This window comes from Oncorhynchus clarkii, chromosome 22 (assembly GCF_045791955.1).
Source record: "Oncorhynchus clarkii lewisi isolate Uvic-CL-2024 chromosome 22, UVic_Ocla_1.0, whole genome shotgun sequence".
Classification (NCBI taxonomy): domain Eukaryota; kingdom Metazoa; phylum Chordata; class Actinopteri; order Salmoniformes; family Salmonidae; genus Oncorhynchus; species Oncorhynchus clarkii.
In genome coordinates, this window is record NC_092168.1 from 30,156,247 (window position 1) to 30,228,335 (window position 72,089).

The 72,089-nt window shown below is 45.3% G+C and overlaps 1 protein-coding gene across 2 annotated transcripts; it reads right to left on the reverse strand.

The window, feature by feature from the left end:
• Nucleotides 1-9,261: 9,261 nt before the first annotated feature.
• Nucleotides 9,262-38,961, reverse strand: LOC139380752 (A kinase (PRKA) anchor protein 11). Of its 2 annotated transcripts, XM_071123749.1 has the most exons (13): nt 38,882-38,961; nt 38,632-38,742; nt 38,496-38,549; nt 37,903-38,034; nt 36,905-37,166; nt 33,081-36,766; nt 32,763-32,933; nt 32,340-32,659; nt 31,780-31,926; nt 27,692-27,775; nt 15,974-16,020; nt 15,082-15,284; nt 9,262-14,967 (listed from the first exon to the last, which is right to left on the reverse strand). In XM_071123749.1, the coding sequence occupies exons 1-13, from the start codon at nt 38,942-38,944 to the stop codon at nt 14,782-14,784; spliced, it is 5,466 nt and encodes a 1,821-aa protein (XP_070979850.1). In that variant the 5' UTR covers nt 38,945-38,961; the 3' UTR covers nt 9,262-14,781. The 2 variants fall into 2 exon arrangements, with proteins under 2 accessions (XP_070979850.1, XP_070979851.1); XM_071123750.1 differs by lacking the exon at nt 27,692-27,775 and having other exon boundaries at nt 14,211-14,967.
• Nucleotides 38,962-72,089: the final 33,128 nt, after the last annotated feature.

Below are 72,089 nucleotides of genomic sequence, written 5' to 3' on the forward strand. Positions count from 1 at the left end.
ATAGTCAGGGTAACTATTTAGCAGTCCTGTGGCTTGATCAGGCCAACCACTGTCATGTCGTCAGCAAACTTAATGATGGTGTTGGACGCAGTAGTGGGTGAACACTACACCCACTACTGCCTCTCCCATCTCCTTATTGGTTTATAGAAGCAGGTACCCACGTGCCATCTCCTCATTGGTTATACCCACGTGGGTGACTGAAAGACGAATGAGGTCGGTGGCGGTAATGCACCTAATTTATGAAAGTTGCCAATCGCAATATAAAGTCGAGAGAAGAAAAAGCCTGGGAGGAGGAGAAATGACTAGAAATGATTTGGTTGACCGTTTTATGTGTGGATTAATTGTCGGAGTAGAGACCTTGTGCATTTCAGGTAAAATAACAACTCAATGTTTATATCCCAGGACAAATTAGCTATCAACGGCAAGCTAGCTAAATTGGACACATTAGCTAGCAACTGCAAGCTAGCTAAATTGCCATAAATGTTTAATGCTTTTCGACCTGTCCCCAAATTAATGTAATTGGTTCACAGTTTGGGTTCCGTGTAATAGAGATTGCATCATCTGTGGATCTGCTGGGGCAGTATGCAAATTGTAGTGGGTCTAGTGTATCTCGGATAATGGTGTTGATGTGAGCCATAACCAGCCTTTCAAAGCATTTAATGGCTACAGATGTGAGTGCTACGGGGTGTTAGTCATTTAGGGAGGTTACCTTAGCGTTCTTGGGCACAGGCTCTATGTTGGTCTGCTTGAAACGTGTAGGTATTACAGATTGGGTCAGGAAGAGGTTGAAAATGTCAGTGAAAACATTTGTCAGCTGGTCAGCGCATGCTCTGAGTACCCGTCATGGTGAATGTTAACCTGTCTTAATCACATCTGGGGCGGCAGGTAGTCTAGTGATTAAAACGGGCCAGTAACCGAAACGTTGTAAGATTGAATCCCGAGCTGACAAGAAAAAAAATCAGTCGTTCTGCTCTTGAACAAGGCAGTTAACCCACAGTTCCTAGGCCTTGTTAAATAAAAATAAATAAACATTGGCTACGGAGAGCAAGATCACACAGTCGTCCGGAACAGCTGGTGTTCTAATGCATGGTTCAGTGTTGCTTGCCTCGAAGCGAGCATAGAAGGCATTTAGCTTTTCTAGTAGACTTGCGTCACTGGGCAGCTCACGGCTGGGTTTCCCTTTGTATCCGTCAGAGCCGGCGTAGTATAATTTGATCTTAGTCCCGTATTGGCATTTTGACTGTTTGGTGGCTCGTCGCAGGTCGGATTAGTGCCCCGCTCCTTTAAAGCGGCAGCTCCATGGTTTCTCTTGACGATGCAGCTATAATTGAAGCCGGTGACTGATGTGGTAAACTCCTCAAAGTTATCGGATGAATCCAGTAACATATTCCAGTCTGTGCTAGCGAAACAGTCCTGTAGCTTAGCATCCGCTTCATCTGACCACTTCCTGTTTAAATTTTTGCTCGTAAGCAGGAATCAGGAGGATAAAGTTATGGTCAGATTTGCCAAATTCTCCTAAACTAATCTAACCCTGAGCATAATCACATTTTTTTTGAGACTGGATTCAATGACGAGTATGAACTTGCAGCATGCATGCTATTGGGCTGTTGAAGTCACTACCAAACCCAATAAACTTTACAATCCAGTCCAATTCAATAAAATCAAATCTTAATCTGTCCCCTTAGGGCAATTGGTTCCTCTCTGCTGCCTCAGCTTTTTCAGTGTGAGTAATACAGGATCTCTAAACTGTATATAATATCAACATCCCAGTGATCCAACTCAGGCCAGGAGAATTACACTGGAATTACCTTCCTACTTTACTCTGTTTTCTGATGACAGCAAAAGAAACAACAGCGTAGTATTTGAAAACCCAGCAGAAAAAAACGTTCTTTGAAACAAATGTTATTTTAGGCAGACACTGTGACAATAGAAAGGGGGGACAGAGAGGGGGTAGGTCGGTGAGTTTGCGAAATCCATGCGAATCTCTGGGTGCCAGTGGAGTTCATGGGAGAAACGTGGCTTAGGTCTTCAGCCCTAAACCAGCAAACCTCCTGGCGCTAGAAACATTTAATACTCCGTCATTATGGGCTTTTTGACTGCACAAAACCACACACATGATTTCAGTTATGTGCATTAGCACTATATTTCATTTGTATGCAATGGATGTCTCGCTGGTCATGCTTAACAAACCTACCTCCATCTCCTGACAGACACCAAGGTCACTACCATTGGAGGTGAGCGAAACACGTCCTACTTCAAGGACCTCCCTGACCTCTTTTAACATGGTTTGCAAACTTGCCTCTCATTGGAAGACATTTACTTACACTCATTTGATAGGAGAGGAAAACATGGGGTCAGGATCAGAGTTCAGCCAACAACCTCCTCCCTTCCCTTTCTCATGATCTCTTGAACTTGGCTGCCTGTGCCCTGGCCATGTGCTTCTGGCTCTGCCTCTCTCTGTGACTCTACCTCTGGCTCTGCCTCTCTCTGTGACTCTACCCCTGAATCTGCCTCACTCTGTGACTACCCCTGGCTCTGCCTCGCTCTGTTACTCTACCCCTGGCTCTGCCTCTCTCTGTGACTCTACCTCTGGCTCTGCCTCTCTCTGTGACTCTACCCCTGGTTCTGCCTCTCTCTGGGACTCTACCTCTGGCTCTCTCTGTGGCTCTACCCCTGGCTCTGTGACTCTACCCCTGGCTCTGCCTCTCTCTGTGACTCTACCCCTGGCTCTGTGACTCTACCCCTGTGACTCTACCCCTGGCTCTGCCTCTCTCTGTGACTCTACCCCTGGCTCTGCCTCTCTCTGTGACTCTACCCCTGGCTCTGCCTCTCTCTGTGGCTCTACCCCTGGCTCTGCCTCTCTCTGTGACTCTACCCCTGGCTCTGCCTCTCTCTGTGACTCTACCCCTGGCTCTGCCTCTCTCTGTGACTCTACCCCTGGCTCTGCCTCTCTCTGTGGCTCTACCCCTGGCTCTGCCTCTCTCTGTGACTCTACCCCTGGCTCTGCCTCTCTCTGTGGCTCTACCCCTGGCTCTGCCTCTCTCTGTGACTCCTCCCCTGGCTCTGCCTCTCTGTGGCTCTACCCCTGGCTCTGCCTCTCTCTGTGACTCTACCCCTGGCTCTGCCTCTCTCTGTGGCTCTACCCCTGGCTCTGCCTCTCTCTGTGGCTCTACCCCTGGCTCTGCCTCTCTCTGTGACTCTACCCCTGGCTCTGCCTCTCTCTGTGGCTCTACCCCTGGCTCTGCCTCTCTCTGTGACTCTACCCCTGGCTCTGCGACTCTACCCCTGGCTCTGTGACTCTACCCCTGGCTCTGCGACTCTACCCCTGGCTCTGTGACTCTACCCCTGGCTCTGCCTCTAGCTGTGGTCCTGTTCACCATGGTCCTGTTAGCTCCTCTCCCGGTCAGGGGTGCTTAATAATACACTGTGAGAACCTGTGTTTAGCTGTGGCTTTCCTGCTGTACCCTCAGCTATTTCCTCCAGCCCAGCAACCTGGACCAGTGGCCGATGGCAAAGCAAAGGTTTGGGTGCTATTCAGGTATGGTGTGTGTGTATGTGTGGTACTCCTCTGTGTTTTGCCATGAGCTGTTCTGGTCTCTACCAGAGGGGAGTGGGGCGGACCGAACCCAACGCTCTTTCACATGGAGACAAGCGCCTGAAGCTGGAAAGAGAAAGAGGGAGAGAGAACGAGAGAAAAAAAATCTGTGTTAAATAGACCCACTAGTGTTCTTGTATGGTCTATTAGGGAGATTGTTTTGAGTGGACATATGAACACCTACCTCTATAACCACTAATACAATTTAAACAACTCACCAGCAGCCATTAACCCTTGTCCTAACCTTAGCTCATCAGTTCTGACAATATCACCCCTGTCCTTTCTACCATGGCCATATAGTGGCTATCTGATTATTAGCCCTCCCCAGGGCACCGTCTGAAGTAAGAGGTAAGAGGTTAGAGTTCAGAACTGGTGCCTAGTGTGTGTCAGACTGTGAAGTCACAGTGAGAAGAGAAGGTTCCAGCAAGTCTGGACTTCTCATAGCTATTTCAGTTTCAAAACAACCAACATGATTTCACTGGATTCAGGTTATTTTAAAACTCAAAGAATTGTTTGTTATTTTAAAACGCAAAGATTTGAAATTAGAATGGTCAAATCCTGTGTAATAAGGAAGTGGCTGTGTATTTTCAGTTTGGGAGTTTTGGTCTGTGATATTTGTAACCTCTTCCCCAGTTTGCAACATTTCCCTCAATTGCTAATGCAGTAGTTTGCCTGTGATTTGATTGAGAAGTATAAAGTTGATGTGTCATTTAAGGGTTTCATGCTAACCAGGTTCTTAGCTTGCAAACAGTTATGTGTACCCAAGGTATAATAGATGTGTGTCCTCAGTTTATTTATTCTGAGTCTAAATTATAGACAGAATTACAATTGCCTTGTAGAATGAAGTGTCACGACATGCAGAGTTGTGTATTGTCTGTCTCTCCCCTGTCTCCCACATCCTCTGTGGTAACAAGTTCATCCCTAGTCTGCCATTACACACACACGCACACACACACACACACACACTTTCTAGAGGGCACACACACGTAGATGGACCACACACACACACACTTTGCAGAGGGCACACACACGTAGACGGACCCCACCAAAGGTCTCATTCTCCTGTCTCCTGGCTTATTACATAGCAACCTCCTTAGCAACTAGAACTATACAGTGAACCCCCACTCCTTCAACACACACACACTCTCCGTCCACATCTCAGTTCACATTGGTCAGTGGTTTAATCAAAACTAAACATTTGAAAAGGAGATTGGAGAAATATAAGTCTAAGTAGGGATATTCCTGTTTTTTAGGCCAATATAGACTCCGTTTTTGGGCGGGTTTATGATTGGGTGAGTTGGGGTGAGCACAGCACATTATTAGAGCAGACAGTAATGGGTTGTGGGGGTAAACACAGTCAACTGGTGGGAGATACAAACATGGCAGCAGAATCACATTCACTGATTATTTACTAATGATGGTTCCCAGTATTAATGTTGCTGCTAAAGTTCCTACCGTGGGACACATTGTGTCAACACGCACAGGGCAGTGCCACGACATGCCATGCCATGATTATGACTCCCATTAGGGTGTGGGTGTGTGGAGCAAGTGTGTGTGCCCTCTGAACGACCTCTGGTTGGGAAAAATGAGTTTTTAGTACCACACACATGCACGCGCCTGCACAAACACACCAAGAGAAATGCATCTCAGCTGAAGCATGCTGTGGGTCTGAGGGCTGCCCAGCCTCTAATTATCCCACTGACATAGTGCTGTCCATGTGTGTGGTAAACATAATCTCCTCTGTGATCCCAGCAGGACCTAAACACACAGTCTGCCTCTGCTTCACCAGGACCCCTGCATTACATCACTTCTTTCATCTGCCTCTTCATCTCTCCAATTTACTATTCCCTCACCCCATCTCCCTGTTTCATCCCTCTCTCTATCTCCCTGTTCACCCCTCTCTATCTCCCTGCTTCACCACTCTCTCCATCTCCCTGTTTCACCCCTCTCTATCTCCATTTCATCCCTCTCCATCTCCCTGTTTCATCCCTCTCTATCTCCCTGTTTCATCCCTCTCTATCTCCCTGTTTCACCCCTCTCTCCCCTCTCAATCTCCCTGTTTCATCCCTCTCTCTATCTCCCTGTTTCATCACTTTCTATCTCCCTGTTTCATCCCTCTCTCTATCTCCGTTTCATCCCTCTATCTCCCCATTTCACCCCTCTCCATCTCCCTGTTTCATCTCTCTCTATCTCCCTTTTTCAGCCCTCTCCATCTCTCTGTTTCATCCCTCTCTCCATTTTCCTGTTTCATCCCTCTCTATCTCCCTGTTTCATCCCTCTCTATCTCCCTGTTTCATCCCTCTCTATCTCCCTGTTTCATCCCTCTCTACCCTCTGGTTTCCTGCCTGGGTGGATTGATGGTCACACTGTACTTCAACTGTAACGCTAACAATAGTGAACCCATTAGCTACAGCAGCTACAGCAAACATCAATCTAAACTACTGCCTGTCATCATGTGTTTCGTCAATTGTCATTACCTGACATATTACAAAAGCCTATGACAGAACTCCTGTTGCTCTGTGTGAACTGCGAGAGAGAAACAGTGAGAGAGAAAACAGAGAGAGACAGACCGGGAAAGACATGTGAGAGGTTGTAACTGACTGGAGGGATGTGAGGAGGCATGTTCTGCATGTTTGTAGATTTTTGGATGACCTCCTGTTTGCCGTTCATCTCCAAACCACATCTCTGTGGTGAAACATGAATTCCTACAATAGGATGTCTGGTGCCAGGCCAGTTCAAGTTCTAGCTCCACTGGAGCAGGCTGCCTGACAGAGCTGGGAGGAACAGCACTAAAGGCAGGATCAACAATGACATCAATGTTGGACGTCTCCAGTCATCTGAGGATCTCCCTCCCAAACCTAACCTCTCTTTCCTCTCTGTGGTCGATTCAAACACCACAGCCCCGGAGATATGAGACGACCGTGACGTGTGTGTAATGCACCAGGTTTGTGTGTGGGATGTACAGGGAATGTGAGGGTGCCTTGAAGTCATGGAAAAAGGTGAGGTGTTGAGGTGTTTCCCTTTTTGAAACAAAAACACATTTAGCACGCACAAACACACACACAAACACACACGCACAAACACACAGTCAGACATTGTGTCATATGGGCATACTGTGTAGGTAGATCAGAGGGACGCAACATACCGGTTGTTATTAGGTTATTAAGCAACACTCTCTATTCATCAGTAGTGAGTGTTCAGTGTTGACCCAAATCTCAACTGTCTCTATGTTTAGTTTCATACTGTGGAAAACAACCTGAGTGGACGTCAGCTGGGAGATGTTGTGCAGCGGCTGTGAGTCAATCTGAATTATTATCCCTCTTCTAAGATGGATCCATATCCTACTAGTTACCACGACCACCATGACCAATCTGCTGTTTTCAATCACTCTAGTCAAAACATGGGCTTCATGGTCAGGGGAAAACACAAGCAGGCCCACTTGACTTAGACATTTCCCCTCCGCCAAATGTCTTCTCTTCCTCTTCTCATCCCTTCATATTGGGATAAACACTTCTTCTCTTGTCGTTCCCTCCTTCTCACATAAAATGAGTCAGCTGCTCCTCTGACCAGACCTCTTATCTCCCTCTCTGTTTCCTTTCTCTCGTCTCTCCCTCTTTCCCCCTCGGTGTTGGCTGTTTGGTTTCCATTGTAACCAGGGTCAGGTCATGTCCGTCGAGATTTCCGCTGCCCATTTCTATGCACAACTGCCCGGTCCACAAACTCAACACACACGCACTCACTGCCGTCACGAGCGTGGATGCACTCTGAACTCTGACGACTCCTAGCCACTCTGTAGGCTACTAAACAGTGTCCTGCGATCACTCCTCCTGGATAAACATATGCTCTCACTGATAGACATACGAACAGTGAGAAATGGTGAGCAGTATTCTCTTCATGTGTGGACAGATGAGTGATGACTCAGAGATCTCTCAGTGGGAGGTTTCATCTCTGCTCCATCAGGATTAAAGACTTTCAGCACCAGGATACTCATGTCACTATGTATGACACCATCAATACACTTTTTTTTAATAGAAACTAGATGACACTGTAAAAACAATAGAGAAGTTCCTCAAACGTGGCCCCAGCTGATTAAGGCTATGAAGCTGTTACACAAGAGAAGTGGTCTGTTTACCATAAAACCTTTAGATAGGGTACCTTTCATAGGGTAGATTTATTAAACACAGCAAGGATATGAATCTATTTGACTGGCAGAAAATGCATCCAATGTGGTCTGCCACATTATTCCTTTAGGTCATCCACAAACTCCCCAGATGTGCCTCTGAGTCCCCCAATTAACAAAACACCCACACATAATAATCAAGACAAAGTCTACCCACACAAGAAAAGGACAGTAGAAAAACAGTATTTTGTTGAACAGGGCGAGGGTAAACAGAGGCTTGGTGTAGAATAGATGATGTAGCTGGAGTTCCCCTCAGACACAAAGCCCTGAGCCTATGTCATGGATTCCACAAGCCTGACTCAAACACCCCTCCTTCTCCTCTCCAGTGGTCTCTCCCAACAACCCAGCCGTTTGTTGGTGTTGGGAGGGAAGTGATGTCAATGGGCTGTTGAATCATGTCCGACCCAGGGGGGGATTCCAGGCTGGGGCCAAGCCGATCTGTCAGACCACACCAGTCACACCCTGATAACAAGTCGGATGTCAATTATATAAATAATGGAATACTAAGCACACACCTTAGAACAGGGATCATTATATTTTTCTTGAGCGGATGGTCGGGGGGGGGGGGGGGGGGTCTGACCTTTGCGGTTCCACTTCTTTTTTTTTTTTACCTTTATTTAAGGTGAAAGTCAGTTAAGAACAAAATTGTATTTACAATGACATCCTGGGAACAGTGGGTTTACTGCCTTGTTCAGGGGCAGAGCGACAGACTTTTACCTTGTCAGCTCTGGGATTTGATCTAGCAACCTTTGGGTTACTGGCCCAACACTCTAACCACTAGACTACCTGTCGCCCCACCTGCACCCAGGCCCTGGGTCAGATGCCCAAACAAGAGTTCACACCCTAAAACATGAGGTGCTGACAGAAATTGATAAAGATAGAGAAGTCAGCAAGTCACACCCTATCCTCTTCACTGCAGTGTGATCTGTCACAGTCCATGCTCCTCGGACTGGCAGAGATCAGATATGTGCCTCACATTCCACAGCTCCTGTATCACAGCGATAAGCCTGCAATTAGAAAGACAGACACTAGCTACCATTCATCCCAGGCCTCTGGGGCAGTACAGTAAGCTGACAGGCCCTCAGCATTGTGCTGTAACACTAACGCCTAATTACAGATGTATCGATGGGAGGAAAACCATCTGTAATTACATACAGTACCAACAATGGCTGTCTGTGTGGCAGCACGGAGGAATAACCACACGCTGTAGCACAGTTGTTAGAAACAGAAGGGCTTGGTTAAGTGATCACACGGTTTCCTTTCAGAATTAGAGATGAGCCGTTTAATGCGGTACTACTGTTGACTGTAGACACGATGAAACAAGTGACTGCTCGTTTGAATGGCGGTTCAGAAAAGAACCCCAAAACACCTCGGCCAGGTGTCCGCAAGGCCAAAGGCAAGTCTTACAGAGAGTAAACTTGATTTGTGATACAACATTCGCTACATCAAACACATAAGGCTAGTACTAGGTAGGTAGTTAGGCAGAATCACATGAAAAAGCTTTATTGATACACAGCTTAAACAATGACAAATACAGTGCTTTGCCGTCAAGCTTAGAATGTGTGAAATATTTAGCGATGTCACTAGAAGGGGACAAATAGTAGTGTACTCACTGTTACAACTTCAATCATCATGAAATATCTTATTTGGCAAAATTATACAAAGAAGTAGGAAAAATACAGGATCCAGTAAACACAGTTTGCCTTCCACGGTGCAGGACAAGACGCTAGTAGAACTGCAACAACGACAGTAACAAAATAGACTTATCTGATAGTACATCTCATACTATGGAGTTCTCTCTGCGGACGCACATTCAGCTTTAAATAACACATTATAGCGGCAGGCAGCCAGGCGGCCTGTGAAGGAGCGCATTGGAATGTACAGTTACACTAAATATATTGATAGATACAGGAGGGCCCGACAGCGACCAGCTGTCTATATGTTTACAATCACAACTCAACAAATAAACATATTACAATCTTCCTCTGAAAAAAAATATGGATACTGTGTGTTATTGTACTGTGACATAGTTGGCAAACTCTTATAGGCTCTATATACACTCTCTCCCCATCTCCCATATATCGCCATACATTCCTCTTTAATTACATACATTTTCCCCCATTTAATACATTTTCTCCTAGACATTTCAGGAATGTGTTTTCTAATACAGGTTTTAAAGTTCTTAACAGTGTCCCAATACATTAAGGTTATAAACACAATGTGTGTGAAACATTTTTCAGATTTCACATGGATCAGAAACATTTGGCAGCACAGAATCAGCATTAATACACAAGGCATCAGCAGTGGCCTACTGTACTGTATGCTGTCAAGCAGTTTGACAAAGTGGAGTCTATAGCTATGCTGTCAAGCAGTTTGACAACGTGGAGTCTACAGCTATGCTGTCAAGCAGTTTGACAACGTGGAGTCTACAGCTATGCTGTCAAGCAGTTTGACACTGTGGAGTCTATAGCTATGCTGTCAAGCAGTTTGACAACGTGGAGTCTACAGCTATGCTGTCAAGCAGTTTGACAATGTGGAGTCTATAGCTATGCTGTCAAGCAGTTTGACAACGTGGAGTCTACAGCTATGCTGTCAAGCAGTTTGACAATGTGGAGTCTATAGCTATGCTGTCAAGCAGTTTGACAACGTGGAGTCTACAGCTATGCTGTCAAGCAGTTTGACAACGTGGAGTCTACAGCTATGCTGTCAAGCAGTTTGACAACGTGGAGTCTACAGCTATGCTGTCAAGCAGTTTGACAAAGTGGAGTCTACAGCTATGCTGTCAAGGAGTTTGACAATGTGGAGTCTACAGCTATGCTGTCAAGCAGTTTGAAACGTGGAGTCTATAGCTATGCTGTCAAGCAGTTTGACAACGTGGAGTCTATAGCTATGCTGTCAAGCAGTTTGACAACGTGGAGTCTATAGCAATGCTGTCAAGCAGTTTGACAAAGTGGAGTCTACAGCTATGCTGTCAAGCAGTTTGACAACGTGGAGTCGACAGCTATGCTGTCAAGCAGTTTGACAACGTGGAGTCTACAGCCAAGCAGTTTGACAACATGGAGTCTACAGCTATGCTGTCAAGCAGTTTGACAACGTGGAGTCTACAGCCAAGCAGTTTGACAATGTGGAGTCTACAGCCAAGCAGTTTGACAACGTGGAGTCTATAGCTATGCTGTCAAGCAGTTTGACAACGTGGAGTCTATAGCTATGCTGTCAAGCAGTTTGACAACGTAGAGTCTATAGCTATGCTGTCAAGCAGTTTGACAACGTAGAGTCTATAGCTATGCTGTCAAGCAGTTTGACAACGTGGAGTCTACAGCTATGCTGTCAAGCAGTTTGACAACGTGGAGTCTACAGCTATGCTGTCAAGCAGTTTGACAACGTGGAGTCTACAGCCAAGCAGTTTGACAACGTGGAGTCTACAGCCAAGCAGTTTGACAACGTGGAGTCTATAGCTATGCTGTCAAGCAGTTTGACAACGTGGAGTCTATAGCTATGCTGTCAAGCAGTTTGACAACGTGGAGTCTACAGCTAAGCAGTTTGACAACGTGGAGTCTACAGCCAAGCAGTTTGACAATGTGGAGTCTATAGCTATGCTGTCAAGCAGTTTGACAACGTGGAGTCTACAGCTAAGCAGTTTGACAACGTGGAGTCTACAGCCAAGCAGTTTGACAATGTGGAGTCTACAGCTATGCTGTCAAGCAGTTTGACAACGTGAAGTCTACAGCTAAGCAGTTTGACAACGTAGAGTCTACAGCCAAGCAGTTTGACAATGTGGAGTCTATAGCTATGCTGTCAAGCAGTTTGACAACGTGGAGTCTATAGCTATGCTGTCAAGCAGTTTGACAACGTGGAGTCTATAGCTACGCTGTCAAGCAGTTTGACAACGTGGAGTCTACAGCCAAGCAGTTTGACAACGTGGAGTCTACAGCCAAGCAGTTTGACAACGTGGAGTCTATAGCTATGCTGTCAAGCAGTTTGACAACGTGGAGTCTATAGCTATGCTGTCAAGCAGTTTGACAATGTGGAGTCTATAGCTATGCTGTAAAGCAGTTTGACAACGTGGAGTCTATAGCTATGCTGTCGAGCAGTTTGACAACGTGGAGTCTATAGCTATGCTGTCAAGCAGTTTGACAACGTGGAGTCTATAGCTATGCTGTCAAGCAGTTTGACAATGTGGAGTCTACAGCTATGCTGTCAAGCAGTTTGACAATGTGGAGTCTATAGCTATGCTGTCAAGCAGTTTGACAAAGTGGAGTCTATAGCTATGCTGTCAAGCAGTTTGACAACGTGGAGTCTACAGCTATGCTGTCAAGCAGTTTGACAACATGGAGTCTACAGCTATGCTGTTAAGCAGTTTGACAACGTGGAGTCGACAGCTATGCTGTCAAGCAGTTTGACAACGTGGAGTCTACAGCCAAGCAGTTTGACAACATGGAGTCTACAGCTATGCTGTCAAGCAGTTTGACAACGTGGAGTCTACAGCCAAGCAGTTTGACAATGTGGAGTCTACAGCCAAGCAGTTTGACAACGTGGAGTCTATAGCTATGCTGTCAAGCAGTTTGACAACGTGGAGTCTATAGCTATGCTGTCAAGCAGTTTGACAACGTAGAGCCTATAGCTATGCTGTCAAGCAGTTTGACAACGTAGAGTCTATAGCTATGCTGTCAAGCAGTTTGACAACGTGGAGTCTACAGCTATGCTGTCAAGCAGTTTGACAACGTGGAGTCTACAGCCATGCTGTCAAGCAGTTTGACAACGTGGAGTCTACAGCCAAGCAGTTTGACAACGTGGAGTCTACAGCCAAGCAGTTTGACAACGTGGAGTCTATAGCTATGCTGTCAAGCAGTTTGACAATGTGGAGTCTATAGCTATGCTGTCAAGCAGTTTGACAACGTGGAGTCTACAGCTAAGCAGTTTGACAACGTGGAGTCTACAGCCAAGCAGTTTGACAATGTGGAGTCTATAGCTATGCTGTCAAGCAGTTTGACAACGTGGAGTCTACAGCTAAGCAGTTTGACAACGTGGAGTCTACAGCCAAGCAGTTTGACAATGTGGAGTCTACAGCTATGCTGTCAAGCAGTTTGACAACGTGAAGTCTACAGCTAAGCAGTTTGACAACGTAGAGTCTACAGCCAAGCAGTTTGACAATGTGGAGTCTATAGCTATGCTGTCAAGCAGTTTGACAACGTGGAGTCTATAGCTATGCTGTCAAGCAGTTTGACAACGTGGAGTCTATAGCTATGCTGTCAAGCAGTTTGACAACGTGGAGTCTATAGCTACCCTGTCAAGCAGTTTGACAACGTGGAGTCTACAGCCAAGCAGTTTGACAACGTGGAGTCTACAGCCAAGCAGTTTGACAACGTGGAGTCTATAGCTATGCTGTCAAGCAGTTTGACAATGTGGAGTCTATAGCTATGCTGTCAAGCAGTTTGACAAAGTGGAGTCTATAGCTATGCTGTCGAGCAGTTTGACAACGTGGAGTCTATAGCTATGCTGTCAAGCAGTTTGACAACGTGGAGTCTATAGCTATGCTGTCAAGCAGTTTGACAACGTGGAGTCTATAGCTATGCTGTCGAGCAGTTTGACAACGTGGAGTCTATAGCTATGCTGTCGAGCAGTTTGACAACGTGGAGTCTACAGCTATGCTGTCAGCCAGTTCTAACTGGGGCTATTGCACAGCTGAAGTGCCATTAGGGCTCATTCACTGACAGGCATCTCAATATAACAATATTCAAGTGATGAAGAGCATGAGGATCAGGCCATGGTAAACACTGAAATAGGCTCTCCTGATGGTACAGCTACAGTACAGTGCAGAACTATAGCATGGAACCATTTGAGGAGCACGTACAGGCATATGTTGTTTATAACATTGTAACTGATTGTAATCGACCACAGCACAAAGGCCTGCTAATGCAGTCCTGGGAAGTTCCATAACATAATAGTGAGTGTTAAGTTCTCACTCCGTTTGTCCAGGGATGTCAGAAGCAGAACAGCCATGCAAACTCAACAGTTCAACACGCGCAGGCAGGCCATGTATATTACAGTGTAGAGAAGCCACAGTATGGTCAATATCCACATCATTTCACATCGTCTGAAATTCCCTTAATAATACAAGCAATCACAGTGTCACAATAACACCAGAGATTTATTTTGGGCCTGTGTGAATGTTCGCTGCTGTGGTTGACTGACTGACTCTAACTCTACTGTTAAACCTAACAGGATATGGGGCCACTCACTCAAACATTTCATCATGTTGTAGTATCATCTATAAGGAGGCAGAGGCCTGGGGCAGCTGGTGGAAATGCCCAGCCTCACCTCACCACCCTTAAAGTGAATTCACAGCAGGAGTGTTTCTGTGTTGGGGTAGGAGAGGGAAGTTGCGGGGGTCAGATTCCCTCGGCCCACACTAGATGATGTGAGAAAGAGTGGCTGTGTCAGAGGGCTTTAGCAGAAAGGCACATTAATCAACGCATGTGATATGCAGCCTAATATTAAACACAAAAGAACCACAACAAAACCAAAGAGAAGAAAAGACACAATTACTTTCAGTCACGGCATGCAATATATGCCCACTCACCCACCTACCCACTCACTCACCCACCCACCCACCAAACACAATAGATAATATTAAGAAAAGCTGTTTTTATAGCGCCCTCTGGGTAATGAGTGTGTACAGCCCTATAAGAGACAGGTTCCACAGTACGAGGAGGTGGCTAGATTTGGGGTTTGGCAGGTACGCTGCACATCACTGAAGAGTGATGGGAATCTTCATATGGTTTAGTTTAACATGGCCAGGTAGTGCTCATTATGTGGCAGGCTTCACAAATACTGTACAGTAAGTCACGTGGGGGTGAGGAGAGAAGACAAAATGAGGGAGAGGTGAGGAGGGAGGGGAGGGGAGAGGAGAGGTGAGGATGGAGGGGAGGGGAGAGGAGAGGTGAGGAGGGAGGGGAGAGGAGAGGAGAGAAAAGAGGAGCGAGAGGTGAGGGTAAGTGCAGTCAGCCTAGGCGTGCTCCAGGAGCCACTGGAAGAGGGGAGTGTGGTGGAGTGCTCTCCCCGCCTGGGGTGTCTCCTCTCTGGGTTCAGACTGGGGTGGGGTGAAGGTTTCCTCACAGTAGCGCAGCAGGGCTTGGAGCAGCTCTCCCACCCTCCACTCCCTCTCCTTCAGCCTCTGGACCACCGCAGGCAGCTAGAAGGACAGACAGAACACACCTCAGTAATGACAGAGGCAGCCGCCCGTCCGTCCGTGCGTGCTTGTGTGTGCATAATCCTTTGGTTGTGGGTTAAGGTTAAAGCCACTCACCTGCTGCAGGTCCCAGCTGTCACTATGACCCAGCTGAACCATTGGCAGGTCTGCAATGGAGGCCGCCGCCCACTGCAGCATGCTCCTGAGCTGGGGGTCAAAGGTCATGTGCTGTGGGTCAGAGGTAATTTCCCTGAGCTCCGAGTTGACCACCAGGAGGAGCCTTTGAGCCTGAGCCTGGCCCCGGTCCACACGAACAGAACCTGGAGGGGGGAGAGAAAATATATCATCATCATCTTCCTCTTTATATCTTTCAAACACCTCCTGTGTCTCTTTCTTTGACTCCCCCAATTTATCCCCCTGTTGTCTCTCTGTGTGACAGTCCTCTCTTCAGTACAGTAATATCCCATCTCAACCCGGCTTCCCTTGTTTCCTCTGCTCTAAACTGGTGGTGGGCCAGGTCTGTTTCCCATGCTCCCACCCACACTGTGCCTGCGTCTGGGCCTGACACAGCCTGGAGCCTCAGCCCTTTAGAGAACAGCCCACAGGGGGCTCTGGTCTGACAGATAAGCAGGGAGACTCAGGGGGAATAGATGAATGAATGAGCGGCAGTGTGGCTGAATGTGTGGGCGGTGGGTGAATTCCCCTCCTAGCAGCACAGACACACACAGCGCCAAGTCTCCTAGTCTAACCACTCTTAATCTATAGCAGGGAAGTCAGGATTAGAAGGATAACATTTTCATGTTGCTCAGATGCATGCTGAGGTGGTTCTGTTTGTAGTGTGGTTGTGTAACATGACAACATGGTACGGTATGTACTGTTGCTGCTGATAGAGACCAAGTTTAACCATCAAAACTATCAAATGCTTCATGTAAAAAAATAAGAGAATATAAAGCAGCCCATTTTCCATGGATATCCGGTGCAGTTATTGATATAAGTAACTATATCATACCGCAGGATTCATCCTTGGTCTCAAGCTCCTTGTCCTCAGTGCAGTCGCTGTGGGGTAAGAAACATTACACTGGTTAGAGAACTGACCTGCACAAGGCCATAGTAGAGACACAGAGAACAGACAGAAGAGAGGGAGAACAAAGAGAGCAGCTTGTGTAAAGAGGAAGAAAGTGACAGAGAGCAAATAGAGCAGAGAAGAGAGGATGAACAGACTAAGAGTGTGTGAGAGAGTTAGTGTATGTGAGAGAGAAGAGCAGAGGGAGGGAGAGAGAGACAGCAGATGGAGAGAGAAAGAGAGCAGATGGAGTAAGAAAGAGAGCAGAGGGAGAGAGAGAGGGCAGAGGAAGAGAGAGAGGGCAGAGGAAGAGAGAGAGGGCAGAGGGAGAGAGAGAGTGCAGAGGAGAGAGAGAGAGAGAGCAGAGGGGAGAGAGAGAGAGAGAGAGCAGAGGGGAGAGAGAGAGAGAGAGCAGATGGAGAGAGAAAGAGAGCAGATGGAGTGAGAGCAGAGGAAGAGAGAGAGAGGGCAGAGGAAGAGAGAGAGAGGGCAGAGGAAGAGAGAGGGCAGAGGAAGAGAGAGAGGGCAGAGGAAGAGATAGAGAGGGCAGAGGAAGAGAGAGAGCGCAGAGGAGAGAGAGAGAGAGAGAGAGAGAGAGAGAGTGCAGAGGAGAGAGAGAGAGAGAGAGAGAGAGCGCAGATGAGAGAGAGAGAGAGAGCAGAGGGGAGAGAGAGCAGAGGGGAGAGAGAGAGCAGAGGGGAGAGAGAGAAAGAGAGAGCAGAGGGAAGAGAGAGAGAGAGAGAGCAGAGAGAGGGAGGGAGGGAGAGAGAAGAGGGAGCAGAGAGAGAGCAGATGGAGAGAGAGAGCAGATGGAGAGAGAGAGAGCAGAGGGAGAGAGAGAGAGAGAGCAGAGGGAGAGAGAGAGAGAGAGCAGAGGGAGAGAGAGAGAGAGATAGAGCAGAGGGAGAGAGAACAGAGGGAGAGAGAGAGAGCAGAGGGAGAGAGAGAGAGCAGAGGGAGCGCACAGAGGGAGAGAGAGAGAGCGCACAGAGGGAGAGAGAGAGAGCGCAGAGGAGAGAGAGAGAGCGCAGAGAGAGAGAGAGAGAGAGAGAGAGAGAGAGAGAGAGAGCAGAGGGGAGAGAGAGAGATAGAGAGAGCAGAGGGGAGAGAGAGAGAGCAGAGAGGAGGGAGAGCAGAGAGGAGGGAGTGAGAGAGCAGAGAGGAGGAAGTGAGAGAGCAGAGGGAAAGAGAGCAGAGGGGAGGAGAGCAGAGGGGAGGAGAGCAGAGGGGAGAGAGAGCAGAGGGGAGAGAGAGCAGAGGGGAGAGAGAGCAGAGAGGGAGAGAGCAGTGGGAAAGGGAGAGAGCAGAGAGAAACAGGGAGAGCAGAGAGAAACAGAGAGAGCAGAGGGAAAGAGAGAGCAGAGGGAAAGAGAGAGCAGAGCAGAGGGAAAGCGAGAGAGCAGAGAGAAAGGGAGAAAGCAGAAAGGGAGAAAGCAGAGAGAAAGAGAGAGAGCAGAGGGAAAGAGATTAAATGGAGAGCAGAGGGAAAGAAGAGAGCAGAGGGGAGAGAGAGAGCACAATGTGACATTTCAAATGTCTTTATTCTTTGAAGCTTTTTGTGAGTGTAATGTTTACAGTTAATTGTTGTTGTTTATTATCTACTTCACTTGCTTTGGCAATGTTAACATATGTTTCCCATGCCAATAAAGACCTTAAATTGAATTGAGAGCGCACACAGAGAGAGAGAGAGAGAGAGAGAGAGAGAGAGCAGAGGGGGAGAGAGCAGACAAGTCTTTGGGACAAGTCTCTGAATGTCCTTGAGTGGCTCAGCCAGAGCCCAGACTTGAACCCGATCAAGCATCTCTGGAGAGACCTGGAAATAGCTGTGCAGCAACGCTAAACATCCAACCTGACAGAGCTCGAGAGGATCTGCAGAGAAGAATGGGAGAAACTCCCTAAATACAGCTGTGCCAAGCTTGTAGCGTCATACCCAAGAAAACTTGAGGCTGTAATCACTGCCAAAGTACTGAGTAAAGGGTCTGATTACTTACTTAAATATTATTTCTGTTTGAAATGTTTTTATACATTTGCAAAATGTTCTAAAAACCATTTTAAGGTTTGTCATTATGAGGTATTGTGTGTAGATTGATGAGGAAAAAAACTACAATGTAGTCCATTTTGGAATAAGGCTGTAACGTAACAAAATGTGGAAAAGGTCAAGGGGTCTGAATCCTTTCAGAATGCAGTGTAGATATCCCTTACCCCAGGACTAGGGTGGGGTTTGGCATTGTACTGTACAGGCTACAGAGATAGATATCCCTTACCCCAGGACTAGGGTGGGGTTTGGCATTGTACTGTACAGGCTACAGAGATAGATATCCCTTACCCCAGGACTAGGGTGGGGTTTGGCATTGTACTGTACAGGCTACAGAGATAGATATCCCTTACCCCAGGACTAGGGTGGGGTTTGGCATTGTACTGTACAGGCTACAGAGATATATATCCCTTACCCCAGGACTAGGGTGGGGTTTGGCATTGTACTGTACAGGCTACAGAGATAGATATCCCTTACCCCAGGACTAGGGTGGGGTTTGGCATTGTACTGTACAGGCTACAGAGATATATATCCCTTACCCCAGGACTAGGGTGGGGTTTGGCATTGTACTGTACAGGCTACAGAGATAGATATCCCTTACCCCAGGACTAGGGTGGGGTTTGGCATTGTACTGTACAGGCTACAGAGATAGATATCCCTTACCCCAGGACTAGGGTGGGGTTTGGCATTGTACTGTACAGGCTACAGAGATAGATATCCCTTACCCCAGGACTAGGGTGGGGTTTGGCATTGTACTGTACAGGCTACAGAGATAGATATCCCTTACCCCATGACTAGGGTGGGGTTTGGCATTGTACTGTACAGGCTACAGAGATATATATCCCTTACCCCCAGGACTAGGGTGGGGTTTGGCATTGTACTGTACAGGCTACAGAGATAGATATCCCTTACCCCATGACTAGGGTGGGGTTTGGCATTGTACTGTACAGGCTACAGAGATAGATATCCCTTACCCCAGGACTAGGGTGGGGTTTGGCATTGTACTGTACAGGCTACAGAGATAGATATCCCTTACCCCATGACTAGGGTGGGGTTTGGCATTGTACTGTACAGGCTACAGAGATAGATATCCCTTACCCCATGACTAGGGTGGGGTTTGGCATTGTACTGTACAGGCTACAGAGATAGATATCCCTTACCCCAGGACTAGGGTGGGGTTTGGCATTGTACTGTACAGGCTACAGAGATAGATATCCCTTACCCCATGACTAGGGTGGGGTTTGGCATTGTACTGTACAGGCTACAGAGATAGATATCCCTTACCCCATGACTAGGGTGGGGTTTGGCATTGTACTGTACAGGCTACAGAGATAGATATCCCTTACCCCATGACTAGGGTGGGGTTTGGCATTGTACTGTACAGGCTACAGAGATAGATATCCCTTACCCCATGACTAGGGTGGGGTTTGGCATTGTACTGTACAGGCTACAGAGATATATATCCCTTACCCCAGGACTAGGGTGGGGTTTGGCATTGTACTGTACAGGCTACAGAGATAGATATCCCTTACCCCAGGACTAGGGTGGGGTTTGGCATTGTACTGTACAGGCTACAGAGATAGATATCCCTTACCCCATGACTAGGGTGGGGTTTGGCATTGTACTGTACAGGCTACAGAGATAGATATCCCTTACCCCATGACTAGGGTGGGGTTTGGCATTGTACTGTACAGGCTACAGAGATAGATATCCCTTACCCCAGGACTAGGGTGGGGTTTGGCATTGTACTGTACAGGCTACAGAGATAGATATCCCTTACCCCAGGACTAGGGTGGGGTTTGGCATTGTACTGTACAGGCTACAGAGATAGATATCCCTTACCCCAGGACTAGGGTGGGGTTTGGCATTGTACTGTACAGGCTACAGAGATAGATATCCCTTACCCCAGGACTAGGGTGGGGTTTGGCATTGTACTGTACAGGCTACAGAGATATATATCCCTTACCCCAGGACTAGGGTGGGGTTTGGCATTGTACTGTACAGGCTACAGAGATAGATATCCCTTACCCCATGACTAGGGTGGGGTTTGGCATTGTACTGTACAGGCTACAGAGATAGATATCCCTTACCCCATGACTAGGGTGGGGTTTGGCATTGTACTGTACAGGCTACAGAGATATATATCCCTTACCCCAGGACTAGGGTGGGGTTTGGCATTGTACTGTACAGGCTACAGAGATAGATATCCCTTACCCCATGACTAGGGTGGGGTTTGGCATTGTACTGTACAGGCTACAGAGATAGATATCCCTTACCCCAGGACTAGGGTGGGGTTTGGCATTGTACTGTACAGGCTACAGAGATAGATATCCCTTACCCCAGGACTAGGGTGGGGTTTGGCATTGTACTGTACAGGCTACAGAGATAGATATCCCTTACCCCAGGACTAGGGTGGGGTTTGGCATTGTACTGTACAGGCTACAGAGATAGATATCCCTTACCCCAGGACTAGGGTGGGGTTTGGCATTGTACTGTACAGGCTACAGAGATAGATATCCCTTACCCCAGGACTAGGGTGGGGTTTGGCATTGTACTGTACAGGCTACAGAGATAGATATCCCTTACCCCAGGACTAGGGTGGGGTTTGGCATTGTACTGTACAGGCTACAGAGATAGATATCCCTTACCCCAGGACTAGGGTGGGGTTTGGCATTGTACTGTACAGGCTACAGAGATAGATATCCCTTACCCCATGACTAGGGTGGGGTTTGGCATTGTACTGTACAGGCTACAGAGATAGATATCCCTTACCCCAGGACTAGGGTGGGGTTTGGCATTGTACTGTACAGGCTACAGAGATAGATATCCCTTACCCCATGACTAGGGTGGGGTTTGGCATTGTACTGTACAGGCTACAGAGATAGATATCCCTTACCCCAGGACTAGGGTGGGGTTTGGCATTGTACTGTACAGGCTACAGAGATAGATATCCCTTACCCCAGGACTAGGGTGGGGTTTGGCATTGTACTGTACAGGCTACAGAGATAGATATCCCTTACCCCATGACTAGGGTGGGGTTTGGCATTGTACTGTACAGGCTACAGAGATAGATATCCCTTACCCCAGGACTAGGGTGGGGTTTGGCATTGTACTGTACAGGCTACAGAGATAGATATCCCTTACCCCAGGACTAGGGTGGGGTTTGGCACTGTACAGGCTACAGAGATAGATATCCCTTACCCCAGGACTAGGGTGGGGTTTGGCATTGTACTGTACAGGCTACAGAGATAGATATCCCTTACCCCAGGACTAGGGTGGGGTTTGGCATTGTACTGTACAGGCTACAGAGATATATATCCCTTACCCCATGACTAGGGTGGGGTTTGGCATTGTACTGTACAGGCTACAGAGATAGATATCCCTTACCCCAGGACTAGGGTGGGGTTTGGCATTGTACTGTACAGGCTACAGAGATAGATATCCCTTACCCCATGACTAGGGTGGGGTTTGGCATTGTACTGTACAGGCTACAGAGATAGATATCCCTTACCCCAGGACTAGGGTGGGGTTTGGCATTGTACTGTACAGGCTACAGAGATAGATATCCCTTACCCCATGACTAGGGTGGGGTTTGGCATTGTACTGTACAGGCTACAGAGATAGATATCCCTTACCCCAGGACTAGGGTGGGGTTTGGCATTGTACTGTACAGGCTACAGAGATAGATATCCTTTACCCCATGACTAGGGTGGGGTTTGGCATTGTACTGTACAGGCTACAGAGATAGATATCCCTTACCCCAGGACTAGGGTGGGGTTTGGCATTGTACTGTACAGGCTACAGAGATAGATATCCCTTACCCCATGACTAGGGTGGGGTTTGGCATTGTACTGTACAGGCTACAGAGATAGATATCCCTTACCCCAGGACTAGGGTGGGGTTTGGCATTGTACTGTACAGGCTACAGAGATAGATATCCCTTACCCCATGACTAGGGTGGGGTTTGGCATTGTACTGTACAGGCTACAGAGATAGATATCCCTTACCCCAGGACTAGGGTGGGGTTTGGCATTGTACTGTACAGGCTACAGAGATAGATATCCCTTACCCCAGGACTAGGGTGGGGTTTGGCATTGTACTGTACAGGCTACAGAGATAGATATCCCTTACCCCAGGACTAGGGTGGGGTTTGGCATTGTACTGTACAGGCTACAGAGATAGATATCCCTTACCCCATGACTAGGGTGGGGTTTGGCATTGTACTGTACAGGCTACAGAGATAGATATCCCTTACCCCAGGACTAGGGTGGGGTTTGGCATTGTACTGTACAGGCTACAGAGATAGATATCCCTTACCCCAGGACTAGGGTGGGGTTTGGCATTGTACTGTACAGGCTACAGAGATAGATATCCCTTACCCCAGGACTAGGGTGGGAGGTCGAAATGACTGTTGCAGTGCTCATTTTGACACTCATTTTTTTTTGTCATTTTGACTAAAATATTATTAAGTCTTAGTCACATTCTTGTCATTTGAATAATGACTTAGTTTAGTTATTGTCAAAATGACTAAATCAGTGGGCAATTTTAGTCAACTAAATATCCTTTCATTTTAGTCAAATCACATTTGTATTGCCTCATTAACCGATACTAAACATACATCACTGACACACACATACAAAGCCTTGTCCTACCAACATACTTTTCTGCATAACATCATCTCCTCTTCCCAACAGCAGAAATATTACAAACATAGGAGAATATATAACAATTATCTGTCCATGTAAATTCCTAATTCAGCCAACATAGATATTACACATTACATACAAAACAGACACACTCAAGCGAGAGCAAGAGAGAGACAGACAGAGTGAAAGGAGAGAGAGAAATACAGAGAGCAAGAGAGAGACAGACAGAGTGAAAGGAGAGAGAGAAATACAGAGAGCAAGAGAGAGACAGACAGAGTGAAAGGAGAGAGAGAAATACAGAGAGCAGGAGAGAGACAGACAGAGTGAAAGGAGAGAGAGAGAAATACAGAGAGCAGGAGAGAGACAGACAGAGTGAAAGGAGAGAGAGAAATACAGAGAGCAAGAGAGAGACAGACAGAGTGAAAGGAGAGAGAGAGAAATACAGAGAGCAAGAGAGAGACAGACAGAGTGAAAGGAGAGAGAGAGAAATACAGAGAGCAAGAGAGAGACAGACAGAGTGAAAGGAGAGAGAGAGGAATACAGAGAGCAAGAGAGAGACAGAGAGTGAAAGGAGAGAGAGAGAAATACAGAGAGCAAGAAAGAGAGACAGAGTGAAAGGAGAGAGAGAGAAATACAGAGAGCAAGAGAGAGATAGACAGAGTGAAAGGAGAGAGAGAAATACAGAGAGCAAGAGAGAGACAGACAGAGTGAAAGGAGAGAGAGAAATACAGAGAGCAAGAGAGAGAGACAGAGTGAAAGGAGAGAGAGAAATACAGAGAGCAGGAGAGAGACAGACAGAGTGAAAGGAGAGAGAGAGAAATACAGAGAGCAGGAGAGAGACAGACAGAGTGAAAGGAGAGAGAGAAATACAGAGAGCAAGAGAGAGACAGACAGAGTGAAAGGAGAGAGAGAGAAATACAGAGAGCAAGAGAGAGACAGACAGAGTGAAAGGAGAGAGAGAGAAATACAGAGAGCAAGAGAGAGACAGACAGAGTGAAAGGAGAGAGAGAGGAATACAGAGAGCAAGAGAGAGACAGAGAGTGAAAGGAGAGAGAGAGAAATACAGAGAGCAAGAAAGAGAGACAGAGTGAAAGGAGAGAGAGAGAAATACAGAGAGCAAGAGAGAGATAGACAGAGTGAAAGGAGAGAGAGAAATACAGAGAGCAAGAGAGAGACAGACAGAGTGAAAGGAGAGAGAGAAATACAGAGAGCAAGAGAGAGATAGACAGAGTGAAAGGAGAGAGAGAAATACAGAGAGCAAGAGAGAGATAGACAGAGTGAAAGGAGAGAGAGAAATACAGAGAGCAAGAGAGAGATAGACAGAGTGAAAGGAGAGAGAGAAATACAGAGAGCAAGAAAGAGATAGACAGAGTGAAAGGAGAGAGAGAGAAATACAGAGAGCAAGAGAGAGACAGACAGAGTGAAAGGAGAGAGAGAGAAATACAGAGAGCAAGAAAGAGATAGACAGAGTGAAAGGAGAGAGAGAGAAATACAGAGAGCAAGAGAGAGACAGAGAGTGAAAGGAGAGAGAGAGAAATACAGAGAGCAGGAGAGAGGCAGACAGAGTGAAAGGAGAGAGAGAAATACAGAGAGCAAGAGAGACAGACAGAGTGAAAGGAGAGAGAGAGAAATACAGAGAGCAGGAGAGAGACAGACAGAGTGAAAGGAGAGAGAGAGAAATACAGAGAGCAAGAGAGAGACAGACAGAGTGAAAGGAGAGAGAGAGAAATACAGAGTGCAAGAGAGAGACAGACAGAGTGAAAGGAGAGAGAGAGAAATACAGAGAGCAAGAGAGAGACAGACAGAGTGAAAGGAGAGAGAGAGAAATACAGAGAGCAAGAGAGAGAGCAAGAGAGACAGACAGAGTGAAAGGAGAGAGAGAGAGAAATACAGAGAGCAAGAGAGAGAGCAAGAGAGACAGACAGAGTGAAAGGAGAGAGAGAGAGAAATACAGAGAGCAAGACAGAGAGCAAGAGAGCGAGAGAGCGATTTATGCTTATTTATTTTCCCTTGTGTACTTTAACCATTTGTACATTGTTGCAACACTGTATATATACACAATATGACATTTGTAATGTCTTTATTGTTTTGAAACTTCTGTGAGTGTAATGTTTACTGTTCATTTTTATTGTTTATTTCACTTTTGTATATTATCTACCTCACTTGCTTTGGCAATGTTAACACATGTTTCCCATGCCAATAAAGCCCCTTGAATTGAGAGAGAGGAGAGAGGAGAGAGAGCGAGAGGAGACAGAGCGAGAGGAGACAGAGCGAGAGGAGATAGAGAGCGAGAGGAGACAGAGAGCGAGAGGAGACAGAGAGCGAGAGCGAGAGGAGAGAGAGAGCGAGAGAGAGAGAGAGAGAGGAGACAGAGCAAGAGCAAGAGATAGAAAACCACAAAATGAGGTGGAAACTGAGCTGCACTTCCTAACCTCCTGCCCAATGTATGACCAAAAACAAACTAGAATCCAAGGGGAGACCCCATTACAGTAGAATATCTCCATACTGAATAATACAACATTATGAGTCCGGAGGAGACATATTTCCCTCAGATTACACAGATCCAAAGAATTCGAAAACAAATCCAATTTTGAAAAACTCCCATATCTACTGGGTGAAATTCCACAGAGTGCCATCACAGCAACAAGATTTGTGACCTGTTGCCACGTGAAAAGGGCAACCAGTGAAGAACAAACACCATTGTAAATACAACCCATATTTATTTTATCTTGTGTCCTTTACCATTTGTACATTGTTAAAACACTGTATATATAATATATATATAATATGACATGTGTAGTGTCTTTATTGTTTTGAAACTTCTGTATGTGTAATGTTTACTGTTAATTTTTATTGTTTATTTCACTTTATATATTCACTTTATATATTATCTACCTCACTTGCTTTGGCAATGTTAACACGTTTCCCATGCCAATAAAGCCCTTGAATTGAATTGAGAGGAGACAGAGAGAGAGAGGCACAATCACCAGATGGTGCAGGAAAGTATTGGAGAAGTCGTATGGGTTACACCTCCATCACTCGTCCCGTCATTGACATCGTTATCAACGTTCAACCGACGCTACAGCCACTATGATGCCTAAAAGGAGAATTGGGGCTACGGACGTTGAACGGGGGAGCTAATGACTGTTTCGCCAAGTGATGTAGTCGAGTCACTAAATCTCAAGTCTGAATCGAGTCCCAAGTCCCCTGTGTTCAAGTCCGAGTCCCCATGTCCGAGTCACTGGGTCCACATCAACTCAAGATAAAGTTAAGCAGTCAGATAAAGTGTAGTGGCTAGAGTGATTTAGTCAATAAAATGTTTGCTATCCATTTTCTTTCTTTCTGTACCACCAAATGTTTGCATATAGGGTATTGATAATGTTGTCAGGGCCATGCTCAGTTGCAAAACGTTCTTGAACATTGCAGATGGAAATTCCATGAAAAGAACCAATGTTATTCCTTATTCAACATGTCAGAGGCATGTTTGTTCTACATAGCATATTTCTATCTGAACTTTCCAAAACATTGCATCCTGCTGAACGAGGTTGTTAGCTATAGCTAGCTAATGAGGTGTAGCCTAAACCAGTGGTTAACGGTCCGGTCCGCAAGTAGCTAAGTTTTAAAACAGCCCGAGATATGCTTTATGAATATAAGACCGCCAATGGATGATAGAAAGAAACAAACATTGCGGCTGTATTACAGGTAATATCATTTGAAGAGTAATGGCTAGAATCAAGCTGTTTTCTCTGAGGAAAAGAGGGAGACTTGGCAAGTACGTTGGCTACAGAACCTGGCTATGAAATACAGTGGGGAATGTGCGGGGGTTGAGTGAGACTTTTCTATACTGAAGGGAGAGAAAAATATAGCTGGCATGTTAATTTAAACTAAAGGCTGCTATTGTTTTTAACTTCTTAAAGCAGCTGGTGTTTCTTAAACCAGGCAAAGGGTATCTAACTGGTTCGCTACAAGACAGTCGCCTGCGCGATGTGTATAATTGGAAGGAGGAGCCTGTCTGCCCACACTCATTGCTTGCTCCCCTGCAGCTCACCAGCTGATATAGGCTAGGATGTGTGCCGTATCCTTCCCACTGTTTTGTCGAGAACTACGTGCTCTACAAAACACTCTTGTCCAGTCCACGTAACCTAATCAACTCAAATAAAAAATCATTTATGTTTAGTGGTCATTTTTCTGGGTCTATTTAGTCAGTTATAGTCTCGTCAATTGCCAGTGAAAATAGGTGTTGGACTAATATTTGATTCCCTAGATTTGTTGACGATTAACACTGATCTGTTGTCATCACATTCAGCCATGCAGCAGCCAGCCAGACAAGCAGCCAGACAGACAGGCAGACAGAGAAACCTGCTTCAATCCTTCCCACACTCACTTCAGGACATGCAGCAGGTTCACACACACACGGATTCCATTGACTAGGCTAATTCCACTTGTGTGCCGACATAGTGGCGAAGAACACACTGACAAAGACATTCTCTGTCCTCAATGGTTATCAAGAGGGATCTGTAGAGGGTCGAAGCTGTTGTCTCATACACAGTCACATTCTACAGTGTTGCTGATCACAGCTCTGACATCATGCAATGATTAGGGGGCGTAGGTAGAAGTTGACCCTAACCACTGACACAGGATCACATTATGTAATGGTTTTCTAATGGTAAAGGGGGATAGGATCTGATCTTAAATCTGTGGTTGAGGGCAACTTCAACCTGCACCTATGTGGGAGTTAGCAGTCAGCATTATAGCAGTGTTAGATGTGTGTGTGTGTGTGTGTGTGTGTGTGTGTGTGTGTGTGTGTGTGTGTGTGTGTGTGTGTGTGTGTGTGTGTGTGTGTGTGTGTGTGTGTGTGTGTGTGTGTGTGTGTGTGTGTGTGTGTGTGTGTGTGTGCGTGCGTGCGTGCGTGCGTGCGTGCGTGCGTGCGTGCGTGCGTGCGTGCGTGTATGTATGTATGCATGTATGTATGTATGGACCGACCTGTCGGTAGGAGAGAAGGACAGGTGCTCCTCATACATCTCTCCCTCTAACCCCAGGCTGCTCCAACTACTGCTGTTCCCATTGCTGCAAGAGACAAGACCATTGCTCAACACTGGTAACATACACACACTGATCATAACCCTGTCCATTACCCTAATCCTAGCAATGACACTAACCCTGAACTGACAAACCCTAACCTGCTCCGACTAACCCTAACCAGCTCCGACTAACCCTAACCAGCTCCGACTAACCCTAACCAGCTCCGACTAACCCTAACCAGCTCCGACTAACCCTAACCAGCTCCGACTAAACCTAACCTGCTCCGACTAAACCTAACCTGCTCCGACTAAACCTAACCGGCTCCGACTAAACCTAACCGGCTCCGACTAAACCTAACCGGCTCCGACTAAACCTAACCGGCTCCGACTAAACCTAACCGGCTCCGACTAAACCTAACCGGCTCCGACTAAACCTAACCGGCTCCGACTAACCCTAACCGGCTCCAACTAACCCTAACCGGCTCCAACTAACCCTAACCGGCTCCAACTAAACCTAACCTGCTCCAACTAAACCTAACCGGCTCCAACTAACCCTAACCGGCTCCAACTAAACCTAACCTGCTCCAACTAAACCTAACCTGCTCCAACTAAACCTAACCTGCTCTAACTAAACCTAACCTGCTCCAACTAAACCTAACCTGCTCTAACTAAACCTAACCTGCTCCAACTAAACCTAACCTGCTCTAACTAAACCTAACCTGCTCTAACTAAACCTAACCTGCTCCAACTAAACCTAACCTGCTCCAACTAAACCTAACCTGCTCTAACTAAACCTAACCTGCTCCAACTAAACCTAACCTGCTCCAACTAAACCTAACCTGCTCCAACTAAACCTAACCTGCTCCAACTAAACCTAACCTGCTCCAACTAAACCTAACCTGCTCCAACTAAACCTAACCTGCTCTAACTAAACCTAACCTGCTCCAACTAAACCTAACCTGCTCTAACTAAACCTAACCGGATCCAACTAAACCTAACCTGCTCTAACTAAACCTAACCTGCTCCAACTACTGCTGTTCCCAATGCTGCTGGGGAGACAACCGTTCAACAATGGGCACACACACAGTCTTAGGCATGGGAATCAGTTCGGTCAAGCAGGTTCATAAGAGACCTGGTTGATCTTTCTTACCTGACAGCAACAACTGCTTTAAAGCATTACATGATCCATCTCAATATGAGGCTCATACAATAGTTTTGGTCCTGAAAAAACAATCAAAGCAATAACTGATGACTGCCCAATTATGTTAGATGAGATCACTGCATACTAGTCTTCACTTGTGAATTCCACTGGGACATCCAGCTGGCAGCTGGAGCATCACAACACACTGTAGATCCGACAAGGCCCTTGAGCTAGGCACTTAACCCTAATTTGCTCCAGGGGCACAGTACTACTATGGCTGACCCTGTAAAACAACACTTTTCACTGCACTTATCAAACCAAATTGTATTAGTCACATGTGCTGAATAAAACAGGTGTAGACCAGCGTAGCCTAGTGGTTAGAGCGTTGGACTAGTAACCCAAAGGTTGTAAGTTCAAATCCCAGAGCTGACAAGGTAAAAATCTGTCGTTCTGCCCCTGAACAAGGCAGTTAACCCACTGTTCCTAGGCCGTCAGTGAAAATAAGAATTTGTTCTTAAAGGACTTGCCTAGTTAAATAAAGGTAAAAAAAAAAAAGTGAAATGCTTACTTACAAGCCCTTAATCAACCAAAAAATAAGTTAAAATAAAATAAGAATAAGAAATCAAGTAATTAAAGAGCAGCAGTAAAATAACAAAAGCGAGACTATATACAGGAGGCACTGGTATAGAGTCAATGTGCACTGGTTAGTCGAGGTACCTAGCCGACAATATGTATTTTTTTGTTTAGTTAAATTAGCCCTGATTATCAGGCTGGCTGGAACCTGCCCACTGCGTACTCTGGTATGTAAAGAATGATGTGGAGACCTAAAAATAGCTCCACCAACTAGTTAAATGATGACCTGAGCTAAAATACTGTCTTCGTAGCTGTGGTTTATGAAAGTGGTATGCTGAGAGATTGTTAAGAAGTCAATCAGTTCTTCTAGGGTTTGAAAACCCTTACAATTGAGCCTTTCCTTTCCTGAGTTACCTAGTTTATTTGTTGACAGTTGGGAGACAGTTGGGAAAGTATTTTGAAGGGAGAGAGAGAAGCTAATGAATAACAAATGGTGGAAGGACTTTGTTCTTGTGGAAAGGGCCTGAGGCAGAGAGAGAGAGAAAGGCTGCTACAGACACACCTTAAACAAATATTATCATACCTTCAAAATAACTATCTGTTCTCCTCACACATTCTCCCATTCAGTATCTGGGGAGATACATGTTGACTGGGTCTGCTTCCATAGAGATATCAGGCTGAGCCAGGGAACGTCAATAACTCTCCTCCAACCGTGAGACTGGGTGAGACCATGTCACTCTCAGAGCATTACATCAGATTCACTAACAGACCAGTATGTGTGTGTGTTTCTATCATTAAGGAAAATACATTTATCACTTAAAAGTGATAAATTATCCTTATGATGCATTAACTCAAACAATCTCAGCAGAACTTGGCATTAATCAGCTATTTAAATTATATAACATTTGAGAGAATATATGTAATGTAATATTTGCTCAAATCAGAGATAATTGTTTCTCGGCAGCAGGAGGTCCTACAGGTTCCCAAACTATACATTCTGCTGATGACCTCACATCATCCAGCAGCCATCCGACAGACAACATGGAGAAACCCGTCTTGTACTGATCTCAACTCAGTCTCACAGCATCAAACCAGCTAATCCCCAATCACCACAGTCACCTTAAAATGCCATGGGAAATGCCATTTGACCTCTTGATTGAAAAATAATAGAACGACAGATTTTCACCTTGTCAGCTCGGGGGATCCAATCTTGCAACCTTACAGTTATCTAGTCCAACGCAATAACGACCTGCCTCTCTCTCGTTGCACTCCACAAGAAGACTGTTACGCCTGTTACGCGAATGCAGTAAGCAAAGGTAAGTTGCTAGCTAGCATTAAACTTATCTTATAAAAAACAATCAATCATAATCACTAGTTAACTACACATGGTTGATGATATTACTAGATATTATCTAGCGTGTCCTGTGTTGCATTTAATCTGACTGAGCATACAAGCATACAAGTATCTGACTGAGCGGTGGTAGGCAGAAGCAGGCGCGTAAACATTCATTCAAACAGCACTTTCGTGCGTTTTGCCAGCAGCTGTTTGTTGTGCGCTGTTTATGATTTCAAGCCTATCAACTCCCGAGATGAGGCTGGTGTAACCGAAGTGAAATGGCTAGCTAGTTAGCGCGCTAATAGCATTTCAAACGTCACTCGGTCTGAGCCTTCTAGTAGTTGTTCCCCTTGTCTGCATGGGTAACGCTGTTTCGATGGTGGCTGGTGTCGTTGTGTTGCTGGTTCGAGCCCAGGGAGGAGCGAGGAGAGGGACGGAAGCTATACTGTTACACTGGCAATACTAAAGTGCCTATAAGAACATCCAATAGTCAACGGTTAATGAAATACAAATGGTATAGAGGGAAATAGTCCTATAATTCCTATAATAACTACAACCTAAAACTTCTTACCTGGGAATATTGAAGACTCATGTTAAAAGGAACCACAAGCTTTCATATGTTCTCATGTTCTGAGCAAGGAACTGAAACGTTAGCTTTCTTACATAGCACATATTGCACTTTTACTTTCTTCTCCAACACTTTGTTTTTGCATTATTTAAACCAAATTGAACATGTTTCATTATTTATTTGAGGCTAAATTGATTTTATTGATGTATTATATTAAGTTAAAATAAGTGTTCATTCAGTATTGTTGTAATTGTCATTATTACAAATAAATAAATAAAAATCGGCCGATTAAATCGGTATTGGCTTTTTTGGTCCTCCAATAAAATCGGTATCAGCGTTGAAAAATCATAATCGGTCGACCTCTACTTCAGAGAAACTAAAAGAACAGAGCAGATTAGTTTGAGACTACATGATGTTCTGTGTGTTCCCTACCTGTCGCTGAGGTGCAGGAAGCTGCTGGTCTCGTCGGGGTGCTCGTCCTCAAAGCTAAGGTTGGACCAGCTGCCCAGACTGTCATCTCCCACACTCAGACTGAGCTGCTGGGACACGGTGGACTCTGTGGCCTCCCTGCCTGGAGAGCTACCACAGGGACATGGAGAAAGGGAACCAGACACAAGAATAAAGATACAGAATCTTTATACAGAGACATACAGTTCATAATACTATCAACATTAGGGACTGAGAGAACTAGTTAGTAATCAGGATGGTGGACCTCTTCTTGGCTCCTTTACTATTGTTGTGTAATCTGGTCAAGTACAAAATTGCGAAAATTATGGACTCTTCAATTAATTGCCCAAGATGGTGCGTCACAAGAATTAGTCAAACCCTTACATATTACTAAGCATCATGGTTAACCATAAGGAAATCCATGTGAACAGTCATGGAATCTTATGGGTCTTGACTCACCATGTGGTTGCTCTCTACAACATTAGGGCTCGTCACAGATTGGTGGTGTTGTGTCTTACACAGACTTTGCCACAATGTATTTGTACCTGAGGTTGGCAGTCTGGCATGCGTTGGACAGCGCGGACGTCATGATCTCTGCGGTCAGACTCTCGGCAAAGCTTGGCCCGTCGTGTCCGATCCCGCTGTCAGCATTCAGGCTGGTGTTGCTCAGCTCTCGTTTCGCCCCCTCCATTGCCGTAGTGACGATCTCCTCTGCGAACACTGCCCTGCGGTCCAGATCGATGTGGATCTCAGGGATCTCCAGGCCACACACCCCCACCTCCCCGTCTGGCCTCCTCCTCTGGCCTGCTCCTGCCCCAAGGATGTACTGCCTGCTAGGCCACGAGCAGAACGGACACTCGATGACCTGTAATAACAAACATGAATACTCAAGAACTGTATATAAAAAAATGAGTGGGTGATAGACCATAAGTAATCCATCAGAAAAAAAATGGCTGACACTTCTTGACCTGGCAGTATCGGCAGGTTGTCTCCCCCAGCACAGAGCCCACTGCTCCCCCCTCAGACGGTCTCTCAGAGTGGGCGTGTCTGTCTGGACCCTGTTGGGCTGGGTGTCCGGCCGAGGCCAGGCCCATCTCCAGCGTGTCGTCCACTATCTTCCTGGCATAGTGCTCCATGACCTGCAGAGACAAATGCTGGGAATTGGAGAAAGCTGAAGTCTAATGCTACAATGATAACATGAATCAGACTGCTGTTAATTCAATGTGTACATGTTTTAACAGTATCTTTCCCTACTTAAATAAAATTATGAACTAAACCAAACTGACCTGCATGACTCCACTGCTGTAGCCTCCGTCGTCCAGGCAGCCTGTGCTGTGGTACTGCCTGCCCTTTCCCTCGTTGGCCAGCAGGGGGCATGAAAAGGAGTTCCTGATCAGGTTCTCTGCCATGTCCTCCAGCTTGAATTTCTGATACAGACACGAGTCAGTCAGGGACTTGGGTAGTCGGTCTGACGACACACAGAGTTTGCGTGTGACGTCACAGGTGATGTTGTACGCCAACAACTCTGCGAAGTTCACCAGCTCCATGTACTCCCTCTGGCTCCCATCATCAGAGTCGCTGGAAGGAGATCCCACTCTCCCTGCTTCGTCCATGGGTACAGACAGCTCAGCGTTGGGCCCCCTGCAGCCATCCTGGTGGAGCCTCCTGGAGGAGTGGTGCCTGGAGGAGGAGGGTCTCTTCTTCATGTTGCGGGCAGCATGGGCCAGGCCCAGTTTGATGGAGCGATAGGCCAGACGGCTGGCATACTGATCCAGGACCAGCTCCCTGCTGCCTCCCTCTTTCTTCAGCAGCCTGATGAGGTATCCAGCATACTCATCTGTCACACTTTCACAGCTGGGGTAGTCAGAGGACAGGCCAGAGCTGGCAGTAGATGTGGAAATTGACGGGTGGAGGACAGAGGAGAGGAGGTCACCAGACCACTGTTCAGCCAGATGACCCACTCTGCAGCCCCTGCTGTGTTCACTGGGCTGGAGTTGGTTGTGGTGGTGAGGGCATTCCCCTGACCAGTCCTGGCTGGCTCGTTTGACTGATCTTTGACGACACTGTCCTGACCCCATTATCCTCTTCACGTCACTGATCACCTCTCCTGCCACCTCGCCAGCGTAGATCCACAGCGTGTTAAGGGTCTGCTCCGAGAACTGGGCCACGCTGTCTCTTCTCTCCTCCACCGTCCTCCTACCTCTATCCTCCACTCCTCCCAGAGTGCCCATCTCTGTCGCCATGGAGACGATGTGGCACGCCAGGCGCTCTGCATAATGGAGGGCTCCCTTGTCGGCCATCTTGTGTCCTCCAACCAATAGGTTGAGTTCTGGCTGTGGACAGTTTCCTGTCTCGGTTCCAGAGTTAAGCCCTTCTACTCCACCCTCGTCTTCCTCGTTCCCGTCTGCCTCCTCAGACAGAGACCTCATCAGTTTGAGCATGAAGTCAGCCTTGTCCATCTCAGAGGGAGACTCTTTGGGCTCAGGCCCTGGCTGGTAGTGTGGGGTGGGAGGAGGGGTGGCGGGAGAGAACTCCTTGGCCAGTTTGCCTTTCAGCTTCTTGGAAAACTGCTTGATCTGCTTCTCCTGGGACACCTTGTTGGGATGCTGGGGGGTGGAGGGGGGCGTCCCAGGGGTCCCGCTGGACTTGCAACCAGTGCCGGGAACCATCTCCTCACCGGAGGCCATCTTCCTGCCTTCCCGGCCGTCCATCTCCAACCCTGGAATCTCTAAAGTATCCTTCATCATCACAGGCCGGGTCTCTGAGACAGCTCTGCTGGACCTGGAGCCTGACTCACAGGTCACTCTCCCTGGGTTCTGAGAATGAGGGTGGAGAGAGGAGTGGGAGGTCTGGTCAGTGACAGTACCCTCCTGTCTGGATGGAGGTCCCCGACCAACAATGGCTTTAGAAAGGAAGTCAGCACAGTCCTCCACCTTCTTCTTCATCTTTGTGGCAGTCATCAGCTCACACGCTTCACTCACTATCATATCCACCATGTTGCCAGATAAGTTGTGAAAGGGGGTCTTTGGCAGCAGGTCAGTCTGTGTGGCAGCAGTAGCATCAGAGGCGGCTGTGGTCACCATTCTGCTCTCTGAGCTGCAGCTCCTCTTGGGGCTGGTCTGGGAGGTGTGGGCCAGGCTGATCTTACACTGGCAGATCTCTTCTGAGTCGTGGAAGAGGGCCTGGCCTGCCTGGGGGACAGGTACACAGCTGGCCATCCCAGACACACAGAACAGAGCCTTCTTCACAGTACAGCCATCCTCCCCTGATGGACTTGGGCCTTCCTCGGGAGGGTTAGGCTGGTGGTCAGCAGCAGTACTGCAGGTAGTGTGTGTTTCGTCAGTGCTGACGTTGAATGTGTTGTCCAGAGAGACACTGATGGCTGCTTGGGTGGTGAAGGCCACGTCAGCCTGGGACAGTTCGATGAAGGCCTCCTGGAGGACAGACTCAGAGAGGTCCGAGGCATAGGAGGACACCACCTCCTCATCGTCCTCCTCCCCCACGCTGAAGGACCAGTCACTGGGGGTGAGGGGGGTGGAGGGGTGGGAGAACTGACACACTTCCATCATCCCCTCATACACTAGCTCCTCCGCCAGGTCGGCGGCAAACTGAGTCACGGTGCTGTTGAACATCTGCTTCTTCACGGTCAGGAAGTCCTTCAGAGCGCCCGACACTGCCTCTCCCACCAAGAACCCAGCCAGCCCGTTGATGGCCCGTTCCTTCAGGACGTAGGCGCGGCGCATGCCGATCTCCTGGAAGGCCATCTGGAAGACAGACGAGGTGAGTCTGGCAGCCAGGTGGCAGAGGGTGGTGGTGCAAGAGGACACTCCCTTCTGCAGGTCTCTCAGAGCGCTGCCCAGACTCATCTCTACCAAGTCTGTAGCGAACCTCTGGATGCCGTCCTTCAGAGACTGGGGCTTCTGCTGAATCTTGGAGACAGTCACCGTCTCCTGGATCTCAGACAGCTTCATGACGTGTCCAGACTGGTTCTGGAACTCCTTGTGACAGACACAGCTCAGGTTCTTGTTGTCGTTGAGGTTCACGGGAGACTGGTATCCACACACGGAGCCCAGGATCTCCTTGGACAGACTGCTGGCAAAGTCTGAGTAAGTCTTGTAGAGGGAACACAGGTCCTGGGGTTTCTTTAGCTCTGACTCATCTCCTCCATCTCCCTCTGTCTTCCAGAAGTAATCCAGAGCTCCATCTCCGAGTGGGCTGAAGGCTGAGGAGCTAACGGGGCTGAACAGAGGACCTCCACCTTCCTCACAGGAGGTCCGGGCCGGCCGGGGGGAGTCAGGGGATCCATATGGAGAGCCAAGGGGGAGGGGACTTCTGAGTGGGGTGGGCTTCTTCACATTCGCAGGGAGGGTGCGCTGGTCAAACCGGTGAGGGTTCATGGTGGAACAGCTTCGGGACACTTTCTTGGACCCTGACTTGCCAGTACCAGAGTACTTCTTCTTCTGGTCTGGGCCGGTAATGATAACAGAGGAAGTCGGGTCTAAAGGCAAGGTGAGTGTACAGCTCTCTGAGCTCAGCTCGTCTAGGTCGTCAAACTGGTCAAAGCTGTCGAAGAACTCGCTGACCTCAGAGTCAGAGTCCTCCACCCTGTCCGTCGGCCCCCCGGGGATCTGAGGGATGTCCAGTGTCGCTTTGAGACTTTTCTGGTAGCCAACCTCATCTAGAAAAATGATTGGACTAGGGCTGGACCCGTCCGACTCCTCTGATTCGCTGACAGGACGTGTGGGGGAGGGGAGCCGGGCTCTAGGGCTGCAGAGGGTCCACTGGGAATCTTCCCTTCTGGAGCACTGTACGGTAACGGACACCTCTGGAGGAGGCCTACGATTGGTTGAGGACATCCTGTGGGAAGAGCTGATTATGATCCTGGAGCCTGATAGGACCTTGTCTCTCTTGTGGGCAGGGACTGTCTGGGAGGCCACATCACGGTGGTTTCCATGGAGATAAGAGTCATCGGCTAGGGAGAGAGGGAGATAGAGAGTGGGGGGGTAAATGTTTTGGTCTAAATTTACTTAACACTTAAGGTTACGCAATAATAACTGAACACATCATGCTCTATTGAACGTTTATCTACATAGAGCTGTGATGAACCTACCGTTGTTATTCTCTCCAGTGGCCTCCTCTTCTAGGTGTTCCAGAGCAGTGACAAAGTCATCTTCGATGGAAGACACAGACTGGTTGGTGTCATCGTCCTCGGGCTGGCAGGGTTCTGCCGTGCCCCTGTGGAGGGCCTGGAGCTCCAGGGCATAACGGACCCCCGCAGCATAACGCCCCAGCAGGCCCACCAACACACCAACAATGGCCTGACTCGGGCTGGAGCTGTGCCTTACAACACACACCGCCTTTAGCGAGCACTGCTGCAGAGGATAGAGAAGAAACAGTCAGAGTTTGCTGGCTGCCTGGTACAATAGTTTATTCTTACTGCCAAGGGACAATTAGCTCGTTGAGGAATAAAAAACTAGGTCTGCAGACTGTCAGCGCCTGCCTAGACGCGCTAATCATCGGACTGCCTAGACGCGCTAATCATCGGAGAGTCTTTGGCTTTGGAAACTCACAGGAATTCACGCAAGAGTTCTCTTTCCTTCGGTCTGTGTCTTACAGAGAGAGGGGCTCTACTGGGACAGTCTTGTTATGTCTACATGTCTGATTGTGGTCTGAGGTGTTGTTGTATATGCAGAATAGAACACTCAGTGTCACTTCTGTCTTGGCCACCGTGGGTAGAGGCTCAGTTTTAGTTGCACTGCCTGTCTGTATATCTGTATGTCACACACACTGTAACCACAATGCTGCAGAGCCAGACTGAACACTAGCACAGACACATGGGACCAGGCAGGACAATGTGGCAATCACTGGTGAGAAAACAAGCAACCACACTATCCCAGAGATCTGTATACCTGGCTAGGTTCAACAGGGTGAAAACACAGAATCTCTCAGGCCTTTACAAGCAGCCTGAGTAAGGTCCTATGAATCAGCTTCAAAACTATATTGAACTCTTATTTACCTGTGAAATACTGCATTTCCTCTGAAGCAGTCTATAGACCTGAGAAACACACAGTCTTTCCCCTATTAGACACGTCCTCCTCTCATGTCTACCTGTGTAGTAGAGTCCCTCCTGTCGGCTGGTTTCCTGCTGTCCTTCAGCAGCAGCACCTCTTCGTTCCTCAGGCTGGTAACGTGGGGAGACCTCAGGAGCTCCGCCAGGTCCCCTGGGAGAGACGACAGGGCCTGGGAACGAGGACAGAACATCACACAAATAATACGTTAATAACACATCACTTAAAGTGGCAATCAGCAGTTGCTACATCCATTTTTGGACTTAATTCATTAATTATAAGTTCCCATTGATTCTTGAAGAATATAACTTATAAATAAATGCCTCATGAGTTTAGTTCAACTGTCATACCCCATCAGAACCCAAAATATAAGCTTGTTTTACTCTAACATTTGTAAACAAAGTAAATGTAAACAAACATTATAGCTTCAAAACATGGTTCAAACTATCATTATTTTCATATCATGGATGGTCAGTCCTTGCATCCACAGCTCTGTCTATGAATGTGAGAGTGGTTACATTTCTCCAGCCCCATCTCTCAAATTTTTACAGAAACGCTTTGTTATTGTTTCTACTGCTGAGTGCCGCATTCATTGAACTACAAAAGAGTCAGAGCTGGTGCAGTACGTCTCACCTGTAGAGTTAGATCCTCCCCTTCAGAGAGGCCAGGCAAACACACAAAATTGATCTGAGGGAAGAAAAGGACAAGTCAGGGAAATCCTCAAAATCATGAAGTCATAATCAAAGCGTGTGTGTGTTGTGATATACACCTCAGTCAGGCGTGGTGAGTCTCTGGTCTGTAGCTCCAGTCCCATGCTGCACAGCTCCTTCCTGCTCCTCAGAAGGCTCTTCAAACACTGAGGCCCACTGTCACGCACCGTCTACTCCATACACACAATTAGAGGGTAGCTTAGGTTTCACACATGCACAACCTCACACACAGTACCAGGTTATCACCATTTAAATGAAATCAATCGATCAGTCAATCAATGAATTAGAATATGGCAGTCTGACACTAACCTCTTTCCTGATGGAGGCTCTGGTCCTGAGAGGAACTCCTCGGATACGGGCACAGGCGTCCATGGCAACGCAGGCTGGGTGTGGCGGACTAGCCACTCACCTGTAGAAGGAGAAAGAGGGGAAGGAGAGAGGTGGGAAAGAGGGAGAGATATTATACTTAAACATTTTATATCATTCAATTCTGATTTACTGACAATTCTCAAAGATTAGAATGAAAAACAACAATCCTAGTCTATTGCAAGTACAGCTGCAAAGGGAGGGGATATTATTGGAAACTTTACAAGTTCACCAGTAAACTAACAGAATTTTGCTATCTTTCAAGGAGTTTATGTAATCTATCACAAGAATATCAGAGGTATCTGTAATAATCTCCAGCCCCCTGTGGCCTTAGCACATGTAGAATCTACACTGAGTATACCAAACATTAGAAACACCTTCCTAGGAACACAGCCTCAATTCGTCACGGCATGGACTCTACACGGTGTCGAAATCATTCTACAGTGATACTGGCCCATGTTGACTCCAATGCGTTCCACAGTTGTGTCAAGTTGGCTGGATGTCCTTTGGGTGATGGACCATTCTTGATACACACAGGTAACTGTTAAGCGTGAAAAATCCAGCTGCGTTATTTTGTCTTGCCCATTCACCCTCTGAACAGCACACACACAATCCATGTCTAAATTGTCTCAAGGCTTAAAAATCCTTCTTTGACCGGTCTCATCCCCTTCATCTAGAATGATTGAGGTTAGTTTAACAAATTACATCAATAAGGGATCATAGCTTTGACCTGGATTCACCTGGTCAGTCTATGTCATGGAAAGAGCGGGTGTTCTTAATGTTTTGTTCCTAATGTCTTTATACTAAACCCTCTTTGATAAGACTCAGTCTTCATCCACTCTCAACACAAACCCTAATCATAACAGGAAGTCAGCTGTAGAGGTCAAGAGGTTAGATGTACCACTGCACAACAACACAACCCCAGTCACCTCAGAAAGACAAACACTGGTGGAGATGAACTGAACTGATGCGCTCAAGCAAACACTCAGATTAAGTTCAATAAATTCAGAAATCATAAAAGCAGATATTCTTCGATCAGGTTTCCAGCAGCCTTAGATGTTGGCCTAGTCACTGTCTGATGTCTTCCTTCAGGCTCCAAGCCAGCACGGACGATCAAACGGCCGTAGAGAGAACAGGGGTGTGGACCCGGAGTCTGAACACTAACCCAGGGCAGGAGAAATACACTTGGTAAGCATGAAAGAGCAGCTAAAGACAGCAAAAATATTTACAGTGAGCGAGGAAGAAAGTTTCCCAAGAAATGTGAGCTGTTCTTTGAGGTGCTGTCCAAAGCAGCTGGTTGAATCTGAGTCTAGACGGCCAGTCTTTGATAGGATGCCTGTCCTCTATGGGAACCAACCAGGGGAAATAATGAATACTCTCTTTCTCTTTCTCTGCTGTCCCAGGACCTCCTGGTCTCTTGGCTGCTTTGGTGGGGTTTTCAGAAACAACAACGCAAGCTGTTAGCAGCTAACCTCAGCTATGTACTGACCCCAATGCTATGACCATAGAAATGCAGCTCAAACTAGGAAGTATAGTTTTGCGTGACTGCTACACAGCAGCAAACTGACAGGCCTCTCTGTCTCTACTACTGCAAGTTGTATTTTCTCCTGATGGTTTTGATGATGCTCAGTTGATGTGTCTTATACCATGGCATTTTAGTAACACATTTTATTTACATTTAGGCTTATAATCATACTCAAATCATAGACTTTGCACAAGAAGCTAGTGCAGAGAATGTCAAACTATGGGGATATGGCAAAATAGAAATGACCTATACTACATGTTCTTATGGTCTCTGTAAGCAGCTTGGCATGAATTGTGTAAGGGCTCAAAATAGGTCAGCCTTTGAGGCGTTGCAGCATGAATGTGTGACTATGTGGGCAGATGGGTAAACAGGGGAAAGAAATGCAGTAGCACACAGGAGTGAAACTACAGCTGAAAATTCAGATAACCTTTTTCAGTAAACCATACATCTTTACAACTAGGTAATACACAACACAAAAACAAACAACAATAAAAGATCTGACAAGGCCCGCAGTTGTTGTTGGTGTAGCTACATCATCATCTGCTGGGCTGATACTAGGAACTGCGTTCTATAGCCTACTGAAAATAGGGGGAGTGGTAGCTAGCTACTTTTGCTATCAATCTTTCATATTAGCTCGCTATAGATTGCCATTGTAGGTGGTGACAGGCCTGTGTCGCATCTGTATTATACACTAACGTTAGCTACCTTATGTGCTATGAAACCGTCCATAACCGCCTGTGTGGTTGACCACAACAAACATGCAAGCCAGCTGATCAAGCAACGAACTAACGTTAGAATTCGCTCCAAATAAGTTTTACTAGTAAACAACTTTCTAACTTCTCGTTCAGGAAAAAAAACTGTAGCTATATAGCTTGCTAGGTAACTGCAAACACGTTTATGTTATGGCAGGCCATAATTTACGGCCAGTGTCGCATTTTCACAGAGGAAATGGAAATTATTATTTGATAGTCCCATTACCTGTGACATCCCACTATAGCAGTAGCGTAACATGTTGGTTTAGTATACTCTGTGCAAATCAATCACCTATCTTAGCTAACTAGCAAAGTGTCAACAAGCTAGCGTAAGGGTATTGACTAGTTAGCTAGCTAGGCTAACTGTCAAACATTGTAGCTAGTTAGCAACGGACAATGTTCCACTGCACTGTCATTATGCTAGCTAGCTGGTGTGAACATATACGAAACAATTGTCCTCTCATGTCATTAAATAATGACTATACAATCATTTATCGTCAATTCACCACAAATATGGTCTTTCAACCTCCCACTCCTGTTATTCTCACCATTTAGCAAGTGTTGGACTAGAAGCGAGATGATATTCCACTGACTGACAGTTCATTCCATGAAAACAAGACTGATTCAGGCAGTAGTAATCACTCTCTGAGCTCTGCTTTCCCTCGGCGATGGAGAAGCACAGAGTAGTCGATTGCGTGATGTCATGTCTAAGAAAAGATGCCATGCCAAGCAAAATTCCAGTCAAATAAAATGGACTACATCAAGTACAGATTGTTTGTGAGGCCTGGGTGTCTTCAGCACTAAATTGGAAGTAGGCTGCCCCATTCATAGAGGCTAAATGCTTTAGCGCCTTTTGACAGTAGGCCTATCTTCTGACAAGGGGGTGTTAAGAGCCCCGATGCTTGCTGTGAACATTAACAGGCATCGCGTGTTTCCCAATGGCCATATCTCCATGTTACAGCGTTCGTTTATGGAAAAGTGACAGAAGACAAAGGCGACCACCTGTGCTAATTAGCTATGTAGTGTGTTTCAAACACCTGACCTGTGTGTAAGCGTAACTCGCAGTCACACGACTTGGATGTTACATATTTGATGATTTGAGACTCAACTTAATAGGCAATAAAATGACTTTACTTTAAATTATTTGGCAGGCTTTGTAGCACAGTCTCCGCGGGTTTACTCTCTAAGCAGCGTTAAAAATTCAACAGATTGGCTAGTGAAACGCAACCTCTGAATGGACCAGCAAACTGTCAATGCTGTACAGTTACAGGATCCGGTGCACTGCAAACGTCAAATTGTAGGGAGAGGATTCCCGTAATAAATAAATATGCAGCTCAATTTAGAAGCAAACCAGCAAGGGGGCATCAAGCAATAATTAGTCTACTAGCAAAGGCCTACTGGTCTTTTGGAAGGCCTATGTCAAAATTGCTTGAAATGTATAATTTACGTATGAAGCTTGCATTTTAAATGTGTTTTTAAAATGTATTATTACTGTGGCAAAGAAGCACCTCCACTTGCACTCTCCAAACTGCCGCCGGTGGAGAGCGCTTCTCTTGTCGAAATGTTTGCTGTTGCTTTCTCAATTTTAATTAAATGCAGTGGTGAAAAGAACTTACGTAAACATACTTTAAAATACTACCTAATTAAGTAGTTTTTTTGGGGTGTCTGTACTTTACTATTTATATTTTGACAACTTTTACTTCACTACATTCCTAAAGAAAATGATGTACTTTTTACTCCATATATTTTCCTTGACAACCAAATGTACTCGTTACACTTAGCAGGACAGAAATGGTCCAATTCACACACTTGTCAAGAGAACGTCTCTTGTCATCCCTACTACTTCTGATCTGGCGACCCTACTGTCTCTGATCTGGCGACCCTACTGTCTCTGATCTGGCAACTCTACTGCCTCTGATCTGGCGTTTCTGAATGATGTCTGAGTGTTGGGGTGTGCCCCTGGCTATCCATACATTTCAAAAACACAAACAATTTTGCCAACTGGTTTGCTTAATATAAGGAGTTTGAAATGATTTATACTTTTACTTTTGATACTTAAGTATATTTCAAAGCAAATACTTTTAGACTTTTACTTAAGTATTATTTTACTGGGTGACTTTCACTTTTACTTTAGTCATTTCCTATCAAGGTATCTTACTTTTACTCAAGTATGACAGGGTACTTTTTCCACCACTGATTAAATGCATATATGGTAAATCTATATTCCATCTTATCCTACAATAATTGCTAGCGTTTCATCATTCCATCTCAGCATGGCGTATTGCAACACTTAAACATGTCTGTTTCATGTTTGAAATGATACATTTTCATTTAGGCCTACCATTTCTCTCTGACAGGGTCGATATGTTTATTGTCCACATGAACATTCAGCAAGATGCATGAGGTAGAAGTTCCATTTATGTGTATGGTTTCCTTTGTTCACATTTCCCGTGATGTATGATATAGCTCTTTCACCATGGATTACCAAGCCCTGTAAATGTATCTACACTGAGCAGGATAACCTGCCTTGCCTTCTGCTGATTTCCCTTAATTAAGACTGCTATAAGGTCCCTATTTTACAATTACGTCATCAAAATGTGTTATAAATAAAATAGTGAAAATGGCTGTCTGATAGCCTCAATAAATAGGCACAGATTTGTGATTTGTCATTTGGACTTGAGACTTGACTTGAAAAAATGTGACTGGACTTGACTTGCTCTTAGAATGTATGACTTGCACTTGACTAAAGACTTGACCCATTCATTCTACTTGGGACTCTACTTGAGACTCAAACCTTGTGACTTGAGACTTGCTTAATAGCCTAATAGTGACTTGGTCCCACCTCTGGTAACTCGGGAAGTCTAGCGGAACTCAGTATAGTTCAGTGGGATGGAGGCACCCATAGCTGAATGGATCTGTAAAAACCTGCTACAGTAAGTGTATCTTTTTTATTTGAGGAATTCTTTCCTGCTGATGAACGATAAGGGCCATGTGTTTAGAAAGTGTTATTGCAAGTGATAATTATTGACCTTTCAAAAAATTTAAACACAGCATCAGGATTGTAGAACCAGTCGTGGGTGAAGCTAACTGCTGAAAACTGGGGAGAAGGCAGAATGCCACTAGAGTTTTTGTTTTTGAGCTAGATTGGAAGGACAATACTGCCCTACCAAGAAAAAAGGCAGTAACTGTTCATAGAGTGGAACTGTCACGCCCTGACCGTAGAGATCTTTTTATTCTCTATATTTGGTTGGTCAGGGTGGTCAGGTGGGAAACTCTATGTTCTTTGTTTCTATGTTTTGGCCGGGTATGGTTCTCAATCAGAGACTGCTCTGCTACGCACGAAACCCTGACCCAGAATCAGGTCGTCTATCGTTGTCTCTGGTTGGGAATCATACTTAGGCAGCCTTTTTACCTTTTGTATTTGTGGATAGTTGTCTTTGTTAGTGGCACTATAGCCTAAGTAAGCGTCATGGTCGTGGCCTTGTTCTTTGGTTTGTTGGCGACATTTATCAATAAAAGAAATGTACGCTCACCATGCTGCACCTTGGTCCGGTCATTTCCACGACGACAGCGATCGTGACAGGAACTGAGAAACTGTTTTTTATTTACCTTGGTTTCACAGTAATTTTATGCAGTTACTGCTAACATGTCTGCCATTTTCTCCAAAACACAATACAATAGAGGCAGGATACTTGTCCACATGATTAAGCATGTATTTAATGTAGTAAAAATGACATTAACACATTTTAGACCAAATTAGCAGTTTGCCATTTTGTTTGGAAGGGCAGAGTAGTGGCACCAGGAATCCAAGTTCCTAAGAAAAATAAATTATTTAAATCAAAATGTCTGAAATAACTGTAAAATCTGCAGAACATTCTTAGCTTTAATGGTTCATCATCAGGTTTAATGCCTCCTCTTCTTAGAGCGACAGCCTCTCTTCTTTTTCATTTTTCATTTCACCTTTATTTAACCAGGTAGGCTAGTTGAGAACAAGTTCTTATTTACAACTGCGACCTGGCAAAGATAAAGCAAAGTAGTTCGACACATACAACAACACAGAGTTACACATGGAATAGACAAACATACAGTCAGTAATACAGTAGAAAAAGTCTATATACAGTGTGCAAATGAGGTAGGATAAGGGAGGTAAGGCAATAAATAGGCTATGGTGGCAAAGTAATTATAATATAGCAATTAAACACTGGAATGGTAGAAGTGCAGAAGATGAATGTGCAAGTAGAGATACTGGAGTGCAAAGGAGCAAGATAAATAAATACCGTATGGGGATGAGGTAGTTGGATGGGCTAATTACAGATGGGCAATGAGGCAGTGATCACAGAGATCTTGGTTGAAAAGAGCAGAGGTGTATTTGGAGGGCAAGTTGGTTAGGATGATATTTATGAGGGTTCCCGTGTTTACGGATTTGGGGTTGTACCTGGTGGGTTGATAATTTAGATTGTAGGGTGGCCGCGGTGTTAATCATGTCCCAGTTTAGGTCACCTAGCAGCATGAGCTCTGAAGATAGATGGGGGGGCAATCAATTCACTGATGGTGTCCAGGGCACAGCTGGGGGCAGAGGGTGGTCTATAGCAAGTGGCAACGGTGAGAGACTTGTTTCTGGAAAGGTGGATTTTTAAAAGTAGAAGCTCAAATTGTTTTGGTACAGACCTGGATAGTAAGACAGAACTCTGCAGGCTATCTCTGCAGTAGATTGCAACACTGCCAACTTTGGCAGTTCTATCTTGCCAGAAAATGTTGTAATTAGGGATGGAAATTTCAGGGTTTTTGGTGGTCTTCCTAAGCCAGGATTCAGACACGACTAGGACATCCGGGTTGGTAGAGTGTGCTAAAGCAGTATATAAAATAAACTTAGGGAGGAGGCTTCTAATGTTAACATGCATGAAACCAAGGCTTTTACGGTTACAGAAGTCAACAAATGAGAGTGCCTGGGGAATAGGAGTGGAGCTAGGCACTGCAGGGCCTGGATTAACTGCTACATCACCAGAGTAACAGAGGAGGAGAAGGATAAGGGTACTGCTAAAAGCTATATGAACTGGTCGTCTAGTACGTTCGGAACAGAGAGTTTAAGGAGCAGGTTTCTGGGTGCAATAGAATAGATTCAAGGCATAATGTACAGACAAAGGTATGGTAGGATGTGAGTACATTGGAGGTAAACCTAGGCATTGAGTAATGATGAGAGAGATATTGTCTCTAGAGACTTTTAAACCAGGTGATGTCACTGCATATGTGGGAGGTGGAACTAAATGGTTGGTTAAGGCATATTGAGCAGGGCTAGAGGCTCTACAGTGAAATAAGACAATAATCACAAATCAGGACAGTAATGGACAAGGCATATTGATATTAGGGACAGGCATGCATAGCCGAGTGATCATAGGGGTCCAGTGAGTGGTTGGGCTGGCTGGAGACACGGCGATTCAGACAGCTAGCAGGCCGGGGCTAGCAAGCTATCAGAAGGGCCTTAGAGGGATGTTGCGAGGGAGGTCTGTTTTAGCCTCTTTGTGTGGTGTCGTCGATAGACCAGTCGTGATGAATTAGTAGGGTTCCGAGTAGCAGAGGGTTCCAAGTCCAATTGGCAAAATAGGTATAGTAGCCCAAGAAATTGGCTGGTGGATCTATTCAGCTAACAGTCCAATATGCTCTAGACAGCTAGCGGGCTGCGGCTAGTAGGCTAGCAGATGGGCATTCAGGGGACGTCGCGACGGAAGGGCCTGTTGGAAAAAAAAAACTTGGGCAGATTACGTAGGTAGTCCATTCGTGATGGATAAGCAGGGCTTCGTTGAGTAAAAGTGGCCAAGGCCAATTGGCAAAATAGGTGTAGTGGCCCGAGAAATTGGCCGATTGGCCTATTAGCTAGCAGTCCGATATGCTCTAGACAGCTAGCGGGCCGCGGCTAGCAGGCTAGCAGATGGGCATTCAGGGGACGTTGTGACGTAGGAGCCAGTTGAGTACCCCCTCGAGCAGATTACGTCGGTAGTCCAGTCATGAAGGATCGGCAGGGTTCCGAGCCCCGTACCGGCAGTAGAAGGGGTCCGGGTATTATAGCCCAGGAGTGGCTGATGGGCCTCTTCAGCTAGCTTCTTGGGGAAGCTTTGGGAGGTTGACACTGGATGAGCTTTGTTTGCTTTCCAGTTCTCAGTTTCCCACTTAACACCCCTATTCTCCTGGCCACCTCCTACCTCTGACACGTCCACTATCTAAGGAATACAAGGACATAAAGAACAAACTAATATATAAAGTGTTGTTTTTCATGAATCTTTTTGCCTTGTTTCCAATGAATAACATTGTGATGTTCTTCTATAGGCTTTCTCAGATGGTCCCATTATATCCCCAGTGCCCCTTCACATCGCTGTACTTGTAGAAGCCACTGGAAACTGATCAGGCCAATACAGTTCAACAAACAAGAGATGTGAGCAGAGAGGACCCAAAGCACACATTCTGCAGATTCCATCCTTCTGTCAGCTCTCCCTTTTTTATCTGTTATTTTACCAGGTAAGTTGACTGAGAACACATTCTCATTTGCAGCAACGACCTGGGGAATAGTTACAGGGGAGAGGAGGGGGATGAATGAGCCAATAGTAAACTGGGGATTATTAGGTGACCGTGAGGGTTTGAGGGCCAGATTGGGAATTTAGCCAGGACACCGGGGTTAACACCTCTACTCTTACAATAAGTGCCATGGGATCTTTAATGACTTCAGAGAGTCAGGACACCCGTTTAACGTCCCATCCGAAAGACAGCACCCTACACAGGGCAGTGTCCCCAATCACTGCTCTGGGGCATTGGGATATTTTTTAGACCAGAGGAAAGAATGCCTCCTACTGGCCCTCCAACACCACTTCCAGCAGCATCTGGTCTCCAATCCAGGGACCAACCAGGACCAACCCTGCTTAGCTTCAGAAGCAAGCCACCAGTGGTATGCAGGGTGGTCGGCTGCTGGCTATGGACCCATGGACCTCTCCAACCTTTCTCCTCAAGACAGGCTCTCCTGTTCCTTCTCTCTCCTCACTCTTAAGCTCAGTTTCCTGGGTAAGAGGTCCTCCAAACATGGCTACAAAGCTGGGCATAGAATCTCTGGTGGTCTGGTGAGAAGTGTGTCCAATAGTGGCCTGATTTGTTGTCCAGTGATGGTAGATATTGCTTAGAACTGTGTGTCAATGTTGAAAGGTGGGGCACTGGCCCACTGTTTCGGGATCATGGGGGGCATCAGGGTCTCACAAAGACCCTCACCATCTGGGATTCCAATGTGTAATGCCAAAACACCCACCCAGATAACAATAGTAGCACACTTCAAAGTAATTTCTCAATAATGAAGAGTCAAATCAGAGCGAATTGAAAAGCAGCCTCCAAAGAAATAGGTGAGTTCTAGTGTTTGGAATGTTTGATTGGACTGTTGGAATTAGGTTGTCGTGGTACTGCCATACAGTGGCTTATGATGTCACAGTTGTTAGATGTGACTATCCACAAGTTTCCTATGTCCCATGATGCCTTGCGCGAATTATGGGCATTATTTCTGGTTCAAAGTAAACTAACGGAAGAGCTTGCCAAACTAATAATGATGTGGGAACACAACCTGACAGGGATCAAAAGGGTAATATTAGCCTACCTTTACCCTCCATAATTGATGGTTGGGAAGATGACGTGAAGAAGTGGCCTCGTATCACGTACGGTAGCATATTTACTTACTTTGTTGAATCCGTAGCTTGCGATGGTAAGGCGATGAGCAACTTAAAAGGTTTGGAGGCGTACCAATACCTACACAGTCACAAAGTCAGTCGGGTGTTATTGAAGGATGTTGGAGACGACCTTGTCTACCTAAAAGCAGACATAGAGCAGAGTCAGAGCCTGCACACATCTCATTGCAAGGCGTGGGTACTAGCATCAACGACAGATGTCATACAGACAGCGGGTTGCTCATGTATTGCGGGGCCAGGACGCTCTTGTAGTCACGCTGCAGCAATTCTGTGGAAGATCCGTAAAGTACATACTTTATTAAGAAAACTCTTCAAGTTACAATGTTTTTGTTATAACGTTGTCATTTAACTTTTTAATAACAAAAAACAAAAATGACATTCATCTTCATATTCCATCTATCATCAGTACCACCATTTTGTCTGGCAAAATATATTGGTCCAAAGTCCATTTATTGCATGTTACTGTTCTGAGGTAGGTTCTCCATAGGCACATCATACATTCCATTCCTCCACACTGAGGGGACAAAGGATTTTGTCTGCTGCCTTAAGATTTACAATGGGTGTAAGGTGTCATAAACCCCCCCACCTCTATACCTCTCTATCTCTCCCCGCTGGTGGGTGCAAGACTTGTCTCTGTAGGATTGTGGTCCACGGTAACCTGGCCCGAACAGGCCAGTCATGACAGTCCCCCTCTGGTGGGTTCAACTTGGAAGGATTCTTCATGTTGCAACCCACCATAAGAATGACCATCGGGTGTCCTTGTCTGTGGATCATCGTAGCAGTACCCCCGGTGATTTACCCTGATAGGCTTTCTGCAAGCTGCAGATCACCACCAGAATGGGCATGGGAGGTCTGGCGGTAACTCTGCGTTCAGGCCCATTGTCCGGTTGTCCCGGCTAGTGGATCTAGGCAGTACAGTAACGTAGGCAGACGTTAATAACACACAACACTCAGGCAATACATCACTACATTTCTTCCCCAAATGAGCGGCATTGTGGCACTGACTGGTGGTTATATGGGGAACTTGTTTATGGGGAACTTGTTTATAAAACTAAACGAATAAAACATAAATAAAATATATACAAAATATAGCTACCACAACTTAATCATCTAACTTGGACTATGTTCTATATACGTCTAAGGTCTTGGCTAAATGACTCTATCATGGCATTGTCTCTAATGTCATATATAGGGCAATCCTACTTAAAGGTGGGTAGTAAAGGCACTTCGAAAAATGGCACTCTAAATGACAAAGCTTACATTGGTGACATTACAGGGCTGACCAAGCGAATTCGGGAGAGGAGGCTGGGGATGGATCCTCTGATGGGGTTTCAGGATCTATTGCCAACTTTCCGAAAATCGCTTCCGTCCCACAGGTGGTCCAAGTATAAGACCTCATTAGGTCTTCCATTGCACGTGTGCACCTGTGTACGTAGCAGGTGCACACGCCACGGGAAATAAGACAAAGGATCATGGTAACAGTCAGGATACTGTCCGGCACCGTCCAGGAGCGGGCGACAGACCAATCTTTTGGCTTGTAGTCAGTCGGGTCAACTAAAAGTGCCCCATCCAGTACGCTAAGTTCAACAGTCATTGGTCCCTCATACTGGATTTGGTTTTGAATGGCTTGTGGTAACTCAAGGGAACGCTTAGCAAAAGCGTCAGACATTTCAATCTCTGTGTCTATCCTGTCGTCGGGAAGTTGGTATAGAGCGAGGTCATCTATGATAATCACCCCCTCTGGTACCTTAACAAAAACAGTCTGGTTGGGGAGGTTCAATTGGGTGGTTGAGTCATGGCGTTCGTAATTCATAGTGGCGGACACGAACGGGGTGTTAACCAACCATCGATTCCCTACAACCTCCACTTGTGTGGTGGTGGCACCATCCCTTGCTGTTAGTTTGGCTCTACAGTGTTCTTCACGATAGGCTTAAGAACACAAAGACGCTCAGTGTTATCCATGACGAACGGTTTGCAAGGACAGAGGTAGTGCTCGTCTTTGGTTAGAGTCCACATTATCAGGTTAGAAATCTGGATTGTTTTCCTGATAAGCTACGACTAGGGGGGTGGCAATTTTGACGTGGGTCTTGTTGCGCCAAAATCCTACATTTAGAACCGTTTTCAATCTATAGATATTCTCCAGTTCAACAACCGGCAGCGTCAGTAAAAATCCCACTTCATTACGTTCAAGATCAATGTTTATTGGGATTGCCGACCCCAGACTAAAGGCCAAATGTGATTGTAACGGCCTTATCGTGGTTGTAGTAGCTGAGGTCAATATGTTGTGTACTTTTGAGAGGGGCACTAGATATGAGGGGATTCTATTCATGGCCAAGTGATCCATAGAAGAGCTAACTTCACAGAGAAAGTCCTCCAATAACAATTTAACCAATTGGACATGGGCATAGTCATGGTTCATGAGCTCTACTAGCTTTCCTATAGACAGGAGGATTTTGTTCAGAAGAGTAGAGTGTGTGTTTACCACCAGAATAGTGTTCTGGAGAGACTTTCTCACATTTTGCAACCTGAGTGCCTGTGCTTTCATCTGTTGCTGAATAAGTGGCATCTCTTCAGTAATCTCCTTAACATTTCTCTTGACTGTGGCTAGACTGACTGCGTTGATGGCAATGGTACCTAGGGCAAATAGCAACCCTACGGCTGCAGCTAAATCAAATCAAATGTTATTGGTCACATACACATGGTTAGCAGATGTTAATACGAGTGTAGCGAAATGCTTGTGCTTCTAGTTCTGACCGCTTGTGCTTCTAGTTCGAGAGTAGCGCCCCGACTAATCGTTTTTCTCACCTGGGCTCTGCTAGTTCTGACTGTGCGACTGTGAACTTTTGGAGTTGGGCCAACATATGGGCAGAGTCTAGCAGGGCGTGCTTAACTGCCTGGGTGGTCCAGTCAGTCCCGGCCCAACTCAAATGTGCTGCAGGTGGAATGTGTTGGCGGTACACGTTCTCTGCATCTAGGTGTGTGTACTCTGCAGTTAGTTATAAGGAGTCATGGATCATCGCTGAGAACGATTGCCGTCGGGGGTCTGCTCCTGATTACATCTGCTTCGTTGGTTTTGACCAGGGCGCAGAGTTTCAGGATCAATCAAAGGAACTCCATCTGACAGAAATGCATGATCAGAGATTTTGTTTGATTATTTCAGTTAATTGCTTTGTAAAGAAAAATATTTTGACAACCATTTTTCTGATTTTCCTATTTTGGACAGCACAGCGCAGGACAATATCAATAGTGACAACAAATGTATATCTTGTAGCTGGGAAGATAAGAAAATATGTTAGGTGCAATGTACTGATGTCCAGGAAGGGATGAGCAGAGGATACTTAAGAATGTTCTTAATACCTCTGACTTGCTAGGTTTCTATCTATTTCTTCTAGTCCAATGGGGGGGGGGGGGGGGGGGTGTACAACTTGAACCTACTTTAACGTGGCGTTTAGTCTAAATTTGTTGATTCTGATCTGATAAGCTACAGGTGACAGTTTTACCACAATCTCGTGTGGCCCCGTCCTGTGGGTTTGGTGTATATGTAGTACCACAGCTTATCCCTGACCTCGAACACCTGGTGTGAAGCCTTTTTGTCATAATAGGTCTTGTCACCTTCTGCAATTCTTTCCTTCAGCGTATGCAAAGGTAGTCTGGAGGTGGGTTTGCAAGTCCGTCACATGGCTGCGGCGACATCTCCCGGTTGGTACAGGAGATGCAGTGGAAGTGTAATTTGCCGGCCCGTCATCATTTCGAAGGGTGTTATTCCTGTAGACCTGTTGCGTGTGGCTCTGATCGCCATCAGTACCAATGGGAGTTTGAGGTCCCAATCTTTGTGGTTGGCTGCCACATATTTCCTCAGGATTCTGATGATTGTTTTGTTGCTCCTTTCTACCCTGTCCGAGCTCCTAGAGTCGTACGCGATGTGGAGTTTTGCTTTGACTCCTAGGAGCCGCCACAGTTAGGTCATTATAGCTGCCGAAAAGTGGGTTCCTCTGTTGCTGTCCACGGTTTCTCCTGTCAGGCCAAAATGACTGAAAACCTGGCTGAGCAAAAGAATGGATGTGTCAAATCAAATGTTAATGGTCACATACACATGGTTAGCAAATGTTATTGCGAGTGTAGTGAAATGCTTATGCTTCTAGATCTGACAGTGCAACAGTATCTAACAGGTAATATGATATCTAACAAATTCCACAACAAAACCTAATGCATACAATCTAGTAAAGGAATGGTATGAGACTACATAAGTATAAAATATATGGATGAGCAGTGACAGAGTGGATACGATGCAATAGATAGTAAAGAATAGATAGTGAAGTATACAGTATACATTACATACATATAAGATGAGTAATGCAAAATATATAAACATTCTTAAAGTGGCAGTGTTCCATTTATGGAAGTCGCCAAAGATATCAAGTCTGTAGGTAGGAAGCCGCCTCTCTGTGCTAGTGGTGGCTGTTTAACAATCTGATGGCCTTGAGATAGAAGCTGTTTTTCAATCTCTCTGTCCCAGCTCTGATGCACCTGTACTGACCTCGCCTTCTGGATAGAAGTGGGGTGAACAGGTAGTGGCTAAGGTGATTATTGTCCTTGATGATCCTTTTTGCCTTCATGTGACATCGAGTGTTGTAGGTGTCCTGGAGGGCAGGTAGTTTGTCCCCGGTGATGCGTTGTGCAGATTGCACCACCATCTGGAGAGCCCTGTGGTTGTGGGCAGTGCAGTTGCTGTACCAGGCAATGATACAGGATGCTCTCAATTTTGCACCTGTAAAAGTTAGTGAGGGTTTTGGTTGACAAGAAGGCACTGTCTGTGTGCGTGGACCATTTCAGTTTGTCAGTGATATGTACCAAGGAACCTAACACTTTCCACCTTCTCTACTACTGTCCCATCGATGTGGATAGGGGTGTGCTCCCGCTGCTGTTTCCTGAAGTCCACTCTCATCACCTTTGTTTTGTTGACGTTGAGTGTGAGGTTATTTTCCTGACACCACACTCCGAGGGCCCTCACCTCCTCCCTGTAGGCTGTCTCATCGTTGTTGGTAATCAAGCCTACCACTGTAGTGTCGTCTGCAAACATAATGATTGAGTTGGAGGCGTGCATGGCCACGTAGTTGTGGGTGAACAGGAAGAACAGGAGAGGGCTGAGAACACACCCTTGTGGGGCCCCAGTATTGAGGATCAGCAAAGTGGACATGCCTTGTATGCATCGCGGAAGTTAGAGTAGCAGTGGCCGAGTGTGTTACTTGCTCGTGTACTGCAATCGATATGCTGATAGAATTTAGGTAGCCTTGCTCTCAGATTATCTTTGTTAAAATCCCAAGCACAATAAATGTAACCTCGGGATATATGGTTTCCAGTTTGCATAAAGTCCAGTGAAGTTCCTTGATGGCCGTCTTGGTATCCGCTTGTGGGGGAATATACATGGCTGTGATGATAACCGAGGAGAGTTCTCTTGGGAGATAATGCGGTCGGCATTTGATTGTGAGGAATTCTAGGTCAGGTGAACAAAAGGACTTGAGTTCTTGTATGTTGTTACAAATACACCATGAGTCATTAATCATGAAACATACACCCCATCCCTTCTTCTTACCAGAGAGATGTTTGTTCATGCCAGCACGATGCGCTGAAAATCTCATTGGCTGTACGGACTCCGACAGCATGTCCCCAGCTAGCCATGTCTCCGTGAAACAGAATATGCTACAATCCCGGATATCTCTTTGGAAAGCAACTCTTTCCCTAATTTCATCGACTTTGTTAACTAGGGACTGGACATTAGTGAGTAATATACCCGAAGCGGTGGGTGGTGTGCGCGCATACGAAGCCTCACTAGAAGACCGCTCCGGCACCCACTCCGACGGCATTGTTTTGGATCGGCCTCTGGAATCAGTGCAAATGCCTCAGGAGGTGCAGACAAAGGATCCGCTTTGGGAAAGTTGTATTACTGGTCGTAGTGCGGGTAAGTTGACGTCTCTCTGATATCCAATAGTTTTTCCCGGCTGTATGTGATAACACTTAAGGTTTTCTGGGCTAACAATGTAAGAAATAATACATAAAAAAACAAAATACTGCACAGTTTCCTAAGGACTTGAAGCAAAGCAGCCATCTCTATCAGCACCATCTTGTCGTCATTGGTCGCGGGCAGGCACTCCACCCACTTTGTGAATGCGCAAGTTACTGTGAGGAGATACTTGTTGCCTCTGGCCGACCTGGCAACTGGGCCGACTCAGTCGATCTGGATTGAGCACCAGAGGTAAGACACACCCTTGTGTTGCAGGGGTGCTCTGTGAAGTGGCTTGGAAGGCTGAAACTGGCAGCAAACTAGACACCCCCTCATATATTGTGCCCCGTCTTGTTCCATGTGAGGCCAGTAGCAATGTTTCAAATGTAGTCTTGACCCCCCTATGGCCTCCACATGGCTTGTCGTGGACATGAGCTATCATTATCCCCCTCTGTGTTTTAGGAACCACCCACCTTCGTGTGCATCGGTTTCTGAAACATAAACCAGTAGGTAATCTAAAAGTGTGGGGTGCTGTTTAGTCGTGTGATCCTCCCAAAGCCAGTTCGGACAATGGGTGGTTGACAGGATCAGTCAGGAAAGCCATCAAAGTGGTGAGGGACTCATCTTGGTGTTGCATAGCTACCAGGTCTCCATTCAGGAATGAGTTTGCAACATATTATGTTCGTGGGAAGACGTTTCCCGCAGTGCTACATGGATACGCGTTACCACAGACACCATGGCCGCCTCAGTGATTATTGCATCTCGAGCATCGAACACCCAAGGGGTGCTGGTAATTGCACCAGATTCCACCATGATGTTGGCATGGTTGTTGCCAAGTTTGTCACGACCAGCTAATTTGAAGTTTCCCTTGACTTTCTTCCAATAAACCTGTATGCCGTGTTTGGTGACGAGGTCATTGCAGGCTAGAATAAGCTCTTTGTTTTTCACTTCTTTGCCACTTGAGGTGGTCATGTGCTTTTGTTTCCAAAACGGTAAGTGGCATAAGAAGGTGAGTCTGGCGTAGTTTGAGTCGGTGCAGATTGCCAGTTCTGACATGTTGTGTTTCACTGCCGTTTCCAGTGTGATAAGCAACTTCTGTGAACTGGCTGATCTTGTTGCCTAGCTGAAACTGAAGCGGTTTGCACGGAATGTCATTGTGTCATACCAATCCCACACCAGCTTGCAAGTGGTCTAGATGGCGGTAAGAACAGCCATCCACAAATGCCATCGGCATGCATAGGCATACGTTCTCTTCGAAGTAGTGATGGTTCGAAGGCAATGGCAGAGCTACGTCACGTGGGGGTGATGCGAAGTTGTTTTCATCGTCACCACAGTGTTGAAGCCCCACCCAAAGGCAGGTTTTTCACTTTTGCGTAGTGGACTACTACATCATGGCTCTGCAGTGTCATAAGCCAAGCCACTATTCTACTGTTGTGTACAGCACACTCAAATCAAATCAAATGTTATTGGTCGCATACACATGGTTAGCAGATGTTAATGCGAGTGTAGCGAAATGCTTGTGCTTTTGGTGCTGACCGTGCAGTAATATCTAATAGATAATCTAACAATTTCACAACAACTACCAACTACCAACTACAACTACCAAGTGTAAAGGAATGATTAAGAATATGTACATATAAATATATGGATGAGCGATGGCCGAACGGGATAGGTAAGATGCAGTAGATGGTATAGAGCACAGTATATACATATGAGATGAGTAATGTAGGGTATGTAAACATTATATAAAGTGGCATTGTTTAAGTGACTAGTGATACATTTATTACATCAAGTGATTTATTATTAAAGTGGCTAGAGATTGAGTCTGTATGTTGGCAGAAGCCACTCAATGTTAGTGATGGCTGTTTAATAGTCTGATGGCCTTGAGATAGAAGCTGTTAATCAGTCTCTCGGTCACAGCTTTGATGCACCTGTACTGACCTCGTCTTCTGGATGATAGTGGGGTGAACAGGCAGTGGCTCGGGTGGTTGTTGTCCTTGATGATCTTTTTGGCCTTCCTGTGACATCGGGTGGTGCAGTTGTCCTTGAGGTCAGGTAGTTTTCCCCTGATGATGCGTTGTGCAGACCTCACTACCCTCTGGAGAGCCTTATGGTTGTGGGCGGAGCAGTTACCATACCAGGCGGTGATACAGTTCGACAGGATGCTCTTGATTGTGCATCTGTAGAAGTTTATGAGTGTTTTTGGTAACAAGCCAAATTTCTTCAGCCTCCTTAGGTTGAAGAGGCGCTGTTGCGCCTTCTTCACCACGCTTTCTGTGTGGGTGGACCAATTCAGTTTGTCCGTGATGTGTACGCCAAGGAACTTAAAACTTTCCACCTTCTCCACTACTGTCCCATCGATGTGAATAGGGGTGTGCTCCCGCTGCTGTTTCCTGAAGTCCAAGCTCATCTCCTTTGTTTTGTTGACGTTGAGTGTGAGGTTATTTTCCTGACACCACACTCCGAGGGCCCTCAACTCCTCCCTGTAGGCTGTCTCATCGTTGGTGGTTATCACTATAGTGTCGTCTGCAAACATAATGATTATGTTGGAGGCGTGCATGGCCACACAGTCATGGGTGAACAGAGAGTACAGGAGAGGGCTGAGAACACATCCTTGTGGGGCCCCAGTATTGAGGATCAACGGGGTGGAGATGTTGTTTCCTACCTTCACCACCTGGGGGCGGAAAGTCCAGGACCCAGTTGCACAGGGTGGGGTCGAGACCCAGGGTCTCGAGCTTAATGACGAGTTTGGAGGGTACTATGGTGTTAAATGCTGAGCTGTAGTCGACGAGGTTGGTTTTCTTTTTGTAGTCCGTGATTGACTGTCGACCATGCCACATACGTCTCGTGTCTGAGCCGTTGATTTGCGACTCTACTTTGTCTCTATACTGACGCTTAGCTTGTTTGATTGCCTTGCAGAGGGCATAGCTACACTGTTTGTATTCGATCATGTTTCCGGTCGCCTTGCCATGATTAAAAGCAGTGGTTCGCGCATTCAGTTTTGCTCAAATGATGCCATCAATCCACGGTTTCTGGTTGGGGAACGATTTAATGGTCACCGTGGGTATCACATCACTGATGCACTTGCTAGTAAACTCGCTCACCGAATCAGTGTATACATCCATGTTATTGTCCAATACTATCCGGAACAGTCTACATGATCAAAGCAATCTTGAAGCGTGGAATCAGATTGGTCGGACCAGCATTGAACAGACCTGAGCACGGGCGTTTCCTGTTTTAGTTTCTGTCTATAGGCTGGGAGCAGCAAAATGGAGTCGTGGTCAGATTTGCCGAAAGGAGGGCGGGGAATATACACGGCTGTGATTAAAATCAAAGAGAAGTCTCTTGGTAGATAATGCGGTCTGCATTTGATCGTAAGGAATTCTAGGTCAGGTGAACAAAAGAACTTGAGTTCCTGTATGTTGTTATGATCACACCACGACTCCTTATTAATCAGAAGGCATACACCCCACCCTTCTTCTTACCAGAGAGATGTTAGTTTCTGTCGGCGCCATGCGTGAAGAAACCGGGTGGCTGTACCGACTCTGATAACTTATCCCGAGTGAGCCATGTTTCCGTGAAACAGAGAACTCGGGAGTGGTGGGCTGTGTGCCCGTCTACGGAGCCTGACCAGAAGACTGCTCCATCTGCCCCTTCTGCGGCGCCGTTGTTTTAGGTCGCCTTCTGGGATCCGATCCATTGTCCTGGATGGTGGTCCAAACAGAGGACCCGCTACCGGAAAGTCGTATTCCTGGTCGTAATGTTGGTAAGTTGCCGTTGCTCTTATATCCAATAGTTCCTCCCAGCTGTATGTAATAACACTTAAGATTTCCTGGAGTAACAGTGTAAGAAATAATATGTAAAAAAACAAAATACTGCATAGTTTCCTAAGAACGCTAAGCGAGACGTCCATCTCTGTCGGCGCCAAACCCTCATGGATTCGTTGGCTTTTCAGAAGAGTCACAGGCTGGTGACATGTTTTTATGATCCCCTTTTGTCCGCCGACATAACTGGTGAAGTGTTTGACCGCCCAGACTGTCGACAGCAGCGTTTTTTTCGCAGTCTGAGCACTTCAGCACTTCAGCAGGGTTGAGTGTTTCGTTTGCATAAGCAACCACACGTTTGTCTTGGTTGTATTTTTGGTAGAACCCAGCACTAAGACAGTACTCTGAGAAACGGACTTCCAAAAATGACATACTGTCTTTGTTGGGGTATACCAAACAGGGTGACTCGCAAAGCGGGGTTTTCAAGGAAGTCAGAGCTTCGTCATGAGTGCCATCCATGCTTTCCCAACAGTATTGAAGGAGTTCCCATATGTACTGAGCACTTGTTGGCTGCTTTTCCTTCACTTTGTGGTCCAACTCATCCCAAACCATCTCAAATTGGGTTGAGGTCGGGTGATTGTGGAGGACAGGTCATCTGATGCAGCTCTCCAAAACAAATAATAATCTCACTAAGCGCAAACCAGGTGGGATGGCGTATCACTGCAGAATGCTGTGGTACTCTAGCCATTCTTGTTAAGTGTGCCTTGAATTGTAAATAAATCACTAACAGTGTCACCATCAAAGCACCCCCACACCATCACACCTCCGCCATGCTTCACGGTGGGAACCACAAATGCGAAGATCATCCGTTCACCTACTCTGCATCTCACAAAGACACGGCGGTTGAAACCAAAAATCTCACATTTGGACTAGTCAGACTAAAGGACAGATTTCCACCGGTCTAATATCCATTGCTTGTGTTTCTTGGCCCAAGCAAGTCTCTTCTTATTATTGATGTCCTTTAGTAGTGGTTTCTTTGCAGCAATTCAAACATGAAGGACTGATTCACGCAGTCTCCTCTGAACAGTTGATGTTGAGATGTGTCTGTCACTTGAACTCTGTGAAGCATGGTAACTCTAATGAGCTTATCCTCTGCAGCAGAGGTATCTCTGGGTCTTCCTTTCCTGTGGCGGTCCATATGAGAGCCAGTTTCATCTTAGCGTTTGATGGTTTTTGTGACTGCACTTGAAAAAACGTTAAGTTATTGAAGTTTTACAGATTGACTGATGGACTGTAATTTCTCTTTGCTTATTTGAGTTGTTCTTGCCATAATTACGAACATGGTCTTTTATCAAATAGGGCTATCTCCTGTATACCACCCCTACCTTGTCACAACACAACTTATTGGCTTAAATGCAATTAGAAGGAAATAAATTCCACAAATGAACTTTTAACAAGGAACACCTGTTAATTGAAATGCATTCGAGATGTCTACCCCATGAAGCTGGTTGAGAGAATGCCAAGTGTGTGCAAAGCTGTCATCAAGGCAAGGGGTTGCTACTTTGAAGAAACTCAAATATAGAATATATTATGATTTGTTTAACACTGTTTTGGTTACTACATGATTCCATATGTGTTATTTCATAGTTTTGATGGCTTCACTATTATTATACAATGTAGAATAGAAGTAAACATTCAAAATAAACCTTTTATGAGTAGATGTGTCCAAATTCTTGACTGGTACTGTCTGTTAAATATTTTTATCTCCTGTTTTAGGAAGTGATGTCACTGTGTACTGCCCCTATATATAATACCTTCCACCCCCACCTGGGATATGGATGCCCGACGAAGACCTAAGGTTCGAAATGTTATAATAATAATAATAATTGTAATAAAATCACCTGGGAGCATGAGCAGCAGTGCGTGGTGTTTTCCTTTTTGTTTTCCACCTGTGTAACGATCATGCTTTTTATTCAGCTTCTTGATATGCCACACCTGTCAGATGGATGGATTATCTTGGCAAAGAAGAAATGCAAACTAAGAGGGATGTAAACAAATTTGTGCACAAAATTTGAGAGAAGTAAGTTGTTTGGTGCATATGGAACATTCCTGGGATATTTTATTTCAGGTCATGAAACATTGGACAACACTTTACATGTTGTGTTTATATTTTTGTTCAGTATAGATTTCCAGCACCAAAAAGGGTTCCCCTATGGGGACAAACCGAAAAACCCTATATAGTTCTACATTTTCTAGGAGTGTAGAGGGCAAGTCTGGGAACCAGCCTAAGTCTTATAGCCACGGGACTTCTCCTCTTCCGCTCTGTGTAACACCACCTGGGTGATGTCTCAGCATCTCTGGGCACCAGAAAGGGGCACCACACAAAATTCAGAATAGTAGCCAGTTGTCCTCACAATGAGCCCTCTGCCTCAGCAGGGCTGTATTCCTCCAGCTCCCATTCCTCTCACGCTTCAGGCGACTTGTCAAATTATGTTCTCAGAATATCAGGATTTGGCAGCCAGTTGAAACAAAAAAGCTGGCATTTTCAAACAAATACATTAGCAATTTAGCTAAATAAATATAGCAGACAGAGGGTGACCCAGAACCTGACCTGGGTGTCCAAGGGGCAGTAATGGATGCAAAGCAACTATACTGGGCACCATAACCACATAGTGGAGACTGCAAACAATGATAGTTTGATTAGGGTAATTAGTAGGCAGTCATCATTAGAACCATTTTCAGCCAACCCCATCCCCATCTAGCTTATCACTCAAATTGCAATATTAAGACTAATCTAGATGACATATATTTACATTGTCAATTAATTGAATCTGTGAAAGTAGTGTATTTTCTTTCATCAGACAAAGGAGACTAAATGCATGCCATTCTATTCTTCCTAACAGCTTTGACTGTAAAGTTAGATTTTCTCCAGAAGGGGGCGGTAGTTGACCACCCCAAGACCAGTCATGCCATCTTATACACTGCATGACCAAAAGTGTGTGGACATCTGCTCGTCGAACATCTCATTCCAAAATCATGGGCATTAATATCGAGTCGGTCCCCCATTTGCTGCGATAATGGCCTTCACTCTTCTGGGAAGGCTATCAACTAGATGTTGGAACATTGCTGCAGGGACTTGCTTCCATTCAGCCACAAGAGCGTTAGTGAGGTCAGGCACTGATGTTGGGCGATTAGGCCTGACTCGCAGTCGGCATTCCAATTCATCCCAAAAGGTGTCCAATGGGGTTGAGGTCACGGTTCTGTGCATGCCAGTCAAGTTCTTCAACAAGTTCTTTCTCCGTCAGACTGCCAGATGGTGAAGTGTGATTCATCACTCCAGAGAACACGTTTCCACGTTTCCACTGCTCCAGAGTCCAATGGCGGTGAGCTTTACACCACTCTTGACCACACTTGGCATTGCGTCCTTCTCCCGACGTACAGTTCTTGTGCTGACGTTACTTCCAGAGGCAATTTGGAACTCGGTAGTGAGTTTTGCAACTGAGGACAGGCGATTTTTACACGGTAGGCGCTTCAGCACTCGGCTGTCCCTTTCTGTGAGCTTGTGTGGCCTACTACTTCGCAGCTGAGCTGAAAAAACTCCTGTGAGATAAAAGGCTCATATGAGTATGGATGTGAGAAAGCCACATAAATTCATTGGAGGGGTGGGATGTGATTATCACTAAACACCAGGACTGTTAGCAGACTGTAATGTCATATTCCCTTTTTAATATAGCTTGGCCATGCAGAATCCCCTGAGTGGCTCTGCTTAGCCCTCTCAGCTGATCTACTGCTCAATTGATTCTGGAGCTGTGCATGTGTGTGTCTACCGTATGTTTTCTGACACACAGCCAGCCTGAGGAGATAACCATACAAAAGCAATCAAATCACTCAATTACCAACATCTTAACACGTACTACCGCTCAGGCAATTATCTCCAGAATGCAACACACACACACGCACGCAGGCACGCACACACACACATACACACACACACACACACAATTAAATCTGTGATGCCAGTGTTCTGCTGTGAAAATGATTGCTTTTAGGGTAGTGAGTCCTGGGAGAGGTGCTAAATATGCTAATACAGATGTAAGGGGGAGCAGAGGTTCAGAGAGACTCTAAGCAATTACACTGTTCAGACCAAGGCCAAGAGGAGGGATGGCCCCAGTACCCCACCCCCAACACACACAGCCAGCCCCTCACCTCCAGCCTGTTCCTCCTGAGAGACTGACAGGGTTTGTAACTCCCCTTAGCTAACCTATAGCTTAGAGGATGCTACTAGAAGGGCCTTGTTTTACATCCAACTGGCTGTGGAAAATTGTGATGTTGAGTATCACAGACAGTATAGACCACATGCAGCACATGAAAGGATTTATCCTCATAAAGTTGGAGTTGAAATGATTGTAATAGCTTATTAATGGTGTTAAAGCAGTTAGAATAGCTTTGTCGGGTGATATTTATGCGATTAATTTAATCAAGTTTAAGTGATGCATGAATATTTAAATGTTTACCTCTAACCCACTGTACTGTAGTGTAGCAGCCTCCAGGGACAGATAAGGGATCAGTAGGGTAGAGTCAACCTGATCAATGTTTTAAACCCTTTAAACTCTGTTCGTGCAAACATTTATGAAAATATCTGAATTATTGAATGACCACAATTTTTATTCAGACTTTTAGATTAGCCGTTTAATATCACATTATACTTATCCTCATGACAATGATAGGGGGGTTGTACAGGGTACGCGCGCACTAAGTGTACAAAATATTAGGAACACATGCTTTTTTCCAAGACAGACTGACTAGGTGAAGCCAGGTGAAAGCTATGATCCCTTATTGATGTCACTTGTTAAATCCACTTCAATCAGTGTAGATGAAGGGGAGGAGACAGGTTAAAGAAGGGTTTTTAAGCCTTGAGACAATTGAGACATTTGTGCCATTCAGAGGGTGAAAGGGAAAGACAAAAGATTTAAGTGTCTTTGAACAGGGTGTGGTAGTAGGTACCAGGCGCACCGGTTTGTGTCAAGAACTGCAATTCTGCTGGGTTTTTCACGCTCAACAGTTTCCCATGTGTATCAAGAATGGTCCACCACCCAAAGGACATCCAGCCAGCTTGACAAACTGTGGGAAGCATTGGAGTCAACATGGGCCAGCATCTCTGTGGAATGCTTTCCACACCTTGTAGTCCGTGTCCCGATGAATTGAGGCTGTTCTGAGGGCAAAGGGGGGTGCAACTCAATATTAAGAAGGTGATCCCAATGTGTTTTACATTCCATGTATCATTTGATATGTTCGCCTAATCACCACATGGTATTCCCTTTGGATATTTAGGATCCATTATGTAATCAACATAAATCAAACTAACAGGTCTGGAACTTATTTCATTCTTATAAAACTTAACTTTATTTCTTCTGCTGGAGATTTTACTGCCATCCCTCTGCTATAGGAATCACACACTCTCCTGGATTAGTTTGACCAACAGGTCTGTTCTGTCTGGCTATCTATTTTTTTCAGTAATTGGACATGATTAAATTTCATTGTTTTCACAAAGTTGTCAGTGAGAATTAATGAGGAGTCATTTTCTGTTCAACTGGCAGAAAGAGAGAGCGATGGCCTTCAGAATGATCCATTGTTTGAGCTCTCTCTCTTTCTCTTTCCTCCTCCTCCTGATGGTTGAGGTTAGGATATGTGTAGTGTGGTATGGTGAGGGACTGTCCAGTGTCCTCCCACCATCTCAGCAGTAGAGAGCCAGAGGCTGGATGACAGACACATGTAGCACAGAGAGCCATACTGTAGTGTGCTGTGTAGTGTAGTGCTCATATCAACTCTGACCCCTGATGATGTATGTACAATCATTCCTAATCTCCCATATGAGACCATGGTCAGGGCTGGAAATGACAGGGATCCAAACATCTTTGAAAAAGTAATTTCAGTTGGCGTCAAAGTCCCTTTATAGCCAACTGGCCTCTGTCTGTCTTTACTGTTAAAGAGAATGCTTATCCTCTATAGGAGGAGAATACATTAACACACTAGGCTACATACGATACTACACTACACACTCTCTGTGTGTTCAAAGCTCTGTCCCTCTAATACAGGGCATACACTCACAGAACTGCCTGTGTGAAAGCGCCTATGTGTGTGCATGCGCCTGCGTGTTTCTGGTCACTCTGGGTCTCTCTCTGACGGTCTCAGAGTTGTAATTCCTGTCTGGTTAAGTCATGTAGAGCATGCTGGGTAGTTTCGTGCTAAACAGCCTTTTTTGGGAATGTCATGTGAGTGCTTCGATGCCTTTTCCCCTAGAAATCAAGTCAGAGTTGTCTGGAAGCCTGGAGGTTATGGAATGCGAGTCGGCTGAGGGCCCAGGGCTGGTTGGGAATAACCAGGCTACATCTCTGAGTTCTCAGGGACACACAGCGGACTGCAGGTACTGTAAAGCAGAATACCCCATCGGCAATAGGCTGCCCATGGGCCAACAGCGCCCCGCAAGTCATTTTTTTGTGCCCCCGAAAAAGACTGTAAAATCACCAGGAATTCAGATAAAGATTAGTTTCATTTAGGAAATCTGTACCCCCCCCCCCCCACTTCTTTGACATTTGATCGTGTCTCAATGTCATCAAGGTATGAAATGATTGTTATTTTAAAAAACACTTTTTGGGCTCAGTTGGCCTTAGTTATGGTCAATTTGCAGTGTACAAATTATTATAATTAGGTCCGGCCCCATTTGCTCTGACAAAAACCGGCCTGCCCTAATCTAGTTGCCTGCCCTAGACACTGATCTAAGGGCAGTTGTAATAGTTAAAGTTGGGAAATGTGTAAGGTAAGCTGACACTAGATCTGAGGGCAACCTTCCAAACTCTTCTCTCAGTATCTTGCTAAGGCCACAGACTACATTCCAGTGGTGGGCTGTCAGGGCCAGCAAGGCCTTCTCTGCTGGCCTAAACATCATCAGAATATATATATTTTTTAAATACATTTTCCCACAAATATGTGTTAAATTATTCCCCAGAGTAAGAGTTATACTCTTCATTTCATAGCTTTCCTCTTTCCTCTTTCCTCATTTCATAGCTTTCCTCTTGGCTTAGTAGTACGCAAATTAATTTGCGTACTACTAAGCAATTTTTTCAACCCACAATGGCGGAAGGAGGAGAAGATATCGATTTGGTCGAGGATATAATTATAACGCCATTCTCAAGACTAACTTCAAGACTAAGACTAAGGAGAGGTCGCCCGACGCCGACGCTACAAAGCCTGTCACAGGCGGGAAGGATTTTTGTTCGCCACTTTCAAAGTTCCAACTACGAGAGCTATCAATGGCTCACAGGCTGTGTGTGTATGTTTCGCATTTTATTTTGTTAATATTAAATAGCCTATATATTAACAAAATAAAATGGCAAATAGCCTATGTTGCAAATTATTTGTTTTCTTTCTGTTATTTTCAGTGAATAGTTATGTGTCTTTATCATCACGGTGAAACTGCTTTGGGTGCGACAATGCGCTGTTTAGTGAACACACTGTATTTTTGGGGGGGGACTTAAAGCTCAAAGTTTGTGGACCAGAAATGGATAGAAGAAGAATATTAATATAACTCTGTTGCACTCGACTATGTTCTTGCCTATTAGTTGAACTGTACTGTATTATACTCTTTCCCTGCAATTCTCTGAATAAAAAGTCAATTTCAAGGTGACGCAACGCCTGATTATACGCCATGGCATCATAATGATGGTAATAAGAGGTGGATTAATTCGGGTGGGACTGTGTAGGACCTCACTGAAGGCCCAGGCCCCAGGCCCATGGCACGCCACTGCTACATTCACAGATTGCATGGTCAGCTACTGATGTAGCTAGTAGCTTGGCACTGCCCTAAATGTGTGTACCAAAACCGAACATGAAGAGAGTGTATTTTAATTTGTGCTAGTCAACTGCAGTGCACTTGTACAGAGTTTACACTAATTATCTCATGTGCACTTATTAGGAGTTAGACAAGACTGTATCAGGACTCACAGCAGGACTATTTCCTCTTATCTCCTCCATCTCTCTGCTTTATCACTCACAACAGCTAATATACAGTCTCACATTACTGCAAGTGAAAACTCAGCAGTGGAGAAACAGACAACAAACACACAAGTGCCACGGGCACACACACAAGCACGCACACGCCACGGACAGACACACACACAACGGCCATTATCCAGTATTCCCAGGTGTGTGAGGAATCGTTGAGGGCTAATTTGTTGTGTTAATGTTATTCCCAGGGCAGTGCTGATGAGACTGATGGAATGGCTCTGATTCTGCTCCATGAACACCCCAGGAGACCCTAGGAGTTAATGGGCTGTGGTGTGTGTGTGTGTGTGTGTGTGTGTGTGTGTGTGTGTGTGTGTGTGTGTGTGTGTGTGTGTGTGTGTGTGTGTGTGTGTGTGTGTGTGTGTGTGTGTGTGTGTGTGTGTGTGTGTGTGTGTGTGTGTGTGTTTGTGTGTATATATATATAATGGGCCATGGATGCTGTTATTGATCCTGAATAGAGTAGCAGTGTAATGGAGGAAAATTGGGAGGTGTGAAACATGATATAAGATACTATATAATAACTTTATTAATCTCTAAAGGGATGTTTGATTGCACCAGCCTATGGCCAAAGCAGATACAACAGAAAGACATAAAGACTATGAACTCAGGACACAATACGGCAGTTTAGAAGTATCTGGTGTGTTTACGACAACTGCTGGGAATACCACTGTTTTATTTGTGTGACAATGAAGGCTATGTAATAGATGCAGGGCTACTGATGATTTGCTGTAGAACAGAGCTTTGATGCAGCAGTCTCACAGTGTACAGCACAGTACGCAATACTGTCGTCTTTATTATTTTTTATTGTATTATTTTTTAGGAGGTAGATCAGCTTTAATATTGCAGATAGATTGTAGCGTCTCAATTAAATTGTCTGCATAATTTTCAAATCCTCCATATATATATATATATATAAATACATACATACATACATACATACATACAGTACATACAGTACCAGTCAAAAGTTTGAACACTCCTACTCTTATTTTTTACGATTTTCTACATTGTAGAATAATAGTGAAGACATCAAAACTATAAAATAACACTTATGGAATCATGTAGTAATCAAAAAAGTGTTAAACAAATCAAAAAATATTTTATATTTAAGATTCTTCAAAGAAGCCACCCTTTGCATTGATGACAGCTTTGTACACTCTTGGCATTCTCTCAACCAGCTTCACCTGGCATGCTTTTCCGACAGTCTTGAAGGAGTTCCCCCATATGCTGAGCACTTTTTGTTGCTTTTCCTTCACTCTGCAGTCAAACTCATCCCAAACCATCTCAATTGGGGTGAGGTTGGTTGACAGTGGAGGCCAGGTAATCTGATGAAGCACTCCATCACTCTCTTTCTTGGTCAAATAGCCCTTACACAGCCTGGAGGTGTGTTGGTTCATTGTCCTGTTGAAAAACAAATGATAGTTCCACTATCAAACCCGATGGGACGGCGTATTGCTACAGAATGCTGTGGTACCATGCTGGTTAAGTGTGCCTTGAATTCTAAATAAATCACGGACAGTGTCACCAGCAAAGCATCCCCACACCTCCTCCTCCTCCATGCTTCACGGTGGGAACTACACATGTGGAGCTCATCTGCTCACTTACTCTGCATCTCACAAAGACATGGTAGTTGGAACCAAAAATCTAAAATTTGGACTTATCAGACACAAGTAATTTTTCCAACAATTGTTTACAGACAGATTATTTAACTTATAATTCATTGTTTCACAATTCCAGTGGGTCAGACGTTTACATACACTAAGTTGACTGTGCCTTTAAACAGTTTGGAAAATTCCAGAAAATGATGTCATGGCTTTAGAAGCTTCTGATTGTCTAATTGACATCATTTGAGTCAATTGGAGGTGTACCTGTGGATGTATTTCAAGGCCTACCTTCAAACTCAATGCCTCTTTAGTTGACATTATAGGAAAATCAAAAGAAATCAGCCAAGACCTCAGACAAACAATTGTAGACCTCCACAAGTCTGGTTCATCCTTTCCAATTTCCAAATGCTTGAAGGTACCATGTTCATCTGTACAAACAATAGTACGCAAGTATAAACATCATGGGACCACGCAGCCGTCATACCGCTCAGGTAGGAGAGACGTTCTGTCACCTAGAAATGAATGTACTTTGGTACGAAAAGTGCAAATCAATCCCAGAACAACAGCAAAGGACCCTGTGAAGTTGCTGGAGGAAACAGGTACAAAAGTACCTATATCCACAGTTGAAACGAGTCCAATATTGACATAACCTGAAAGGCTGCTCAGCAAGGAAGAAGCCACTGCTCCAAAACTGCCATAAAAAAAGCCAGACTATGGTTTGCAACTGCACATATGGACAAAGATCGTACATTTTGGAGAAATGTCCTCTGTCTGATGAAACAAAAATAGAACTGTTCGGCCATAATGACCATCGTTATGTTTGGAAAAAGGGGGATGGCAGCATCATGTTGTGGGGTGCTTTGCTGCAGGAAGGACTGGTGCACTTCACAAAATAGATAACATCATGAGGCAGGAAAATTATGTGGATATATTGAAGCAACATCTCAAGACAGTTAAAGCTTGGTCACAAATGGGTCTTCCAAACGAACAATGACCCCGAGCATACTTCCAAAGTTGTGGCAAAATGCCTTAAGGCCAACAAAGTCAAGGTATTGGAGTGACCATCACAAAGCCCTGATCCCAATCCCAGTGAAAATTTGTGGGCAGACCTGAAAAAGCATGTGTGAGCAAGGAGGCCTACAAACCTGATTCAGTTACACCAGCTCTGTCAGGAGGAATGGGCCAAAATTCACTCAACTTATTGTGGGAAGCTTGTGGAAGGCCACTCCAACACGTTTGACCCAAGTTAAGCAATTTAAAGGCAATGCTACCAAATACTAATTGTGTGTATGTAAACTTCTGACCCACTGGGAATGTGATGAAAGAAATAAAAGCAGAAATAAATACATCTCACTATTATTATTCTGACATTTCACATTCTTAAAATAAAGTGGTGATCCTAACTGAACTAAGACTTGTGAAAAACTGAGATAAAATGTATTTGGCTAAGGTGTATGTAAACTTCCGACTTCAACTGTACATACATATGTATACACATATTTATATATATTTTCCTTTAATACTTTCTAAACCTACCACCCCTCCCCTAATTGGAGTAAACTAGAAAACAACAACGTGTAGGTTTCTACTTCCAGCTCATACATACTATATACATTTTATGGGCACAGTCTATTTTACAATAGTTATATTTTGTTTGTTTTTACTCCTCTAACCTCAACCTCTCCCAGTTCTGAACCAATATATGTTTTTCTGACACATTATATTTTTCATTTGTTATCTTGTTGTTATTAGTCCCACTCCATTCAACCCCTCCCATCTATCTCTTAACACCATCCACATTGGATTTCTATTTGCCATGTATTTTTCAACTATACTGTGATGCTTCACAAAGGTTCTGAACCTTTCTATTCTCATCATTTCTACAGATTGTAAACTAAAAATATTTATTGCATTATTGGTCGATTGACTATAACTTTTCAGTTCACCCAGTAGTGTTATCTGCAGGGTTAGCTCCAGGTAAATGTAGCAATTTATCAGCCATTCCTGGAACTGTGACCAAAAACAAGCTACATATGGACAGTACCAAAACAAATGATCTAATGATTCTGTCTCTTCACAGCAAAATCTGCAGAGTTGGGAAGGTTGTATCCCCCATATATATAAAATTATATTGGTCTAATAATTTAAATTGGACCATACACTTACACAATCATAATTTGGTTGTAATCCAGAGAGGTTAGAAAAAGTATCCAGATCCTCTCTGAGGCTGTGGAGGGATACAATTGTGGATTTAAAAGAAAACATGGATCATCAGCGTTCAATGACACCTTTGTTTTTAAACCCTGGATTTCTAACCCCTTGATATTATTTTGGATCTGATTTTAATAGATAACATTTCTATGGTAATAATAAATAGATATGCCGATAGTGGACAACCTTGTTTTACTCCTCTTGACAGTTTAAAACTTTCTGAGAAGTAGCCACTATTTACTATTGTGCACATAGGGTTACTATGCATGATTTTTACCCATTTTATAAGAGATTCTCCAAAATGTAAATGTTCCAGGCATTTATATGTAAACTCCAGTTATACTTTATCAAAAGCCTTTTCAATGTCAGCTATGAATACCAGGCCTGGTTTCCACAGCTTTTTCATAGTGTTCTATTGTTTCCAGTACTTGTCTTATATTATCTCCAATGTACCGTCCATGTAAAAAAAAAACTGTCTGATTAGAATTAGTAACATCCGACAATACCTTTTTAATTCTATGCGCCATACATTTTGCTCGAATTTTTGCAACACTGAAGTGTAAGGGGCCTCCAATTGTTTAAATGGACTGGATCTTTATATTTATCCCTTGTATCTGTTTCAGTAATAATGAAATCAGACCTTCTTGTTGAGTGTCTGATAATCTACCATTTATATGGTTAAAACATGCTAATAACGGTCCTCTGAGTATATCAAATAAAGTTTGGTATACCTCAACTGGTATTCCATCCAGCCCTGGAGTTTTCCCGGATTTAAAGGCTTTAATTGCATCAAGAAGTTTCTCCTCTGTAATTGTGCCCTCTCGTGAGTCTTTCTGTACGGCTGTTAATTTTACACTAATCATATAAAAAAATCCATGCAATTAGCTTCGGTTAGAGGAGATGGAGGAGACTGAAACAAAAACATATGCTTAAAGTACTCTGCTTCCTCTTTCAAAATATCGTTTGGTGAATCATGGGTGACTCTGTCATTTGTAACAAGTTTCAGTCAATTATTTTTGGTAGCATTTCTAGATTTAATATAAAAAAAATAATTTGATGCATTTTATCCCATATTCCATCCAGTTTATACTGTATATATTTTTAAAGAAACGTGGATCATCACAATTTGGTCCATGAAGGTTAATGAGCCATATCTGTGTATGGTCCAATAACAAATTTAAAATCATCCATCTACCTTGTGATCTGTTTGCACAATTTGTACATTCGGATCAAAATTACTGTTAATTAAAATCATCATCCATTTTGATACTGTAGTCTTTGTAGTGAGTGTGTGTGCCCTTGTTGCCATGTGAAAGAAAGAGAGCGTTAGGAGATGTAAACTTGATAAACAAGAGCAGACTTACTTTACAGCTGCACCATGCACACGCACACACGCGCACACACACACACTATCTCTCTGAACAACAGTAGAGTCATATTACAGCTGCAACGCCAGGAAATCAAACACTGACTTACAAAACCCTGGCACTGGACTGGTGAAGCAACAACTGTGTGTGTGTG

Excerpts from the sequence above, each read along its gene's own strand:
- LOC139380752 (XM_071123749.1), bottom strand. The coding sequence starts at position 38,944 with ATGGACGCCTGTGCCCGTATCCGAGGAGTTCCTCTCAGGACCAGAGCC. Across the intron at positions 38,743-38,881 it reads GAGCCTCCATCAGGAAAGAG|ACGGTGCGTGACAGTGGGCC; the intron begins GTTAGTGTCAGA and ends TGTATGGAGTAG. Across the intron at positions 38,550-38,631 it reads ACTCACCACGCCTGACTGAG|ATCAATTTTGTGTGTTTGCC; the intron begins GTGTATATCACA and ends TTCTTCCCTCAG.